Raw genomic sequence first — 71,514 nt, forward strand, 5'->3', positions numbered from 1 at the left:
GAGAACTCTGAAACCAAAAAGCAGGCACTGGAAATCCTGCCACCTGCCGATTTTTGGATCCTATTGCTGGCCTCAGTTTTTAGCTTGAACCAGTTTTCTTTCCAGCAGCTCATAGATTTTCTGTACTCTCACCATGGCGACGTTTCTCTCCTCTAACCACAGACCATCAGATTAGGGCTGGACGGTACCCCAGACACCATCTCCTGCAACCTCCTTCCCCTTAAATTAGATGGGAAGGATCCTAGAGAAGCGATGACTTCTTCAAGGTCAAACAGCAAGCTGGCGGGAAAGCTGCGACTAGATGCCCATCTACTGAATTCCGGGCCAAAGCTGTCTTGTCTAATGCATAGCTGGTTCAATCTGCGGAATTTAGCAAAAGGTAACTTCTGCTGAGGCAGCTGACTCCAGTGTGCTTCGAGAGTAATGGTGTGCATCAATTTGCCAGAAAAAAATGGCAAGGCATAGAATTCACAGCACCGAGAGAAGAAATGTCAGGTAAACCTTCAATTAGCCTTACTCTTCGGTAGGAAAACTGAAATTAACATAGCACATAACACCAAATTAAGTGATTTGACTTGGAAACTACAGTCATCTACATCTTCTGGATTTTCTCCCTTCTTAAATTAACGTATTTTTCTTTCTTTCTTTTTTCTTTTTTGAAAATAATACAGAGTAAAATTTTGAGACAAGTTTTCTAGACATTATTTAATCATTCAGTTTTTAAAAAGCTATAATCCCTGAACCAGGCAATAAATAATTGGTAATTATAATTTGGAATTTGCAATAACGTATTTTAAGCAGGTCCTATGGTAGGCAGCAATGGGTATGACTATTAATAAGGTGATAGCCTCTGGTTGTAAATTCCTGTGCCTCTGTTACTGTTCACAATCTGTCCTTGGGCTGTCTTGTGGTATATTGCTGGGTCATTGTTTTTTTCATTGACATGTAAGAATAGTGTTAAAAAATTTGGTGTTCTGGGCTAGGTGCAGTGGCTCATGACTGTAATCCCATCACTCTGGGAGGCCAAGGAGGGCAGATCACCTGAGATCAGGAGTTCAAGGCCAGCCTGGGCAACATGGTGAAACCCTATCTCTACTAGAAAATACAAAAGTTAGCCGGGTGTGGTTGGCAGTGCCTGTAATCCCAGCTGCTCAGGAGGCTGAGACAGAATCACTTGAACCCAGGAGGTGGAGGCTGCAGTGAGCTGAGATTGCACCACTGCACTCCAGCCTGGATGACGGAGCAAGACTCCATAAAAAAAAAATTTAGTGTTCTGTACATGGAGACTCCTCTCAACCATAAATGAGCTTTTCTCGTGATAAATTATGTAATTTACCGATTATTAACCCTAAAGTGCTATCCACTAAGTCAGTGAGTCCAAATAAAGAGGGGGGAAAGGTATTTATCTTCTATTTTGGTCCCGAGCACTTGAATCTAAGAACTGAATATATTTCTCATGTCGTAAAATGTAAAAAGAAAGAATAGAACGCAACTAAAAATGTCCCCAAAGATCTACATGGCTTTATAGTCTAGATTTACTCACTGAAACATTAAAATATGACCTCTGAAGTGATTGTAAGGCCAAGTGTGGTGGCTCACACCTGCAATCCCAACACTTTGGGAGACTGAGGTGGGAGAATTGCTTGAGGCTAGGAGTTCAAGACCAGCCTGGGCAATATTGCAACATTTCGTCTCTAAAAATATATAAAATTAGCTGGGTATCATGGTGCATACCTGTAGTCTCAGCTACTGGGGGGTGAGGGTGGGGGCTAGGACCGAGGTGGGAGGATTACTTGAGCCCAGGAGTTTGAGGCTGCAGTGAGCTGTGATCACACTACCGCACTCTAGCCTGGGCAACAGAGTGAGACCCCATCTCTAAAAAAAAAGTAAAATAAAATAAAAATAAATCAGAAACCTAGAAAGCAGATGGGAGCAAGCATCCACGAACGAAGTGTCCCACAATTATAGTGGAATGATGGACAAGGGATAGAACAGCATGGTGAGTTCCCTGAGAGGAGGAAGTTCTTTCTAGATACTTCACGTTTGGAGCTGAATTGATATGTGTGTGTCATTTTTGACCTTTGTGTGTCTCAATGCTTAAACAGGCGTGTGCATACTCAAGTAAGCTTTTAGTTGCATGCTTCCTTGAGAAGCCAACTCCTTAGTTTGAACAATATCCTTGTGAAGCAGGAAATTTTCCCTAACCCTTTCATGGGCAGGAACTGGAGTGTGGGTGCTGGAGCTTGCCATCCACTTGGTGCTTTCAGGAACAAACTTCATTCACTGGAGCCCGGCGTGCTCAACCCCTCCTGGGAGGGAGCACACAGGTGAGTGGGTGCAGGAGCCAAGGTAGGTGCTTTTGGGTGACGGCAGAAATGAACTTCATACCGGCCCTGCAGCAGCATCTAGGGAGGTGTCCCCAAAGCCTGAAGCCCCAGAGGGCGTGTATTACAGTGCTCTTTTAGCTCTGCCACCCACATATCGTTTAAGTATTAACAGCTCGATGTGACAGCCTTTTGCATTTGCATCTGTGGTGCTTGAGGTCTTGTTCAGTGTTCAGGAAAAATCAAGTCAGAAAAACCAATTGAAGGGTGGTGAATGTGGAGGATTTTGTTGCCAATAAAAGTGGGTCTCAGTGGGAAGGAAGCTGGAAAGGGGATGGAGCTGGAAGGCGTACTTCCCCTGGAGCTACGCTGTCAAGCTGTCCCTCTGAAGTCAAGCCACTTTTCCTGGGCTGGAGTCTCTGACATCCAGCTGCTTCTCCTCTTCTCTTTTCTGCTGGTGGAGACTTGGTTTTTACGGGCACAGGATGCAGGGTGGGATGGGCCATGGGTGGTTTTGGAAAAGGCAACATTTGAGCAGGAAAACAGGAATGTATGTTCTCATTTTAGGCCACGGTTCCAGGCTTGATGGTGGGGCCCTCACTGGGGACCCTCACTCTTCTGCCCAGAATGTCCCTCTCTCCTGTCCCTATCACTTGTTGCTGAGTGTAGTCTCTCAAAGTACTCCTAGGTATATGGGCAGCATTTGTCAGCCCCTCTACCCCACATACCTGTACATCCTCCTAAAAAATGTAGCAGTACAGAATTTTATTAAACAAAGGTATGTTAGTGATAAGTCTGTAGACTGGGCATGGAGAAGAGGGAGCTTAGGAAGCAGGCACAGTCTTTAAAAAGTCTGCCTCCCTCGGGTTCTCTGCTACTTGGGTATTTTCCTGTTTTGGGCCTTCTCATTCTGCCAAGTAAGGTGTTTCTGGTTTTTCGGTAGCCACGTCAGGAGTGGAGCAGCACAGCTCTTGGAGGACTCCTTGGACAGATGCCCAGCACTTTAGGACATCACCCTTCCCTCACCCCTGCACAACTGCCCCTGTCCTGCTCCTCCTTGGTGCCCCCATGCTCCTCTTAACAGTGCCCCACTTTACCTTCCCAGTGTCAAGCACCAAGCTGCTACTTTCCTATTTTGACAGTAATCCCATTTTCTGATAACAATTCTAATTCCCATTCTAGGTGATTCTATGGATAATCCTTCGAGGAATGCCATCTGTCTCACAGTGGTAGAAACACCGTTATCTGTGAACTGTCCTGACGAGAAGCCCAGAGTCTCAGGGGGCCTCACTCACAGTTAGGCCTGGATGGTTGAGTCATGCTCTGGTCGCCACACATCCTTACTGTGAGATACACTGGTTCTCAACTGATTTTTTGAATTGAGACTCTAACAATGCTTATTTTTAAAAAATTGTTTGTGGGTACACAGTAGATATATATATTTATGGAGTACATGAGATGTTTTGATACAGGCATGCAATGGGAAATAATCACATCATGGGGTGTCCCTCCCCTCAAGCATTTATTCTTTGTGTTACAAACAATCCAGTTAAACTTGTAGTTATTTTAAAATGTATAATTAAATTAATATTGACTATAGCCACCCTCTTATGCTATCAAATACTAGGCTTTAGTCATTTTTTTCGAACTAATTTTTTGGTGCTCTTTAACTATCCCCACCTCCCTTCACCACTGTGCCCCCACTACGCTTCCTAGCCTCTAGTAACTACTTTTCTACTTTCTATTTCCGTAAGTTCAGTGTTTTAACTTTTAGACCCCATAGATAAGTGAGAACATGCAATGTCTGTCTTTCTGTGCCTGGCTTATTTCACTAGACATGATAATCCCCAGTTCCATCCATGTTGCTGCAGATGACAGGCTCGCAGGCTGAATGGTAGTCCATCGTGTATACGTACCACATTTTCTTTATCCATTCTGTATGAGTCCATTTCACGCTGCTGATAAAGACACACCTGAGACTGAGTAATTTATAAAGAAAACGAGGTTTAAGGGACTCACAGTTCCACATGGCTGGGGATGCCTTACAATCATGGCAGAAGCCAAAAACACGTCTTTCATGGTGGCCGACAAGAGAAAAGGGGTTTTGCTTATAAAACCATCAGATCTAGTAAGACTTACTCACTGCCATGAGAACAGTATGGGGGAAACCACCCCCATAGTTCAATTATCTCCTATCGGGTCCCTCCCACAACACATGGGAATTATGGGAGCTACATTTCAAGATAAGATTTGTGGGGAGACACAGCCAAACCACATCACATTCACCTGTTTATGCGCATGTAGGTTGCTTCCAAGTCTTGGGTTCTGAAGACAGTGCTGCAAGAAACAAGGGAGTGCAGCTATCTCTTTGAGAGACTGATTTCTCGTCTTTTGGGCACACACCCAGAAGTGGGATTGTTGGATCACATGGTAGCTCTATCTTTAGTGTTTTGAGGAACCTAACAATGTTCATTCTTTTTTTTGAGATGGAATCTCACACGGTTGCCCAGGCTGGAGGGCAATGGTGCAATCTTGGCTCACTGCAACCTCTGCCTCCCGGGTTCATGCGATTCTCCTACCTCAGCCTCCTGAGAAATGCATAACAAAATTCCAAAATATTAAGATATATTAAATTGAAACTGTTCTCACAGGGTTAATGAGAATTCCGGACAGAAATATAGTTATAATTAAGCATAAATCAGGTTGCGCTTTGACCCAGTTTCTTGCGACCCAAAGTCCTGCAGCATTGGGTTGTTCTTTTTTTTTTTTTTTACTTTGAGACAGAGTTTTACTCGTGTTACCCAGGATGGAGTGCAATGGTGTGATGTTGACTCACTGCAATCTCTGCCTCTTGGGTTCAAGTAAGTCTCCTGCCTCAGCCTCCCAAGTAGCTGGGATTACAGGCATGTGCTACCAAGCCTGGCTAATTTTGTATTTTGGTAAAGATGGGATTTCATCATATTGGTCAGGCTGGTCACGCTCTCATGACCTCAGGTGATCCACCTGCCTCAGCCTCCCAAAATGCTGGGATTACAGGCATGAGCCACTGTGCCTGGCCCCCATTGTTCTTACAGGTAGGATTTCTGACCTTAGAATCACAAGGATTTCGTTAAGAATTGGTTATGATGTTTTTCGGATCCTGAATTCCAGTGGAACAGCTGACACCAACCAGTCTGAAGACTCTCCCCAATGAAACCAAATCAGCATGAGAGCACAGCTTGTTTAAGTCCCTGTCCCATGACGTCACCCTGCACTCTTTTGCCAATCAATAATGTCTGCACTTTGGCTCACTCCAAAACCCTTAGAAACCTTTGCCACAAACTCTTTGAGGAGACCAGATTTGAGGTTTCCTCCCATCTCCTCATTTGGTGACACTATGATTACATCTCTTTCTCTGCTGCAACCCAGTGTCTCTATGTATTGACTTGCCATATGTTTTGTGCAACAAACCTATGATGGTTACAAAATTATTTTCATGTTCCCCTTCCCCAGGTATGAAATATGTGCCTTCTGTGAGAAAGACTGTGAGTCATGCTTCTATGGCTCTTGTAGGGTGTGTGCAGGATGCCAGGCCCAGGTGGCTCTTTATCTAGGCCAGCTCTCAGGGTTGTGTTTGAAGCTAGCACTCTTTAGACCTCAGCTCACATCTCTCCCCTGGCAATGAACGGGCTTGCCTCTTGTGTAAAAGCAGTAGGTTCTCCAAGCATAATGCTCCTCAGCTGTGAGGAAGTTCCTCTCCTCAGTCCCACTGTGTGCACAGTCTCCACTTAGGCCCGCTTTGCTTCATACCCACAGGAATTAAGTGCAGGTGAGGGAATGAACAGACACACTGTGCTGTGAGTAATAACGCCCTTTGTCTCTGACCCAGGAATCTTGTGTTTTCTGTCAGCATCCATTATGTTAATGTCTCAAAAGAGATTCAGAGCAAGAGATATCATCTCCTAGCTCCATTACACCAGATGCCCAAAAAGGTGAAGCTATGTTTACTGAGAGAATGAAAGCCTGCAAACCCGAATGGCCTTTCCCTGGGAAACATTTTTATACAACGTGAAATGGACTAGACTAATGATTAATGATTGAATGGGATTATAGAAATGTGCCAGTGTCTGCTGACTTTTATGATCCTTTTGCTGTAAGGGATCATGTTCCAAGACCGGAGGTCAACGGTGTTATTGGGATTTATAATAAGAAATAATGCATTTGGTGTTAGTCCCTGTTTCCTTCCACGTAGCTCCTGAAACACTTGGCCTCTCCGAGGTGACAAGTGATGTTTTGTATGCTAATGAGATGACTGATGGCTGGGGGATCCAGGGTAGCCTCAGGATGGGCAGCTGGTTGCCTGGAAACCAACCTGTGATGAGAGGACTGGAGTATTCAGTTCCCTCCCTGGTACTTCTGGGAATGGAGAGAGGCTGAAGCCTGAGTTGATCACCAATGGCCAATGACTTAATCCATCATGCTTATGTAATAAAGCCTCCGTAAAACCCCAAAGCACTGGGCTGGGAGAGCCTGCAGGCTGCTGAACTTGTAGGTGATGGGAGGGCAGTGCACCCATAGAGCACGTGGAAGCCCAGGATGCCTTCTCCTAGACCTTGTCCTATGCACCTCTTCATTTAGCTGTTCATTTGCTTCCTTTCTAGTATCCTTTCTAATAAATCAGCAAGAGTAAAAGAAAAAAAAAAAGACGTAGAATCAATAAATGATTAAGCCACTAAGGCCCCACTCTGATTTTTAGTGACCTGATCCACAGATTCATACAACCCAAGGGCTGAGCGAGTTTTGAGAGACCATTTTTAACACTCCACGTCGCAGACAAAGCATTTCCTCATTGAATGCTAGGAAGCAATACAAATACTTGATGTCCAGTGCAGAAAATCTTGTGAACAGAAATAGCAATAACCACAGCTGGAGGAAATAATTCAGTTCAGCAATCAGTCTAATAGCTAGTTATTAGATAACAGTGATATGGGCAGGACGCAGGGAAATACTGGGTAGAAGAGGGCAGGGTCCAGGGAGAAACCTTACCCTCAAGCCTAGACCAGCGGCCCAAAGCAAGAACATGCATTCCTGTTTTCCTGCTCGAATGTTGCCTTTTCCAAAACCACCGCGGCATACCCCTACCCCCATCCCGTACCTGTAAAAACCCCAGTTTCTCCACTGGCAGTGGAGCAGCAAAGGAGCGAAGAGAAGAAGCAGTTTAACATCAGTAAGAAGCCGCTTGACTTCAGAGGGACAGCTTGACAGTGGAACGTTGGAGAAGAGTTTGGCTGGGGATGGCCAAACTCCGGCGGAAGACCACCTTCCTGCTCCATCCCCTCTCTTGCTCCCCATCCCACTGAGAGCCATTTTCATCAGCAGTAAAATCCCCTTTATTTACCCTCTTCAACTCATTCGTGTGACCTGATTTTTCTTGAACACTGAACAAGAGCTCGGGATACAGAGGGTTACCACACTGAGCTGTTAAACACTTCAGCTGTCCACGGATGGCAAAGCTGAAAGGGCACACTGTAACACACACCCTCTGGGGGCCCAGGGGTCATGGGTACCCCCCAGATGCTGCTGTGGGGCTGCATAGTGCTCTGTTCCTGCTGGCACCCAGAAGCACTCATCCTGGCCCCTGTACCCACTCACCTCCACGGTTCCCCTCCCGTGAGGGGTTGAGAGCTTTGGAATATGTAAATGAGCCACCCCCTTCTGGAGTCCCACTAAGGGATCAGGAAAAACTTCCTCTTTCAGTAGGAAGTTTGTGTGAAGGTAGAAGATGTTGAAGTTTGGTTTGCCTTGTGGGGCTCAAGTTTTTAAGTCAAGAGGTACGAAACATTCACTCAATCATGACCTTGATGACAAAGCATCCTTGACTTACTCGTCTTCTGTCTGACGGCCTCTGGAGACATTCAATACATGACTACAAGGTGGATGAAAAAATTGTTCAAGATAGGGTAGAATGCCAGAGATGCCGTCAAATGGAGAGAGGAGTGATAGGAACCAGTTTTGATTACATCAATGGAGGTGTGACTTAGGGTCTGCTGTAGACAGAGGAGCTGTCCTGGTTGGGGGAGTGAGACAGGAAGACAGGAAAGGAGTTTGTTCCTCTGTAGCAAATGAGCTCTTTTTATGCTCTGATGTAGCCCGTCTTTTTACTGTCTTTAGTTTTCCTTTTCTTCTCTTTTTGTCTCTCCTGTAAAAATTGCTGTCCGCCTTTGGCATCGGCTCAGTTCTTTAAAATGTGACCACCTGTGAGTATGAGAAAGCATTTTCTTTTAATCTTCTCTTAAGTTGTATTTAGAGTCGTACGGTTCTGCAAGAGTGGAATCTGCCCAAGAAAACATCGAACGACTTGTGGAATATAATTAAACTTTGATGAACCTGATCATTCACCTAAAAAGTGACATTTCTCATAGACAATTCATAACCAGGCTAATTTGATATTTGAAGTATGTCCTCAACTTGGTGATTTGCTTCTTTAACTGAAGGCTACTGTCCTCATGAGTGCCCTTTAACCCACCAGCTTATTGTTGTTAGAACAAAAAAAAAATTTTGAGACAGGGTCTTGCTCTGTTGCTCAGGCTGGCATGCAGTGGCGTCGTCACGGCTCACAGCAGGCTTGATCTTCTGAGCTCCAGTGATCCTCCTGCCTTAGCTTCCTGAGTAGCTGGGACTGCAGGTTCCCTGGGCAATGTTTACATTCTTTACAGAGACATAATTCTCACTATGTTGCCCAGGCTGGTCTCAAACTCCTGCCTTTGAGCGATTCCCTCAACCTCAGCCTCTCCAAATGCTGGGATGTTAAAACATTTTTAAGTCAGAAAGGGAAAACAAAACATGAATTCTTGTGTCTAATAAAAAAAGAAGTTCTCCTTGTTTGCATGAAGGTTTTGAACCAGGATCATTAAAAAATACTTCTTAGGATAGAAAATGAAGTGTTAACAAAGTTCCTGACATTTATAGATGCAAAGCAGTGGCTACAATTTTAGATTTTATATCTTCAAACACAATTTACAAAGAGATATTTACTATGACCTAGATGTTCTTTCCCCAGGCTACAAAGCATTGCCGGGAGACTCAGGTGGTGACAGTCTATGCGCTCTGGGAGGGTACACACTTGCTTATATTCTATGTTCTTCCATAAACTTACAAGTAATGTACAATGAAGGTCATTCTTGATAGATATTTACAATTCATTATATAAAAATTTGCCAAAATATTTTTATTCCAGAGTGTTAAAAGGAACTGTTTTCAGATGCAAATCCCCATAAACATGCTCCTTTGTTCACACACAATTTCATTTTAAATGATTTCCTTTCCCGTTTTCCTGATTCTTCTTCCCCTGTTGGCCAGACCCGCCTGTTTATTTACAAAAGCCTGTTAAGTGCTGGGTAACCATAGCGTCTGAACAAGCAAAGAGAAAGAGGAGGGACTGCTAGAACTAAGTGACTTTTCAGGCTTGTCTTCTGTTCAGGAAAGCTGTTATTATTTTTCTCTTAGAATTGGAAGCTAATGTGCCAAGCAAGTAAGACATCCTAATGCCTTTATTTCTGTATTTCTGACTTCTTTTTGACGATCATTACTTTTACCAGAAACTTCTAATTTCCTTTATGCAGTTTTAACAAGATTTGGTACATTCTTAAGTACCTCTATTCCATCTTCTAGTCAAATATTTTTTCTTGAAGTGATGTCAAAATTTATAATGGAGTTTGATATAATTTTAATATTTGATAATTTTTAATTTTTAATTCTTGAATAGACTATAATATATTGCATAGTTAAATAGTCAAATATATATGAAAAGTAAACCTTCTCCCATCCTCTATCCCTTGGTTTTCAATTTCTAATTCTCCTTTCCAGAGATGACCATAATTATGACTTTTTTTGACACGGGTCTCAGTGTGCCACCCAGGCTGGAATGCAGTGGCACAATCATAGTTCATTGCAGCCTTCAGGGTCAAGCAATCCTCCTGCCTCAGCCTCCAGAGTAGCTGTGACTACGGGTGCATGCCACCATGCCTGACGCCTGTTTTGTTTTTTTTTTTTTGCTCCGGCTGGCTTCAAAATCCTGGTCTCAAGTGATTCTCCCACCTTGGCCTCCCAAAGTACTAAGATGTCAGGCATGAGTCACTGCAACCAGCCGATTATGCATTTCTTATATACGCTTTCAGAGGAAAACATATGCTTATACATAGAGCATCTACACTCATCCCTCATCTGTTACACAAGTAGTAAAATATTACACAATGTCCTGTGTTTTGTTTTCTTCACATACCTACTCAGCTCAGAAAATATTCCACATCAGTACATCTACAAGTAGTGTTTTCTTCTTTTCATAGACGTACTTTATTCAATTGTATGGGGATACCAAAATTTATTCAACCAGTTCCCTATTGATAAATATTTAAACAGTTTTCAATGTTTTAGTCTGGTCCTCCATTCTTCAATGGCTATCTCTGTCCATATGTTTTTATGCACACATGGCAGACTATCTGTAGGATGAAATACTAGACTCCATTTCTGGGTTCTAGGAAATATAAGCACATTTCCATTTTGATGGGCATTGCCAAATTCCCCTCTAAAGATGTTTCCCCAATTACCGCTCTCAACAACGTACTTTGAAAATATCGATTTATTTTTAAAATGTGCACTATCTTCAAAGAGAGGTAAGCCTGCTCAATATTTGCCACTACGCCTTGCAATCAGCGACTAAATGAATCCACCAGACACCAAATATAAATAAGAGCGCATTAGAGTTACTATTGAAATTAGTCAGTGTACTGCGCCTTCTCACCTTCTGCAGCTGATTAAATGTGTACTTAATACCCATACCGCAACCTGCAATCTTGAGAGTGTTTAGTAGCTGTACACAGAGCATCTGACAGTTATGCTCATTGACAGGAGAGAGTGTTCTGTGTTTTAGAAAATAAAGGTCAGTGTCGTAAGCCTGATGCTCTTTTGTTAGACAAGTATTTAAACTGTGATCTTATATCTCAAAATTCAGCACAGGATTAAACATGATGGTGAGTTCAGCAGGTGTTTGCCATTCCTGCCTAACACTGTCTACACTTTTGATGTTGGCTCATAATCAGATCATTTAGACTCAGCCCGAAACAATTTTGTCTGCTTTTAACATGTCAATAGAAAATAAAAATGGTTTCAACTGCTGATTTTTGGAATTAGGAATTTCAAAGTTATTACTATAATTATTAATGGAACACATATTTTATAATAAATTTCTTGCACATATTTTTCATATTTAAAAACTCTCAGTTTATATCATGATGCTTTTTTTTCTCTTTGATTGTGTTATGTCCAAGCTCAGCAACTGCCCTGAATGCTGAAGTAAATTCTTTATTTTATTTTATTTTGAAATGGAATCTTGCTCTGTTGCCCAGGCTGGAGCACAGTGGTGTGATCTTGGCTCACTGCAATCTCTACATCCCAGGTTCAGGTGATTCTCCCGACTCAGCCGCTGAGTAGCTGGGATTTCAGGTGCCCACACCACACCCAGCTAATTTTTGTATTTCCAGTAGAGATAGGGTTTTACCATGTTGGCCAGGCTGGTGTGGAACTCCCGACCTCAAGTGATCCGCCCGCCTCAGCCTCTCAAAGTGCTGGGATTACAGGCATGAGCCACCATGCCCAACCCCCAAAGTAAATTCTTATACCTTGCTTTGTCAATCTGTCTGAATGCTTTGACTTCTCTGAATATACTTCAGGGTTCCCCAACCCGCAGCCACAGACTGGTAGGAGTCCATGGCCTGTTAGGACATGGGTAACACAGCAGAAGCTGAGTGGTCTGTGAGCAAGTAAAGCTTCCTCTGTAGTTATGGCCACTCCCTATCACCAGTATTACCACCAGAGCTCTGCCTCCAGTCAGATCAGCAGTGGCATTAGATTCTCATCAGAGCGCAAATCCTATTGTGAACTGTGTATGAGAGGGATCTAGGTTGTACGCTCCTTATGAGAATCTAGTGCCTGATGACCTGTCACCGTCTTCCATCACCCCCATATGGGACCATCTAGTTGCAGGGAAACAAGCTCAGGGCTCCCAATGGTTCTACATTATGGTGAGTTGTTGAATTGTTTCATGGTATATTATAATGCGATAACAATAGAAATAAAGTGCACAATAAATGTAATGTGCTTGAATCATCCTGACACCATTGCCCCACCCCAATCCATGGCAAAAGTGTCTTCCACTAAAGCAGTCCCTCGTGCCAACAAGGCGGGGGACCGCTGCTATAGTTCTGCTATCTACATTAGCGGGAGCGTCTTCTTGATAGGATGTGACAGCTGGTAACATAAGAGCCTGATGGTGCAAATCAGAAATTTTTAAATACATAAAGAAGCTGACTCACAGGATATTCATTATGAAACATTTACTCCATTAATAAAAATCTTGAACACTCCTAATTATAAAGGCAGAAGTTGAGGCAATTTAATTTTTTGTTGACATGTCAAAAGCAGTCAGCAGTGGTCAGTGAAACATCCATATTTCTAAGTGTCGCATAAAATAAATACCTCTAACAAAAGAGAGGGGCAATGATGCATAACTACCGTAAAAAGGCGTGATCGCAGCTCTTTTCTTTTTCTATTCTTTACAGCCTATGTTCTTTCTTACTATTTCATCTTCAAGATCACCTTTTAATAAGTCACTGTCACTCCATAAACACTTGACCCATCAGAATCAAGTTGGACATATCCCAACTTGATCATACCTCACTGCACAGTAGCTTCACCTTCAGAGTTTGCTATGTCAGGGAGTGCTGTCACCATGTATCCAGCAACACTTCGTCTCCCTCCTCTGACCCTCCTCCTGCACAATCCATTGGTCACCAACTCCTGATGATCCTACCTCCCACATAGCTTTCAAATCCATCCACTTCTCTCCATCCCTACTGCTTCTTCCTAGACTTACCTGGATGCAAAGGCAAAGCCCAACCGGATCCTCCTTGTCTACGCCTACTCCTTCTAGGTCACTTTTCTAAATAAAGGATATAAGGATATTTCTATTTCAGGCCAAAAATAAATTAACAGGTACTACATATATCCTTTTACCCGTAAAACTGAAAGACTAAATATATATATATATATATATATAAAACAAGAGTTCACTCCTGCCAAAAGTCTCCTGAAACTGGTAAACAACATCAATAAAGTTTCAGGATACAAAAATTAGTGCAGAAAAATCAGTAGCATTTCTATACACCAATAAGATCCAAGCTGAGAACCAAATCAGTAGCTACAAAAAATCCTCCACAAGAACCTAAGAATGCATGTAACCACAGAGGTGAAAGACCTCTATAACTGCAAACCACTGCTGAAAGAATCATAGATGGCACAAACAAACGGGAAAACATTCTATGCACATGGATTGGAAGAAACAATATCCTTAAAATGGCCATACTGCCCGAAGCAATCTACAGATTTAATACTATTTCTATCAAACTACCAATACTGTTTTTTACAGAGCTAGAAAAAAACCATTCTAAAAGTCATATGGAATCAAAAAAGATTCCAAATGGTCAAAGCAATTCTAAGCAAAAAGAACAGTTGGAGGCATCACATCCCCCGACTTCATGGTATACTATAAGGCTATAGTAACTAAAACAGCATGGTTTAAAACATGGTACAAAAACAGACACACAGACCAACGGAAGAGAATAGAGAACCTAGAAATAAAGCCACACATCTACAGCCATCTGATCTTTGACAAAGTCGACAAAAATAAGCAATGGGAAAAGGACTTCCTATTCAATATATGGTGCTGGGATAGCTGCCTAGCCATATGCAGAAGAATGAGATTGGGCCTCCACCCTTCACTATATCTGAAATTAACTTCAGATGGATTAAAGATTTAAATGTAAGACTTCGAACTCTAGGAACCCTAAAAGAAACCCAGGAAACATCATTCTAGACATTGGTCTTGGGAAAGAATTTACGACTAAGTCCTCAAAAGTAATTGCAACCAACACAAAAACTGACAAATGGGACCTAATTAGACTAATTAAAGAGCTTCTGCACCGCAAAAGAAACTATCAACAGGGTAAACAGATAATCTACAGAAGGGGGGAACATATTCACAAACTATGCATCTGACAAAGGTCTAATATCCCTTATCTTTCAGAAACTTAAACAATTAAGTTTGCTATGCCAGGAAGTAATGTCAGTATGACACAGCAGCGCATGTCAACACCCCTTTCTCCCTCCCCTGCCCCTCCTCCGGCACAATCCTTTGGTCACCAACTACTGATGATCCTACCTCCCAAATGTCTCTCAAATCTACCCACTTCTCTCCATCCCTACTGCTCCTTCTTAGTCTTACCCAGAAGCAAATGCATTAATTAAAAATGGGAGTATTTGTCTTTTGCTTGTTCAATTGTTTAAGTTTCTTAAAGATTCTGGATATTAGACCTTTGTGGGATGCATGGTTTGTGAATTTTTTCCCCTATTCTGTAGGTTGTCTCTTTACCCTGTCAACAGTTTCTCCGTGATAGACTGGATAAATAAATTGTGAAACAGATACACCATGGAATACTATGCAGCCATAAAAAGGAATGAGATCATGTTCTTTGCAGGGACATGGATGGAGCTGGAAGCCATTATCTTCAGCAAACTAATGCACAAACAGAAAACCAAACACTATGTGTTCTCACTTATAAGTGAGAGCTGAGCAATGAGGATTCATGGACACAGGGAGGGGAACAACACACACTGGGGCCTTTTGGTGGGTGGGGCGAAGGAGAGCATTAGGAAAAACAGCTAATGCATGCTCGGCTTATTACCTAGATGATAGGTTGAAAGGTGCAGCAAACTACTGTGGACACATTTACCTGTGTAACAAACCTACACATCCTGCACATGGACCCAGAACGTAAAATAAAAATTAAACTAAATTAAACAAAAAACAACAAAATACAGAGGCAAGATATGAACAGACCTTCTCAAAAGAAGACATACAAGCAGCCAACACATGTATGAAAAAATGCTCACTACCACTAATTGTCAAAGAAATGATAATCAAAACCACAATGGGATACCATCTCACACTGGTCAGGATGATTATTATTAAAAGTCAAATAAAACAATGGATGCAGGCAAGAAAAGGGAATGCTTACACACTGCTAACGGGAATGTAAATTAGTTCAGCCGCTGTGGAAAGCAGTTTGGAGATTTCTCAAAAAACTTAAAACAGAAGGCCGGACGCAGTGGTCATGCCTGTAATCCCAGCTATTTGGGAGGCCGAGGCAGGAGAATCGCTTGAATCCAGGAGGCAGAGTTTTCTGGGAGTGGAGATTATGCCATTGCACTCCAGCCTGGGCAACAGAGCAAGATTCTGTCTCAAAAAGAAAAAGAAAGAACTTAGAAATACTGGTTGACCCAGCAATCCCATTACTGGGTATGTGTCTAAAATAAAATAAAATAAATCTTTCTATCAAAAAGAAACCTGCACTCACATATTCACTATAGTACTATTCATAATAGCAAAGACATGGCATCAATCTAGGTGCTCATCAATCTAAGTGTTCATCAATGGTAGACTGGATAAAGAAAATGTGGGATATGTACACCATGGAATACTATGCAGCCATAAAAAGGAACAAAATCATGTTTGTTTGTTTTTTTTTTTTTGAAACAGAGTTTTGTTCTTGTCCCCTAAGCTGGAGCATACAGCTCGTGATGTCTGCTCACTGCAACCGCCGCTTCCCGGGTTCAAGTGATTCTCATGCCTTACCTTCTGAGTTGTTGGGATTACAGGCACCCACGACCAGGCCCTGCAAACTTTTTTGCATTTTTAATATAGGGACAGGGTTTCACCATGTTGGCCAGGCTGGTTTCAAACTCCTGACCTCAAGTGATCCGCTCGTCTCAGCCTCCCAAAGTGCTAGGATTACAGGCATCAACCACTGTGCCCAGACTGAAATCATGTTCAACATGAATTCAGCAGCAACATGGATGCAGCTGGAGATCATTATCCTAAACAAACTAATACAGGAAAAGAAAACCACGTGTTCTCACTTACAAGTGGTAGCTAAACATTGGGTATTCATGGACATAAAAATGGCAACAATAGACACTGAGAACTACTAGAGGGGAGGGGGCAAGTGTTGAAAAACTACCTATTTGGTATATTCTCAGTACCTGGGTGATGAGATCATTTGTGCTCCAAATCTCCGCATCATGTAATATATCCAGATAACAAACCTGCACATGTGCTCACTGAATCTAAAATAAATTGGAAAAAAATGTCCACAAGATATTGGATATCAGCCCACTGGGTCATGAAGAGCAAGGATAACTGAGGCAAGGAAACAAACGAGGTGAGTCCCGTGATTGACTTAGGCTATCACATGGACAGTTTCCAGGCCATCATGAAGGGAGAAGAAGCCACATGGGGTCTAGGAGTCTCTCTGAATAAGGAAAGGAGAGCAGGGAGATCAAGGTAGTTAGATTTCCCGAGGTGGAGTACCTGAGAGGAGAGAGCTGCAAAGAGAAAACTCAGGAGGTCTGCTAGGTGTCCTCGGCAGGTATTTAGCTGGATACTGGCCAGTGCATGTCAGTGAGGAAGCTACTCATGCTTGAGAAATAACCACTCAAAGGAATTAGTGGAAAACATACCCAAAGCTCAATCAGGATCTATAATAACGCCTATTTTCTCAGCAGTCAGAGTGGGAAACCTCATAATTTATGGTTTATCAAGTAGGATACTCAGAAGGGTTTTGCCTCAGTCAGGGGGAAAATTGTCCCTGAACTTCATGCTCCACTGGTTCTGTCTAACAATGCTTAAGAGCAAGATCGAAAAGAATCAAACTATTTTAAAGTAATTTGATCATATACCAGCAAAAAACAAAATGGACAGGAAGACAAAAATATTTAGCAGCCAGCAGCGTAAGAATTGCAGTGTCTGGTACTTTGGAAATTACCAGCTGGGTGCGGTGGCTCATGTCTGTAATCCCAGCACTTTGGGAGGCCAAGGTGGTAGGCTCATGAGGTCAGGAGATCGAGACCATCCTGGCTAACACCATGAAACCCCACTTCTACTAAAAATACAAAAAATTAGCCAGGCTTGGTGGCACACACCTGTGGTCCCAGCTACTTGGGAGGCTGAGGCAGGAGAATTGCTTGTACCTGGGGGCAGAGGTTGTGGTGAGCCGAGATTGCACCACTACACTCCAGCCTAGGCTACAGAGTGAGACTTCATCTCAAAAAATAAATAAATAAAATAAACAACAAAAAAAGAAAATTACCAGGCATGCAAAAAAAAAAAAAAAAAGTAAGGATGGACATCAATTAATCAAATCTGACTCACAATTGACATGGTTGATAAAATTAATAGATAAGGACATTAAAATAGTTATTATAAAACAACTAGAGGAAAGATTAAATGTGCTAAGTAGAGACACAGAAAATATATAAAAAGAAAGTCAAATTTCTAGAGACGAAGCCTATGATGCCTGAGATGGAAAATCTCTGCGGTTAATAGCAGATTAGATGTTGCAGAGGAAAAGATTAGTGAGCTTGAAGACATAGCAATACAAACGATTCACAAGGAAACAAAAAGGAAACAAACGGAATAAAAAGGTGAGTATCAGTAAGCTATGAAGCAACTTTAAGGAGCCTAATATATGCGTAATTGGGGTAGGATAGCAAAGCGGTTTGAAGAAATAATGACTAAAATATTTCCAAAATTTATGAAATCTGAAACCAACAGATCTAGAAAGCTTACATCCAAGACAAGAATCAGGGAGAAAACTGCGTCACAACACATCATAATCAAATAGTTTAAAACCAGCAATACAGAGAATATTGAAAACACCCAGAGGCAAAGGACACATTATATACAGTGGAACAAAAATAAGTCATTTTCTCCTCAGAATTAAGGCAAGTGAGAAAATTCTGAAAGACAGAAAGCTGTCAACTTGGATTCTTTATCAGGAAAAACATCATCTTTCAAAGACAAAGACAAAATAAAGTCTTAGACAAACAAAGCTGAAAAAATGTATTGATAACACACCTGCACTACAAGAACCTTAAAGAAAGTGCTTCCAGCAGAAGAAAATGATTCCAGATGGAAACTATATCCACACAGAGTGACAGGGAGCCTACGAAATGGTAACTATGTAGATAATTTAAGAGATTTTTCTCATTTAAATCTCTTGAAAAGATAATTAATTGCTTAAAGCAATGACAATGCATTGTGGACTATATATTATTTGTACCACATATGAAATAAAATATATGGCAAAAATAGCAGAAGGTTGGAAATGGAAGCATACCATTGTAAGATCCTTGTACTGTATATGAAATTATATTAACATAGTAACATTCAAAGGTAGATTCTAATAAGGAAAGATGTACAATATAAACCCCAAAAGAATAACTAAAACAATGTCACCCAGAGTTATAGCTAATAAGAAAACACCATAATCAATGAAATCATTGATTAATCCAGGGATTTCTGATCCAGGTGAAATGGTGTAGAGGGTAGACTCATTTCTCCCTGTTCAGTACAACTATAAACCCCGGAAATGATGTAAGAGGCAACTGAAGGAGAACTATACATGATGGAAAGAGGAAGGCAGACTGGGGATGGGATGCCCCTGGAGCAGAGAAAAACAGCAGCAGCGTGTCTGACATTCCCTCCATCCAACACAAGAAAGGGACTCAGGCCTGGCATTTTCTGATTCCCGGCCTATCCACTAAAGGGGGTGCAGATCAGCTCATTTCTTCCTTGGATTGAACAAAGCCCTGCCGTTAATTTGTGCAGCCGCAATGGAAAGAAAAACAAACAAACTCTACCAGCAATGACAAGTTCCGCAGCCCCGGCAAGGGAGGCTGATTGAGGGCCCTGCTAAGAGTAAGTGTCCAGGTGACGTGCTCTCCTTCCCCACTAGGGCTGAGATACTCATCCCCAAGCCAAGCACCAGCAGGCCCTGGAAAGGGAGACCCACTGCCGTAAGCCCCTGGCCCAGAAAACATTCTAATTTCTTGCCAGGCTTGCGACTCCCATCCTCCACCCAGAGACACTGAGTGTCCAGGCAACACTAGCAAGGGGAATCCCTCAACTCTAAGGACCTGATCCAGGAAGCCTGTTTGTCCCCTTGGGTCAGAGACTTCCTTTCTCCTCTTAGGAAGCACGAGACAGCCTGGCTTAGGGAAACTGTCCTCCACCACCACAAGCAGTACCAGCAGGGACGAGTGGGAGCCCTGGTGGCAGCGGAGAAAGCAAGCAGTCAAAACAGCTCTGAAAATGAAATTGTCATTAGAACCACAGCCCACAAAATTAGGCCAGAACCGCTGGGCGAAACCTAAATAGGCTGACTGTCTGCTGTCATCACAGATCTAAATGGGGCCCAGAATCTCCTAATATAAAATCCCAAATGTCCAGGATATAATAAAATGTCACCTGCACATCAAGAACTAAGATTTTAAAGCAGCCATCATGAAAATGATTCAACGAAGTATTACTAAGTCTCATGAAAGGAATGAAAAGAATAGTAAACCTCAGCAAAGACCTAAGTGATAAAAAAGAACCAAATAGAAATTACAGAACTAAAAAAAGGCAATGAGAAACAAAAAACTTGCTAGGTGAGTCCCTCCTCTGAACCTCTTACTGAGTTTTGTCCATTCTCTTCCTTCCACACCTTACTCCAGTGTTACTGGCCCCCTTATCGTCTCTTCAACCGGAATTTAAATCTCACAAGGCAGGTATCTGTTTTACCCACTGTTGTATTCCCAGTGTCTACCGCCATGCCTGACAAATACGTCTTAAATAACTGAATGAATTAAAAAAGATCTCCCAACCCCAAAAAGGCAGAGAAAAGAGAAAAAGGGAACAGGAAATAGATGGGAAAAATACAAATAAATAGTTAGATGGAGGATATAATCATTTCTATAATTACATTAAATCACAATGGCTTAACACCCAAATTCAAAGGCAGAAGTTGTCAGAAGAAAATAAAAGCAAGACCCACTATCTGCCGCCTGCGAGAAATGCGATTTAACTGTAAACACACAATTAGGTTAAAAGTATGGAACATGACATATCATGCTAACACTGATCATAAGTAAGCTACAGTGGTTATGTTAATATCACACAAAGCGGTTTTCAGAGCAAAGGATATTAGCAGTGATAAAGAAGGTCAATTCATTATAGAAAGCAACCACTGTAGATGTTAATATACCTAAATAGCAGCGTCCAAAATAAGGGAAGAAAAAGACGGTAGAACTGCAGGGATAAATAGACAAACCTAGAATCGAGTGTCCACAAACGGATCCGCACATATATGTCAGTGAATTTTTGACAAAGTTGCAGAGGCAATTTTGTGGGAAAAGAATAGTTTTTTCAATAAATTATACTGGAACAATTGGATAACCATATATGCAAAAATGAACCCCGATCCCCACCTTGCACCATGGGCAAATACAAACTCTAAATGGATCATAGACTTACATATAAAACATAAAACTGTACAACTTCTAGAAGAAAAGGTAGGAGAAAATCCTTGTAGTGTTTGATTGGGCAAACTTTTTTGACATATAGCATCAAAAGCATGATCCATAGAAGAAAAAAGTCTGACAAATTAGATTTCGTTAAGATGAAGAACTGCTCTCTTTGAAAGACACTGTAAAGAGAATGAAAAGACAGTCACTGACAGGGAGAAAATATTTACAAATCACGTCTCAGCTAAGGAACTTATATCCAGAATATATAAAGAGGTTTCCAAGGCCCAGTTATAAGAAGACAAAGCCAAAAACAAAATGTGCAAAACATTTGAGCACACATTTCACTGAAGAATATATATGCATGGCAGATAAGCACATGAAAAAATGCTGAACATCATTAATCATCAAGGAAATGCAAATTCAAACCACAATGACTGTTATCATTTGGCTCTGTCCCCACCCAAATCTCATCTTGAATTGTAGCTCCCATAATTCCCATGTGTTGTGGGAGCCATCCAGTGGGAGATAATTGAATCATGGGGACACTTTCCCCCGTGCTCTTCTCATGGTAGTGAATAAGTCTCACGAGAGCTGATGGTTTTATAAGGGGAATCCTGTTTTGCTTTGGTTCTCATTCTCTCTTGTCTGTCACCATGTAAAACGTGCCTTTCTCCTTCTGCCGTGACTGTGAGGCCTCCCTAGGTACGTGGAACTGTGAGTCCATTAAACCTGTGTTTCTTTATAAATTACCCAGTCTCAGGTATGTCTTTGTCAGCAGTGTGAAAATGGACAAATACAATGACATATCACTATACATTGGTTAGAACATCTAAAAAAAAAAAAAACCAACTTGTGATACCAATGTTGGCAAGGACATAGAGCAACTGGAACTCTGATACCCTGCTGGAGGTAATGTGCAAGGATGCAACTCCTTTGGAAAATAGTCTGTCAGGTTCTCAAGGTAAAGATACACCTACAGTAGGATCCAGTTTCTATACTCCTAGAACTCAAGCCTATGTCCCCACAAAGGTTTATACACAAACGTTTGTAGCAGCTTTATTTGTAACAATGCCCTGATATCCATCAACAGGTGACCGGATAAACAAACTTTGGGACCTCTGTAAAGTGGAATACCATTCAACAATCAAAAGGAATAAATGATCAATATTCACAACAGCATGGATGAATCTCAAAGTAACTATACTGGGTGAAAGAAGCCAGACAAAAAAAAATTCATATATATACTTCTGTTTATATAACATTCTAGGAAATACGAAATAATCTATGGTGAAACAAAGCATATCAGCGGTTTCCTGAAGAGTGGGATTTGGGAAGGGGAGAGGCAAAAAAGAAGGACTAAGGAGGGACATGAGGAATTTATCTGGGTGATAGAAACGTTCATTATCTTGATTATGGTAAGATGCAATTACGTAAATCAGACTTATCAAATTATATGCTTTATATGTTGCTTATTGTATGTCACATTTTAAAAAAGAAAATAGAAATACAACTATTTCAAAGTTATCATTTAATCCACAAAATATCAGTGATTTTTAAGGAGTGTGCCTTTGGCTGCAATGCAATGATATATTCCTGAAAATATAAGTGGATCAAATTCATCACGTTATGAAATATATAATCAAAGAGGTCTTAGGGATTCTTGTAATTTTTTTTTTAGGTGAAGAAACAGGACTGGATGGGGGTAAACTGACAGCCCCAAACCATGTAAGAATGCAGTGTGTCTAAACTAGCTCATGAAAATGAAAGCCTTGGTTTTCTGCCACCCATAAAGCTAAGTCACAGTGACATTTTAATAAATAGTCAATAATGTCAAATCCTTATAATCTCAAAGTTTACTGCCTGATAGTAAATCTATGGGTTAGAATATTTAAACAGTCTTTCTAATTGTTGAGGATAGCACACAATAATCCACATTTCCATCTGGCCGTAAATGTCAGTGAGAATGTTTTGGTATAGTCTATAGCCCGTACCGATGGCTTTAAATAAAATGGATTTAATTTATTTAATATTTGCTTCTGCATAAATTAAAAAATGGCACAAATTAGTCAGGATACTTTACTTTCCAAGCTCAGAAAAATGTCATATTATGCTGTTTTTCGTTTGTTTAAGATAAAACCACTTTAATTCTATCTGCTGGAAAATGGTCTTAATAAATGCACAAATCTATGATTTCATCAATGCAAATGGCACCCTATAGAGTTTTGCAATGCTGAAGATCTTAGATGTACATTTATTAGAAAAGAAAATGTACCATCAATTTATTAGAAGTATAATTGCTGTATTTCAAATATGACACAAGTATCATTAACTCTGAAACTTTCATCTTCTTCAACAGGTAAGCAGAAGTATAGTCTCATATATATATAACAAAATTTGTTTTTTTTGCTTTTTTTATTTTTAATGTTTGTGGGTAAATTGTAGGTGTGTATCTTTATGGGGTACATGAGATGTTTTGATACAGGCATGCAATGTGAAATAATCACATGAGGAGAATGGGGTGTCCGTCTGTCCCCTCAAGCATTTATTCTTTGTGTCACAAACAATCCAATTACATTCTTTTAGTTGTTTTAAAATGTGCAATGAAACTGCCACTGACTATAGCCGCCCTCTTGTGCTATCACATAGCATTCATGTGTGATAGCTATCACATAGCTATCACATGTCATTCATTCTAATTGGTTTTGCACCCATCACCCACCCCCATTCCCACTACCCTTCCCAGCCTCTGGTAACCAGCCTTGTATTCTCTATGTCCATGAGTTCAATTGTTTTGATTTTTTGACCCCACAAATAAGTGAGAATGTGTGATATTTGGCTTTCTGTGTCTGGCTTATTTCACTTCACGTAATGATCTCCAGTTCCATCGCTGTTGTTGCAAATGACAGGGTCTCATTCTTTTTATGGCTGAATAGTACTCCATTGTGTATATGTATCACATTTTCCTTACCCACTCACAATACCTAAGATTTGGAAGCAACCTAAGAGTCCACCCACACTTCAAATTCAAACGGCCTCTCTAATTGCTGTTTCTAAATGTCCATAAACAATTAGGCTGCTTCCAAATCTTGGCTATTTTGAAAAGTGCAGCAGCAAACATAGGAGTGCAAATATCTCTTTGATAGACTATTTCCTTGCTTCTGGGTATACACCCAGCAGTGGGATTGCTGGATCACATGATAGCTCTACTTTTAGTTTTTTGAGGATTTTTTTTTCCTTTTAAATTTCAGAGATGGAATTTGGCTATCTGGCCCAGGCAGTGGCTATGCATAGTCACAATCATAGGACATTATAGTGTCAAACTCTGGGGCTCAAAAGATCTGACGCCTGTCTCAGCCTGCTGATTAGCTGGGATTACAGACACACGGCCACCATGCTTGGCTCTAGGGGTAACTTTTAAAGTAATTTTGTTTATGTTGAAGTTTTTTGTACAATTGAGAATCAGCGATGAGGTTTTTCTTGGTCTTTAGGGAGAAACACCTTAAACCTTGTCTTTTATGAGTGGAATGTATGTAAATAAACAAGCACAATTATATTTCAGAAAAAATAATTTGCAGTAATATTCTTTCTAGTTTAAGATGACTAAGAATGAGGTAATAGTGGCCTAGCAACATGTTTTAGTTAAGACTACACTCAAGAGAATTTGGTTTGCTTCCCAGCTCCACAGTTGGGCCAAGAAAAGTAATTACAGTGATTAATAATAATATTTGATTTTCTGGTCCCTGAGCCCACTCCTCAGAGCTGGTATTATCTGGGGGCAGAGAAACAAATTGCAGGAAGGAAATGAGAAGTATGTCCTACCCTTTGAATTCTTAAGCATTACACCATCTCAAAGCTGCCATGGCAGACCCCACGTGTGTCACCCATGGATTTTTACACTGGGGCTTTCCACTATCTTGTATTCCTGAGGTAATGTTTTCAGTCTTTAGGGACACATTTTAATTAATACTCCTTAAAGTGCACCTCCTCATGTTCGTACAAGCTGTTAAGGAGGTTTTAAGTGGTGATGGAGAGGACAGATTTAAATGAATCAAGGCCTCTGCTTTGAAAACCGTTAAACATAAAATCAAAACAAAAACAACACATCTTTTGTCCTTAAAAAATTCTCATGTTCTCATCTCTGGCATGATTCTGATGGTCAATGCAAGGAGAGTTCTAAGATACCCAATGTTTAATATAAACAAAGGAATGAAGAGAGAAAGAAAAGAAAAGAAAAAAAAAAAAACCAGCTCAGGGCAGGGCTGGGTTTCAAGACCACAGTAGCCTTCAGCTCTGCCACTACCAGGAGGAGTTGCTATGGGAACCACTGCAAAAGATTAAATATATCAAGAGTACATGATGGTGAGAAATGGGTGGGAGAGGGAATTATATTAAGTGAAATGACAGTTCTTCTGTTTGTGGTTTCTCACATTTTTTCCTAAATCACATACAAAAACTCCTTTAATTCATAAACATATAATTCATTGACAAATTACTTTTTGCTGTATGCTTAATATAGAGAAAAAGAAATGTTCATTTTCGCAGTAAAAATTAAAGGATTATAATTTTTTTTGCAGTGCTTTTTTTTTCTGACCCCAGTATTAATTCTGGGGTAAAGTCTAGCATCTCCCCTCAACTGGTAAAATAACCTTCTAGGTTGGCCAAGGGGTCTGGGGCAGGTCAGCGTGACGTTCTTTTTTTATCTTCTCATCCTGCCCCAGATCACACACACCATATTTATGTTGGCTCTAAGATTTGGAAAATATTTTATTTTTTAATTCTGTTGTCTTCTGTTGCAATTCTCCTTAGAAAAAATTTACCAGGAGGGCCAAAGCTAAAAACATGAGTCCCTTAAGAAAGTTCCTTAAAGTAGTATAAATGCTGTGATTTGACTTATGTATTCATAAAGTTCCGAAGCTTTCTTTTGGTTGTTATTGGTGAATTTTTCTCCATGTACGGACGTCAGCTTTTGGAATCTCACCTTGCAGGTGAGGAAAGCTAGGTCATAAAGCTTTAGGAGCTGACTCATGGAGTCCTGAGACTTGGCATGGCCAGTTCAATGTGGTTTTGTTTTTAATCAGGTTGTATCTTTGCCCTGCCAGATGAATTTATTTATTTGAACAAGTAAAATTAAAATCAGAAAAGTTGATTGTTTCCTAGTGTTAAGTTCAAATGAGGGAGGCTTCTAAAGAAGGGTGGGAAGTTTTCTTCCTCTGCAGTGATGATGGGTCATGTTTCAAAGCAAAGCTCTGTAAGGAACATATTTCGCTTTTTTGTTTGCTTTGCCTTTTCCCACAGCACAGAACTGCACCCCTTATTGTTATTGTCATAGTTGGCTGAAGAAGAGCTGTCAGTCCAATGAGGGGATGTTCTCCAAAGGTTTGTTGCATACAACTTTCTGTTTAGCAAAATCGTCTAACAACAAGAAGTTTATTTTTAAACAGTGTCATCTCTACCACATATACATGTATCTCACTTGAAGTTTTTAAAATTAAGATGTTGACTGTGCTAATGGTTTTAAAAACATGGCCTCACATTATTTCAAGTCTACAAGTTTCTCACTTTAAAAGTGATTAACCTCTAAGAGAAGGGAGAAAGGGCATCTTAGCCAGGAGGAAGCAGTGGAAACTTCCTCTCTCCCATGCCAGGCCCTCAAGGTAAGGGCCCCAGAATAGATTTGACCTCTGTTGCATTTCCAAGAAACTTAGAAGCTCCTTCCTTAGCTCAAAGCTTCCCTTTGGTTGTTTCGAAAATGTGTTGAGGGCAGGGAAGGAGATCAAAGACTGAGAGATAAAAGGTTGGAGATGGGCCCCTGGGTAGGAGAAGAGGGGTAATGCCTTTGGACAATGTGAATGGAAGACATGAATAGAGATACTTTTGTTGGAAAAAAGAAGTGATCACCAAGTTTTCTTCTGTTAGTCAAAAATAAACCATAACAAGCAATACAGAATCTGACATGGAGTGAAAGTGATATCGACACACTAGGAGGTTGGTCTAGGTCCTGCTGCTGGCTGCACAGGAAGCCAATCACTCAGACAACGAGGACTGCCAGGGAAGAAGGCTTTAATCGGGTGCTGCAGCTGAGGAGCTGGCAGCTCAGTCTCTAATCTATCTCCTTGACCAACTACAAGTAGCGGTTTATATAGCAGGGATGAAATGCAACTATATACAGGTAAACAGGAATTATGGAGGGTTAAGAAAATCATGAGGGACCAGGTGCAGTCCCAGCACTTTGGGAAGCTGAGGTGGGAAGATCACTTGAGGCCAGGAGTTCGAGACCAGCCTGGCCAACATGGCAAAACCCCATCTTGACTAAAAATCCAAAAATTAACCAGGTGTGTTGGCAGGCCCTTGTCATCCCAGCTACTTGGGAGGCTGAGGCAGGAGAATAGCTTGATCTCAGGAGGTGGAGGTTTCAATGAGCTGAGATTGCGCCACTACACTCCAGCCTGGGCAACAGAGCAAGACTCTGTCTCAAACACACACACACACACACACACACACACACACACACACACACACACACACACAGAGAGAAAATGAGGGATGAGGGTTCTGGCTTCTCATGGTCTACAAGTGGTGATCTGATGAGTTTCAGTTTCTTTATACTCTGGGAGGCCTGAGGGTAGGTTTCCTGAGGACGGAACTCACGTGACGTGAATGCAAGTTTCAAGCTTTAAGACCAGAAGGGCCAATTGCTATGTTCATTTAATGAGACTGAAGCATCAATTCTGTGGGACAATTGGGCTGCTTTCAAAAGGCTACCGCTTGCTTTTCCAACACAAGCATGTTGGCTGTCTTCTTAAGAGCGAATTGATAAGGGAGATTTTCCTGTGCATGAAAACTTTCCTATTTACAGATGGCCTGGCTAACTAGCTAAAGGGCACTCTGAACAAATGTCTTCACCTTACCTACAGTTTCAGGAGGTAGGAAGAAGCAAATTAATGCTGGAGCACTCGGAATTCCTTTATTTAATTGTTAAAGACCTTGGAGGGCTTTTGCCAGGGACAGTGATATTCTCCAAGTCAAGTGTCACCAGCTGACCCCACCACCCAAGCCTAGCCCCCTTTCATGAAGCACTTTTGGTCTTTCCAGCACTAGAAACGTGCCCATACTTATTTCAAAAGGTTGGCAGTTTGGTAATTAAATTAATCCTGCCACCACCCTTTGCTGTAGGGCTTCGGCAAGAGCATATTAAATGTGTACACCTTGTTTCTTTTATAGATTGGTTCTGAATGACTCACTGTGGAAAGAAATCAAATGTAAAGTCATATTTTAATGCATTTAAAACTAGAAGTTTACAGTCAACATGCTTCTGTTTCACTTGTGGGTCTTTTTCCTCCCGAAGTGCTGTCAATTGCCACTTGGTTTGGTTCTTTTCAAATGCAGCCTGGCAGTAATGCTGACCACATCAATTTCATATTCTCTTTTGTCTGACTCAAGGATATCAGACGCTGTTTCATCTTAATGAGGGCTGGTTCTACTCCTATTACCAGGCAATTTTTCTCTGATAAATCACAGTGTCCCGTGGTGTCATTGCACCCGTAATAGCAGGCAGGTGAAGAGGAAGGCATGCTCCCAAGCCCTGATGCTTCTTTCCTAACAGAGATATTGCTCTTGTGGAGCCCACGACCCTGAGCAAATTCCTATCTTGTGCATTTCCCTGTGTCATGCCTTGGCTTGCCCCTCACAGAGGCTCTGATTCATGGTGTCAAACAAGGTCTCCTTAAGAGGACACAACATGGGGCTCACTTGAAAGGTTTTCTGCTTCCCGGAAAGGGTTGCTTTTTCTCTTTTGTTATAAAGAAGTGCCAAAGCAGGCCAAAAAGACTACCCCCAATCCCTGCCAAAAAAGACTGAGTCATTAGAGCTCAGCACTAATGAAAAAAAAAAATTCTTACTTCTCTGGATAATGCAGCCAAGAGAAAATTCTGAAATAAATATGTATTCATTCATCTTTTCACTCATTCAGTCAACATTAATTGATTTCCAACTTTGGAAATGACATTTTTTAAATTAGTGTACGGAATACACTGTTGACTGGCCCTGAAGACTAGGTGGGATTTGGACCTTGTATTGTGGGGGAGCAGAGAGATATTTCCACCGGAGAAAACAATATGCACATTGGCAAGGAGATGGGAAAGTTCAGGAACTGTAGGGGCAAGGCTGTTTGGGAAGCCAAACAGAGCTCCCAAAGCATAGCACTTGTTCTGGTGAGTAAAAGAAAACAAGAATTTTAAGGTTAGAGGTGTGCCTTAGGACTCTAGAACTTAATTCTATCCCAGGTATTCCAACTCTTTTCAATTTATCTAGACTGAAGGAAATTATAGAGTCCAACAATTCCAGGTGACATGCAATGACGACTGAACATAGGGCAGTAGCAGAGAGAAGACAGTGGTGACCAAAATATGAGACTGATTCTACAAACGCCATTAGGAGGACTTAGCAATTGGTTGAAAACAGTGGTAAGGCCAAGACAGCAAGAACACTGACTTCGAGGTTTCAAATTTGTGGAACTACTCTGGAGGCTGAGGTGGGAAGATTGCTTGAGCCCAGGAATTCAAAGCTGCGGTGAGTTATGACAGCACCACTGCATCCCAGCTTGGGCAAGAGAGAGGTTCTGTCTCTAAAAAACAAAAACAAGAACAAATTTGCATAAGTGGAAGGGTATTGGTGATGATGAAGCTGATTAAGAAGAAGAGAGAATCTCTTTTAAAGAGATATGGTAAACCCATGGGTATGGGTTTAAAAGATTGATAAGGGACTCGTGTGATGATGTTTGCCAGGCAAATGAAAATATACTGTGGCCAGGGAAAGGCAGCTTTAAAGAGCGAAAGTTTTGAATGTTGTATTAGGCCGCTATTGCTTTGCTATGAATAAATGGGCTAGGCGCTGTGACTCATGCCTGTAACCCCAGCACTTTAGGAGGCCAAGGCTGATGGATCACCTGAGATCTGGAGTTCAAGACCAGCCTGGCCAACGTGGCAAAATCCTGTCTCTACTAATAAATACAAACATTAGCCAGGCGTGGTGGTGGTACCTGTAATTCCAGCTACTCAGGAGGCCGAGGCAAGAGAATCACTTGAAACTGGGAGGCAGAGGTTGCAGTGAACCGAGATTGTGCCACTGCACTCCAGCCTGGGTGAAAAAGTGAGACTCTGTCTTAAAAAAGAAAAGAAAAGAAAAGAAAAGAAAACAAATACCTGACTCTAGGCATTGATAAAGTGGTTCATTGGGTCCTGGTTCTGTCGGCTGTATAGGAAGCATGGCTCCAGCATCTGCTTGGCTTCTGGTGAGGGCCTCAGGAAATTTACAATCATGGCAGAAAGCAAAGGTAAAGCAAGACTGTCCCGTGGCCAGAGCAGGAGCAAAAGAGAGAGAGGGAGGAGGTGCCACACAATTTTAAGCAAGCAGATCTTGCGAGAAATCATTCACTATCACAGAAACAGCACCAAGGGGACAGCACTAAACCATTCATGATAAATCTTCCTCTGTGATTCAATCACCTCCCACCAGGCTCCACCTCCAGCACTGGGGTCACATTTCAACACAAGATTTGGGCGGGGACAAACAGCCAAACGGTATCAAGTGTATATGCCTGTTTGTGTCACTGAGTGTGAAACTGAAGAGAAAAACTAAGAAAATGTCACTATTTAGGGCATAAGAGAAAAGGGCAGAATCTGAAAAGTATCTTTGAGAAAAGTAAAGAAACAAGCCAAGAGGGTTCAGAGTCACAGAAGGCAGTGGAGGAAGCACAGAAGTGATAAACTACTATGGTCAAATGCTTAGATGGACCAAGTCTAGCCGCCCAGAGAGGCTTTGCAGGTACTAGGATATTCACTCAGAAATTCTGATGTGTTAGGCCCGGGGTGATGTTGAAGATCTGCATGTTTAAAAAGGTTCCCTAATGGCACGCAGGAGGAGGACTGTGGGACATTGTTCAACATTTTTCAAAGGCTTGTTTTCAAAATGATAATATCTAGGAAGCATTGCCTGGAGGATATGCAGTCTATTTTGCTACATACACAAAATTTTCTTCTTGGATTAGATCAGCCTAGGGTACAGGTGATTTCCCAGAATGCACCATGCTGCCTTTTCATTGCAAAGCTTGACTGAGCTGTTTTTTGGGGCTGAGACCCTGGACTTTGTTGACGGGTGTATAGAACTCAGTCTTTTAAAATTCTTTATTGACCAGGCATGGTGGGCGGCTCATACCTGTAATCTCAGCATTTTGGGAGGCTGAGGCAGGGGGATTGAGAATGCAAAAAATCATTCACTATCACGAGGACAGCACCAAGGGGATGGTGCTAAACTATGCATAATAAATCTTCCCTGTGATCCAACCAAGACCAGCCTGGTCAACATGGCAAAATGTGTATATATAGCATATATTTTAGAAACACCGTCTCTGCGGTAGGTATATATATATATATATAATATCTCTCTAGATATGTATCTCTAATAAATCTGCCCCTATGATTCAAGACCAGCCTGGGCAGCATGGTGAAATGTGTGTGTGTGTGTGTGTGTGTGTGTGTGTGTGTGTGTGTGTGTGTATCTATATATAGTATATATTTTAGAAAGCCCAACTCATATATATGTGTATATAAAATACATAAAATATATCTCTAGATGTATATCTCTAATATATATTTTATACATATAAAATATATCTCTAGGTATATATATCTCTAATAAATCTGCCTCTATCATCCCATCAAGAACAGCCTGGGCAACATGGTGAAATATGTATACATAGATATCTCTAATAGAGATGGGGTTTCTAAAAAAAAATATATATATATATATTAGAAATACATATACATAAATATGTAATATATATCTGTATGTACATGTAATACATATATATGTAATAAATTATCAATCTGTATATAATATATGTATGTAATAGATAGCAATTACGTATCATAGATCCATATCTAATATAGATGTAGCTATATATAATATATATTGTAGATAGGTAATAGATAACTATGAAATATATATTAGCGATGGGGTTTCTAAAATATATAATATATCCATATCTCTAAAATATATATGTTATATGTAAAAATTAAGACTCATTGTTATACTATGTAAGAAAGTTGTTGAGAATGTTATAGAATAAATTGACCCATGTAAAAAATTTCACTTAGGTCTTAGTCCTAGGACTAGTCTTACTTCCCTTGAACAATTGATTTTTTTATTTCTAATAGTTTCAAAAAGAGTGTTTTATTTTCTGGGTTGGATGTAAGAAAATTCAGGTCTCAAAATGCAGCCAACCTGTAGTGAAATAGATACATGGCAATTATTTTTTCTTTTCCTCCATTTTTTGGCTTGCTTTTTAAAGTATTGTATGTACTTTTGTAAGTCACATCAAATCATTTCAGGAGTAAAGAGTGACATAAATAATAACTAAAATGTGAACTACAGAAAATGCTCAAGATTTCAAAATATTCCAGGCAAACCCCTGAACTTTCTCCCTTCTTTTCCCAAGGGTTGAAGCTCTGAGTCACAGAAAGATTCATTTACTGGAATCCGAGGCAGCAAAACAATATTTGAGAAAATTTCTAGGCTTGCACAGGGCCAAATATGTTCTCAGTTCACATTGTCTTATGTGACCAGTTTCCACACAGTTATTTAAAGAAAGTTCCCAAACATAAATCTGAACCAGGAAAGAAAGGATTTGTTAAATTTGGAACTCAAAATTCCAAACAAAAATGAGGAAAGAACATTAAGTTATTAAATCTTCTCATGCAAAAATTCTGATATCAAGAGCTATAATACAATACACATTTACAGAAAAAAAAAGTTTCTCTTTTCTCATATGCACCCGAAGAGACAAACGTACAACGCATAGGGGAATGGTTCCACACTCTATAGACTTAAACTAATTTTCCTCTTGCAGGCAAATTTGGTCAAAACGTTGCATACAGAACTTCTCCTGGAAAATATACGTGTTAATTCCAGAGTCAGCTACATCTGTAAATAGTTGAAAATCAAACAGTTCATGCCACTTACACTGCCAAAGTGACACCCCATTTAAATTTTTCACAAATGTTTTCCAGATTTCGAACTCATCTTTGATGTTTCGAATTTAATGAACAAGTGCTGAAATGGTTTTGCAGTGGAAGTGAGGCTTTTCAACTAATGGCTAAAGAGGTTGCCTTGCTCAGATCACCTGGGGACACAATTTTTAGGTGACTAAACACAATAGATCTACCTGAGAGTCACTGAGTTTTTCAGTTAAAAGCATTGCATATATACTTGCAATTTCCCTTTGGGAGCACCTGATCCTATCACCACTAAATCCAGTTCAACACCAAACAAAGCCAATGTGTCTGACAGTCTCAGTTTTCCTTCCAGACTAGTGTGATTCTCAGTTCTCTGAACAGGTGTTCAAAAGTCTCTAAGGACTTTTAATAGGCCTGGAGATCAACCACTGCTTGTGAAGAAGAGGAGGAAAACAGTCTTGGGATAATACGCAGGAGTGATACTGTTTGGCTGTGTCCCCACCAAATCTCATCTTGAATTGTAGCTCCCACAATTTCCACATGTCCCGGGAAGGACCCAGTGGCAAGTCACTGAATCATGGTGGTGGGTCTTTCCTGCGCTGTTCTCGATAATAAATAAGTCTCAGGCAATCTGATGGTTTTATAAGGAGGAGTTTCCCCGCATAAGCTCTCTCTCTTTGCCTGCTGTCATCTACGTAAGACGTGACCTTTTCCTCCTTGCCTTCCACCATGATTGTGAGGTCTCCCCAGTGACCTTTTCCTCCTTGCCTTCCACCATGATTGTGAGGTCTCCCCAGCCATGTGGTACTGTGAGTCCATTAAACCTCTTTCCTTTATAAACCATCCAGTCTTGGGTATGTCTTTATTAGCAGTGTGATAACAGACTAATACAAGGGCTGTCTGGAGTTGTGTCTTACAAAATGAGAACATGAAAAAGTGGAATAACAGAATAACAAGCATTTTTCTTAATTTAGAGAAGGGTCCAAAAGCTGTACGTATATATAAACCATGTCCCCAAATTTTCCTAATGTGACCCTCGGCAGAGATGATTCTGTCACAGAGAGCCAACACTCAGCAAATGAGTCTCTTCTCCTGACTCCTGAGAACACAGGCCCCATGGGACAGTCAGACTGTCCTCACCTGCAAGGGGGTCAGCACCATCTTCCACTAAGAGTCCTGACAGATGATGCCATCGTACCACTGGTGAAGGAGAATGGAGCCTGAGCTCCCCATAGAAGTCCAATGTGAATATTAGCCAGGGGCTCTCAGAGGAAGGTGAAATGTACCTACCCACAGTACCAGCGGCATTGGCCCTATCTGGGAGTTTGTTAGACACTCAAATTCTTTGACCCCACCCAAAACTACTGAATTAGTCTCTGGAGTGTAAGGCCTGGCCTCCGACCCCCATGCATGGTAATGGTGATTGGGATGGGTGTGAGCAGTGACCTGACGCTTTCTTCTGCTCTCGGGGCTCTTCAGGGCTTTGGTGCTGGCGTCTGCCAGGTGCCTTGCTCTCCGCTGTCCTCAGTTACTGTCGCTGGAGATGCATTCAGCTGTTGCCTTTCCGCTGCTGCATTTGCCTTAACCCATCAACAACACAACACGCCTTCTGCTGTTTCTTCCTAACATCAGGGCCATTTTACGTTTCCTTTCTTCCTATTGAGCGGGGAGAAGGACTGGTGACTATTTCTGGAAGCAGAGACTAAAGTCCTCCTTCAAAAAAGGAAAAAACACCTTTTATAATCTTTTCATTTCTCAACTGCCCATACTGTGAACTTTCAATGGCTATTTCTCACTCATTTTATTCTCAGTCCCAAAACTTGAATAACTCATCTTCCCAGAGGTGAAGATGGATCTATTATCTAATTTAAAACCGGCAAGAAAAAAAAAAAAAAATCAAGCAATCTTCAACATTCAATATGGCTGGGCTAGTAACAATTTTATTATTATTATTTTTAGAAGTGTGATCTCACTATGTTGCCCATGCTTGTCTATATATTTTTTCTTGAGACAGGGTTTTACTCTATCACCCAGGCTGGAGTACAATGGTGTGATCATGGCTCACTGCAGCCTTGACCTACTGGGCTCAAACGATTTTCCTGCCTCAGCCTCCCAAGTTGCTAGGAGCACAGGCACGTGCCACCACACCTAGCTAATTTTTAAATTTTTTTGGTAGAAAGTGGGGTCTCTGGTCCCCAGGCTGGTCTTGAACTTCTGGGTTTAAATCATCCTCCCTCCCACCTCGGCCTCCCAAAGTGCTGGGATTGCAGGCATGAGCCACCGTGCCTGGCTTTGTCTAACTATTTTGACAAAGACCAGGTGGTAACCTGGGGTTCTCCTGGAGTGATAGCTGTCGCGGGGGGCAATGGGCTGAATGTATGTCTCTGTTTTCTATTCTGAGATCCTAAATAACTGGCCTATTTTCCAGCTCTGCTCACTCTAGTGTTACTAGCTGTTTGCTTCTGCCAAAACTCCTGGTGGAGAGAGAGAGAGAGAGAGAGAGAGAGAGAGAGAGAGAGTGTGCGCGTGTGTCTGTGGGTATAAAAATTGGGTAACGGCTCAGCGTGATGGCTCATGCCTGCAACCCAGCACTTTGGGAGGCTGAGGTGGGCGGATTACCTGAGGTCAGGTGTTCAAGACCAGCCTGGCTAAGGTGGCAAAATCCCGTCTCTACTAAAAATACAAAAAATTAGCTGGGCGTGGTGATGCAAGCCTGTAGTCCCAACTCTGGGGAGGCTGAGGCAGGAGAATCGCTTGAACCCAGGAGGCGGAGGTTGGAATGAGCCGAGATTGCACCATTGCACTCCAGCCTGGGCAACCGAGCAGCAAGACTCTGTCTCAAAAAAAAATAAAAGAAGTTGGGTAACAACATGGAGAAATAAATAGAACAACACAATATCCTTAGTAAAACTCCCTGAATGGAGAACAGCGGGAGCGAGCGGTTGAGTGTTAAAAGCAAACTTTGAGGATTGTGTGAGATGTGGTTGAACGTTTGGAAGTGAAAGTTATTTCCTGGTTCTTTCATTAGGACCCCAAATTCGTCATGGTTAAATTGAATGCTTCCAAACATTTTTTTTTTTCTGAGGATCTTAAGGAATTTACCTTCCAAAGGAAAATCTGGAGTAAGGTCAAAGGGCTAACTGCAGTCCCCCTCTCAAATATACAAATTAAAGAATGCATTTCCCAAGAGCTGGCTTTAATTATTAGTCATATGGAAGATTCGGGATCCTGACTCAGGGATCAGGATATTACGTCGTCTTTCTATCAGACTGTTTTGGGCCTTAACAGACTGATCCAATTAATTGCTCTTTCCTACTTTTGCTGCCTTTTGCGAGCCATTATTCTACCTCTTTTGAACTCCACTTCCTGCTCACCACTCAACCCTCACAGTTCCACACAGATAGTCTTTCTTCCCTCCCCTTTATCTTGAACTCTTTTGGTTTAAATATCTTTCCAAACCTTTGAAGAAGCACTTGAATTGCATAAGGATGTCACCTGTGTGCTGCATTTCCCAGAAAAAAATGTGTCGTTCATTGCAACCTCAGTGTTAACTTTCCCTGACCGTAATTAGCTCATCCGCCGAGTGCAATTAAAACTGTCATCCTGGGGGGGTCACAGGGCAGCTCGGTAGCTGAGCATTCCTACTTTTCCTTAGAAGATTTAAACATGTTCAGCCCTGTTTATCTCTACCAGTGTAGTGTTCCCATCCAGCCTGGAAGACAAGAGAGTGCTTGGCTGTTCACTCCCAGCCTTCTGACTTTGCCCTGATGCTTCTCCTCAAGAGCATGAGAACACCAGTGTCACCGAGGATGCACTGCTTATATTCAAGAGGGGAGTATGAGAAAGAGGAAGATTTATTGTTTCAGGATTGTGTATTAACATGTGAATATCAGGTCAGCTATGGTGGCTCACATCTGTATTCCCAGTGTTTTGGGAGGCTGAAGGGAGAGGATCACTTAAAGCTAGGATTTCTTCTTCTTCTTTTTTTTTTTTTTTTGAGACAGGGTCTTGCTTTGTTACCCAGGCTGGAGTACAGTAGTGTGATCATGGCGCACTGCAGTCTTGACCATCCTCCTAGGTACAAATGATCCTCGTGACTCAGTCTCTTCAGTAGCTGGGACCAGAACACATACCCAGCTAATTAAAAAATTTTGGCTGGGTGCAGTGTTTCATGTCTGTAATCCCAGCACTTTGAAAGGTCAAGGCGGGCAAATTACAAGGTCGGGAGATGAAGACCATGCTGGCCAACATGGTAAAACCCTGTCTCTACTAAAATGCAAAAAATTAGCTGGGCGTGGTGGTGCGCACCTGTAGTCACAGCTATTCAGGAAGCCGAGGCAGGGGAATCGCTTGAATCCAGGAGGTAGAGATTGCAGTGAGCCGAGATTGCGCCACTGCACTCCAGCCTGAGCTACAGAGACTCCATCAAAAAAAAGAATTTGTAGAGACAGGATCTCACTATTTTGCCCAGGCTGGTCTTGAACTCTCGGACTAAAGTGATCCTCCCACCTTGGTCTCCAAAAACTCTGTGAATACAGGTGGGACCTACTGTTCCTGTCAAGGACAAGAGTTTGCAACCAGCCTGAGCAACATAGGAAGACACGTTTCTACAAAATTTTTTTTAATGTAAATTTCAGAGAATTAAAGGATGTTCTAAATGTTACTCTTTTGGTAGAAACATGCCTAATTATTTAGGGGAAAAAATGAGCAAAACTAGAAATTAGAGAAAGGAAGGAAAAGTTGCTTCTAGTTAATCTCCAAAGCTTCCTGATGGTGAAATGAAGGCTGGAACTTCGAGGTCCTTCCTTCTCTCCATTTTCCTAATACGGCTGGACATTCACACTCAAGTTGGGCCCTCTGCATGCTCCTCCAGCCCCACCCACTCCCTCTCCATTCTCCATTCCCCAGTGGTTCACAGGCTTTAGTTGTCAGTGGCTTGGACTCTCAGTGACTCTGTGTCACTCTCAGTCTCAGCTATTTGCATTTCAAAAGAGGAGAGAGCTTCCATCTGGAAACTCCATGAAAGCAAGGCACTCAGATCCATGGTGGGCACCGCTAAGTTTGTGTCATCTGATTGATACAATTTTTGAATGGCTGCTCTTCAGGGCTCAGGCCACCAGGAGAGCCGGCGCGATGCGGGAATGCAGGGGGTGCGGAACAGGGATCTCTGGGATGTACGTTGGCTCATATTCGTAAGACAGAAGCTGACACTGTGAGTCTGTGTGGTAAGCTGCCCTCTCATTAAGCCATCCTGGGGATGGGGAATTTGCTTTTCAGAATCAGGTGAAGATGGGATTGTGTGCAGGTGGAAGGAGGCAGGGAAGACCTGCAGACCTCAAGCTCTGTGTCCTGCTTTATGCTTTTCTGTATTTTGTCATTCTATTAAGTGACAGGGAGGTTGGTGTGAAGGGTCTTGAGGATGGGAATCTGTTTCTTCCTTGAAGTTCAGACACCAACTGGCCATTCTTAAAATTTCACCAGCATGCCGTTCACAGCTCTGTCCGGCTGTGTCACCTTCACCACTCTACTTTCCCACACTGGTGAAGCCACTGCACGCCGCAGACAAGGCCCACAGAAACGGGCCAAGAGAGAGCCAGGTCTGGAAAAGTCAATGCTTCTGCTGCCATGAAGAAAGAGAACACTGCTGGGTGCATTGGCTCATGCCTGTAATCCTAGTGCTTTGGGAGGCTGAGGCAAGAGGATCACTTAATCCCAGGAGTTCAAGAACACCTTGGGCAACATATTAAGACCACTTCTTTACTAAAAAAAAATGTTAGCTGGGTGTGGTGGCACATGCCTGTAGTCCCAGCTACTTGGGAGGCTGAGGTGGGAGGATTGCTGGAGCCTGGGAAGTCCAGGCTTCAGTGAGCTGAGATCATCATGCCACTGCACTCCAGCCGGGGTGACAGAACCAGACCCTGCCAAAAAAAAAAAAAAAAAAAAGGAAAGCACCAGCCAGGTGTATTAGTCTGTTTTCATACTGCTGATAAAGACATACCTGAGACTGGGCAATTTACAAAAGAAGGAGGTTTAATGGACTTACAGTTCCACGTGGCTCGGGAGATCTCACAATTATGGTGGAAGGCAAGGAGGCAAGTCATGTCTTACATGGATGGCAGCAGCAGGGAGAGCTTGTGCAGGGAAACACCCCCTTCTATTACCATCAAATCTTGTGAGACTTATTCGCTATCACCAGGAGAGCTCAGGAAACACCTGCCCCCACAATTCAATGACCTCCCACCAGGCGCCTCCCACAACAGATGGGAATTCAAGATAAGATTTGGGTGGGGACACAGCCAAACTATACCTCCAGGTCCTGTTAAGGGGCAAAAACAAGTTTCTCTAGCTGCTGGAACACCAGGAGGGGCCTCATGAGTAGCCATCCCATGGCCCTCTTTGTAGTTAGTGCCATTCCCTTTGCTCCTGGTTTCTGTACTTTGTCCCATTTCTGATTGGCTGGAGATTGCTTTGTGTGTTGTGTAATGGTGTATCAAATTATTTGGTGTGTGTTTTCATTAGATACTAAAGGAGCAATATGAAGATTAAAATATTAATGTGAATTTTAGAGTATTTTTTGAGAATTATTATCGTTATGAGGTGCCTCTTTACCACAGATCTCCGAAGACTATGCCTGTTTAAAAGATATTGGTTTGTTTTTCCTATCTCACTTCAGTTCTGTCCTTACTGTATCTAGGACTTTTTTTTTTTTTTTTTTGAGATGGAGTCTTGCTCTGTCACCCAGGTTGGAGTGCCGTGGCTTGATCTCGGCTCACTGCAAACTCTATCTCCTGAATGCAAGCAATTCTTCTACCTCAGCCTCCTGAGAAGCTAAGATTACAGGCACCTGCCACCATGCCCAACTAATTTTTGTATTTTTAGTAGAGATGAGGTTTCACCATGTTGGCCAGGCTGATCTCCAACTCCTGATCTCAGGTGATCTACCCACCTCAGCCTCCCAAAGTGCTGGAGTTACAGACGTGAGCCACTGCTCCCAGCCATGTATCTAGGAAGTCTTTGTTGTGTTCTTTCTTTGGTATATGATAAAAACTGTTGTCTCCAGTCATATTATATTGTAGGAGAATAAATTGTTTTGCACGGCCAAGCATAGTGGATCATGAGATCAGGAGTTCGAGACCAGCTTGGCCAATATGGTGAAACCCCATCTCTACTAAAGATACAAAAAATTAACTGGGCATGGTGGCACATGCCTGTAATCCCAGCTACTGAGGTGGCTGAGGCCGGAGAATCTCTTGAACCTGGGAGGTGGAGGTTGCAGTGAGCTACGGTCACACCATTGCTCTCCAGCCTAGGTGACAGGGCAAGACTCTGTCTCAAAAAAAAAATTTGTTTTGCACAACTAACTATAGCTTTAATTTTTTTATGGTGGCTGATTTTTTACACAAATGGTTAAATTGCTGTCGTATGACCTTCCCATCTAAAAGTGATCCTCAGCTATGGCTTGAATAGTGGTTCAGAGCAACACTGTCCAGGAGACCTTTCCATCTTTCTAAAGATGGAAATAACCATTCTGTGTTCAATATGGTGGCCACCAGTTAGGTGTGATCACTGAGCCCTTGAAATATGATCCTATTCTTTGAGACTCTAAATTTTAAATTATTTTATTTTATTATTCTTCTTATTTTTTTGGAGACAGGATCTTATTCTGTTGCCCAGGTTGGAGTGTAGTGATGCGATCTCAGCTCATTGCAGCCTCTGCCTCCTGGGCTGAAGCGATCCTCCCTCCTCAGCCTCCAGAATAGCTGGGACAAACAGGTGCAAGCCACTATGTCCAGCCAATTTTTTGTATTTTTGTAGAGGTGGGTTTCACCATGTTGCCGAGGCTCAAGCCATCCACCTACCTGGCCTCCCAAAGTGCTGGGATTACAGGCGTGAGCCACTGTACTCAGTTCATTTAATTTTGATTAATTCAAATTTAAACAGTCACATGTGGCTACCAGGTACCATATTGGACAGTACAGGTTGAGAGATTGAAGAATGCTGTGTTGGCATTGAGTGGAGTGATTTCAGAGAGGTCTCAGAAAGCACGGTTTGTCCTCAAATTACTGCCACACACATCAGTTTATAATGCTTGAAATAGCTTAAACTGCAACACCTTAAGTGCAAGTGTCACTGGGGCTTAAGTTTTTGTTAAGGTCGGGGCGGTGTCGTCCCTGCAACAGCTTTCCATAAGTCATACAAGAAAATCAACCTCCTTACTTTAGTGACTGTCGGTTGTTCAAGAAGCCTTGCTGTGTTCTGATCACAAGAGAAAACCCACACCAGTTCTTGTTCAGTAACAGATTTCAGACTTTTTCCTGAGGGAGTGAGAAAGATATGAACCAAATAATGATGTTTCTGAGATGGGCCAGGGAGGGAGGAGAGGAAGCAGCATCGTGGAGAAGAGAGAAGTGGATGGACAGGACCAGAGGAAGCCACGACAAATGAAATAATTTGTGGTTTTGCCCTGCCACTTCCTCTAGGCTGAAAGAGGGCATATTAGAAGGGTTTGCAAATAGCCCAAGGGGCTGGGTGCAAAGGTTCGCGCACCCAGCCACCTCCAACGGTGGCACCAGTGGGGAGTTTCCTAGCTTCTCCCTTGACAAGTAATTTTGAGGACAGGAGGTGGGTTTTATTTATTTTGGGATCCTTCACAAGGCTAGCTTCCACAGCTCTTCCATGAATATTTGAGGGCTAAATGGAAGGGCACCTGAGCTGTGTTTTCCATTTCTGCTGACTCTCTTTTCATAATTGGAATAGATCCAATCTCTGCTCCTAGCTACCTGAGGGGAAATCACTGGTAGGGCTGGAAGGCAGAATTGCTAGTTTACCATCTATGCCTTTCTTTGAGGGTTTGTGGCAGTGAGGAAAGGACAGTGGCTGAGAGCTATTTTAAATGCCTGACCTGCCCATTCATTTGAGGATCACACAGAAGAATGCTAAAGTGTAAAGGTGCCCAGGTGCTTACAAATGATTTATGAATTCCATTAGCTAGAACTCATTTTACCTTATCCTGGGCAGCTGGCTTGAAAAAGGTGAGGAGTCACTGGGAAATTTCTGGACTCCATTGACAGAGTTGGAATGTCCTTTTAATCATTTCCTGATTTATTGACAGTTAAAAGGTGCACGTCACATGGTGAGGTTTCTCACACAACTCTCTTCTCCACTTGTCCAGCTCACTCTTTTCTTTCTACCTCCATCCTGCACCATTACTCAGGTGGTAACATTATTTTCTTTGAAAATTAAAGGCAATGATTCTTCAAATTATTAATCCTGCTTAGCTCTGCAGCTAAGGGAATTTTAGTGAAAACCATTTCGGATGATATATTCACTACGGAGATTTAGAAAGAACTGACCATTCATGAAAAGAGGACTCGGATTTAAGAGTTGACATCTTAATAATATTCTTTATTGGTGGAGTACAGAAAGTTTTATTGACCACACTAAAAAATCTATAATATGAATACCACCATATTTTCCATGTATACTGATGTAATGAAATAGTTCTAAAAGCATTCTAAGCTCTCTCAAGTAAGGCTGCTACATAAATACGGATTGGTAATATTATTACAGTCTCCCATTTCTTTCCCACCACTGACAGTTTCTTGGACAAGTATTCACACTTATCTCCCACTAGCACTCAAAGTCCCATGGAATAAGAGAGAAAAAAATCAAGTGTTTGGAGAAGTGACCATTGTCTATAACTTTACTGTCATCACATGCTGCTAATTTCAGGAGGGTAAACAACATAGAATAAAACAACAAAACGGTTTACATCCGCTGATGAATGGAAGTGCCATACTCGGGTTCAAAATGCTTGACAACCCATGAAATGAGCCACTTCCGGCAGTATGGTGCCTGAATTCTTGGATTCAGAAATTCCATTACTTTAGAAGGATGCCACAGATTCATTCTGATTACATAATTTACTGAGCAAAGCAGTACTCTTGGTACTTTAAAAATATTATTGGATTTTGTGAGTGGTTGTTATGCTTCATTAATGCAAGTTATGTCCTATGCCATAATTACATCATGCTATGCCTATTCTATTAAGTTAATTCTAGATGGCAGGAATGGTTTCAATTTAACTAAGCTTTTTAGAGCACCTGCTTCATCATGCCTTTTATACTTTCCAGGCTTTTTTTGTATCTGAATTTCATTGCATTCAGTCTTTGTTGTAAGCTGTTCTAATGAATGCATATGTATTCATATTTTCCTCCCCCTTTTCACTCTTATTCATTTAATTAGTTGAGACGGTCCCTGACTTACGATGGCTTGACTTAACCATTTTTCAATTTTACAATGGGCTTATTAGGACATAACCCCATCATAAGTTGAAGATCGTCTGGACTTACAATGGTTCAACTTATCATTTTTGGCTTTGTGCTGGGTTTATTGGGGTATTAAATATGTCTTCAACTTACACTAGTCTCAGCTTAGGATGGGTTGAAATTGGGACATGACCCCATTGCAAGTTAAGATGTGTCTGCACTTGTGGAAAAGGTGTGAAGCAAGCAGCACTGTGCTAGTTGCCTTGGGGTCTTCTACGGTTTGGATATATGCCCCATAAAGTATGTGTTGGAAACTTAATCCGCCATGCAACAGTGTTAAGAGATCGGACCTCTAAAAGGTGATTAGGTCATGAGGGCTTAGCCCTCATGCGTGCATTAATGCCATTATCTTGGGAGTGGGTTAGTTATTGTGGGAATGGGTCCCTGATGAGAAGAGAATAGCTTTAGCCTCCTCCCTTTCTTGCACACACATGCTGTTTTGCCTTTGCACCTTCTGCAGTGGGATGACACAGCAAGGAGGCCCTCACCAGATGTGGGCCCCTCCATCTTGGACTTCCCAGCCTCCAGAACTGTAAGAAATAAATCTCTATTCATTATAAATTACCCAGTCCCAGTTATTCCATTATGGCTGCACAAAATTAACTAAGACAGGGCCCTACCTTGTGCAGACCCTTCCCCACTACCAATCTCCATTTCTGGCTCTTAGCTCTTTTCTGTCCTGGAGTTCTCTATCTTCATGGCTAGACTTGAATACACATCTAAGATAGATTCCCTTTGTTCATCCTTCGTAACTTAGAGCCCATGGTCACTTTGGCTTGGAAACTAATGGTAGCCTCATAGTTCCCTTTTCCATCTCTCTTCGGGTCCAACTCACATGCAAGTCCTTGTTCCGTCCTTTCTTAAGTTTCTCCCTTCTCTCCCTGACCTCCTGTACTGCTGTCACCTGTGACTCAGACCCTTATTTCTCTTGAGAATTACTCAGTGGCCTCCTAGTTGATGTCTGCTTCTTGTCCTTCCTATTTCCAATCCAATCCACTAGCATAGTCAGATTCGTCTTTCTAAAACTACTGCTCTGATTATGATACTCTCCTGCTCAGCAACCTTCAATGGCTCCCATTTGTCCAGAGAATCATCTACATCCTTGTGATATGGTTTGGCTGTGTCCCGACGCAAATTTCATCTTGAATTATAGTTCCCATAATCCCCACATGTCATGAGAGGGACCCGGTGGGAGGTACTTGAACCATGGGGGTGATGGTTTTATAAGGGGCTTCTCCCCTTTGCTTGGCTCCCATTCTCTCTCCTGCCACCCTGTGAAGAGGTGCCTCCTGCCATGATTGTATGTTTCGTGAGGCCTCCCCAGCCACGCTGTGTGAGTCAATTACACCTCTTTCCTTTACAAATGACTCAGTCTTGGTTATGTCTTTATTAGCAGCGTGAGAACAGACTAATACGTCTTGGCATAGAAGTCAGAGTTCACTGGGGTAGGACCCTCAAGCTGCGTTTTTCAGCTTCTCTCCTCCTCCTATCGACTCCCATTTTTCCCACCGCCTCTGCTTCCATTGCACACTCTCTCTCCCCACTCCTCCCACTGGGGATCCACTTTCTGCACCCGCTGCACAGTCTTGCTCAAGTGCTGTGTTCTTCATAAGTGCTGTCTTCTGAACTTTCTAATCAGGAGTGACGGTTTCCCTCTGGGTTCCTATAACATGTGTGCTATGGTTTAAATCTTGTTTCCTCTAAATCTCATGTTGAAATATCATCCCCAGTGTGAACCCTGAATATCTGAGACAGGATCAATTTAGAAAGCTTATTTTGCCAAGGTTAAGGATGCATACCCATGACACAGCCTCAGGAGGTCCTGACGACGTGTGCCCAAGGTGGTTGGGGCACAGCCTGGTTTTATACATTATAGGGGGCATGAGACATCAATCAATATGTATAAGATCAACAATGGCTTCACCCAGAAGGGCGGGACAACCGGAAGCAAACATGAGACAATTGGAAGTGGGTGAGGGGGCTCCTAGGTCATAGATAGATAAGAGACAAATGGTTGCATTCTTTTGAGCTTCTAATTAGCCTTTCCAAAGGAGACAATCAGATATGCATTTATCTCAGTGAGCAGAGAGGTGACTTTTAATAGAATGGGAAGCAGGTTTGCCCTGAGCGGGTCCCAGCTTGAGTTTTTCCTTTAGCTCAGTGATTCTGGGGCACCAGGATTTATTTTCCTTTCACACCTGTGTTGGAGGTGGAGCCTGATGGCAGGCGATTGGATCGGGGGGCAGATTTCTCATGAATGGTTTAGTGTCATCCCCTTGGTGCTGACCTCATGATAGTGAATGGTTTCTCAAGAGAAATTTAGTTTAACGTTGCGTGGCACCCTCCCCCCTCTTTCTCTTGCTCCCGCTGTAGCCAGGGGACAAGCTTGCTCCCTCTTTGCCTTCCATCATGATTGTAGTCTTCCCGAGGCCCTCACCAGAAGCTGACCAGATGCTGGGGCCATGCTTCCTGGACAGTTGGCAGAACTGTGAGCCAATGAAACCTCTTTTTTTTTTTAATTAATTACATGGTCTTAGATATTTCATTATAGCAATGCAAGAATGGCCAAATACACCATGAAATTAAATAAGCTGAATTTATTTCAACTGAAACCTGAGTATTTGGGCATGACCTGAAGACGCTGCAGTGTGTCTCAAACTAGCACTGCCTAGCTTTGCCCAAAACCAAAACTCACTTCACATTTACCTGCAAGGTCCATGGGCAGGTGAAGTGTGACAATAATACGAGTCACCCCTCGGTTTCCCAAGCTGTGTTGCAGAGACGATGCTCACTTTGGGGTGAGTATCCACTGCAGATGGCCATGCCTTTTCGCCATGATCATGACGTAGTGATGAGGTAGCCATTCTCAGCACGCTGCCCGGTAAGCCTTGGTCTTGTGTAGAGCAGGCCTTGGGTCTGGGTCTGGGAGCCTGGGAGATCAGAGACAGCAGACAAGACTGACTGGGAAGGAAGCCATGCCTTCAACTGTTCAGCAGAAATCAAAAGGGCAGCTAGGCAAGAACCATGCAACTAAGATGCCACAGAGAGGGCTTTTCCTAGGGCAGATGAGCTCTGTGCCAAGTTCACTGACACAAATTTCCCCTCTTAACAGGATGACTCAGATATTCCTTTTTTGTTCTTTTTCTATGAATAGAATCTAAGTTAATTTACCAAAGAAAGTCATGGGGATGCGTGGGGGATGTTGGCTCACACCTGTAATCCCAGCACTTTGGGAGGCCAAGGTGGGAGGATTACTTAAGGCTCAGAGTTTAAGACCAGCTTGGGCAACATAGTGAGATCCCCATCTCTAAGGAAAAAGAAAAAAAGAAGAAGAAAAGAAAGGCATAGGCATGCTTCTGAAAAAAACCACCATGAATTTCTTGCGGATTACTGATTTCCATAAAACCACTATTTCAATTTCTACCAGTCGTCCACAAATTAAACAGACTTTGGTAACCTCCACAGACATGGCGATGGTGTATTTCAGCTGGATTCCAAGTTTGAAACAAGCTCTTCCTTGGCCTCTTCGACGCCCATGTGCAACTAACTTTACCATAGAAATTTCTTGATGCATTTAAATTTGGGCTTTAAAGAAAACTTTTCAAAAGATGGAAGATTTGGAGTGAAAAAACCATGTACTTACTAGTCTACTTTTATGAGTGAAATAGGGCTAAGTTCTCTTAAAAAAAAAACAAAAGGGAGTAAGCATTTGGATACTTCAAACCTCATCAACCACATTTGATCCTACATATTATCCAGGCTTATTTTGAATAGGAAAATGCCAAGAACTCAAGTGCTATAACACTCGGAGAGCATTTTCACTCATCAGGAGGCTGATTAAGCTTATTATTTGCTGTCCAAAAAGCTTCAGGTGCTTATTGACCTGAACTAAACTCGAAAACAGTAAAGAGAGAAAAGGAATGTGCTCCTAATTGAAAGCCCCAAGAAAACCGGGTCACCAAAGCCGAGGTGGACACGTCTCCTTAGTACAAATCGGGAGGTCGAGTTTTTCTGCCAAGATTCTATAGCTTGGGAAGGATCATTTTCCATCTTCCCATGAGACCAGCGATACCCAACACATTTACAGAAGCTGCGTCATGTTTTCACACCTGGTTCCATGTCCATATTCCCTTGCATCCAAATAAGAAGTTAGTTTTCGACATATCTTTTCACTCAAATATTTGAACTCTCTGGAGAACCATCAGGCCGTCTGGTTCTAGAGTTGCTGAGTTTCGAAGCTCAGGTTTCTTCAGTACCCACGGAGGATCCTTAAACGTGCCAAGAAAAATAGCACAGCAGCTGCATCTTTGGGAGTGAGGTGCAAACGTTAAAATACTATTTTAAAATCACCGCTTACAGAAAGATAGAGAACCTTACATCATCTTAGTATTTTTAAGTAGGGCCAGTTGGTTAAATACCACCCTCACCCTCATCACTTTTTTCTCTTTTGGCCACGGTTTTCCCTAATTTAATAAAACCTCTCACATTTTCTTTTCTGCATACTTTAATTTTCCTACAGCAGTGACTGCAGGAGAATTAAATCCTTTACTTACCAAAAAGAATCTGGATGAAATAATTATTTAAAAGTTGCCTCTATCATAAGATAGTCTGTTATTTTTATTACTTTCTTTAAAGCTGGATAATGATGATGGATATTATAATTAACTCAGTGTTGTGATTGGGCAAGATAGGATGATTTATTTTTAAAAAAGGTCTCAGGCCACTCTCATGGGAAATGTTGATAATATGGAAAGTTATGCATTGGGGTTGAGGCATATAAGGGAAATCCTTATACTTTCTGCTCAATTTTGCTGTGAACCTAAAGCTGCTAAAGAATTGTCTTTTTAAAAAAATGTAAAATTAATTTAAAAAAATAGGTCATGTCCTGAATGGGCTGAGGCTGGTGTAAATTATCATTGTTCAGTCTTGCTAATGTCTATTCCTGGGAAAGTAAAAGTGGGGAAGGTAATGGATGGCTGAGGATATTTAAAGAATAGCTATGCCTTCATTTATTCCATGAAGCATCTGATAAATCAAAATGTATTTTCTTTATTTTATTCCAAAGGGCAAGTTTTCTTATCTCTTCCATGAACTCAGCATTGTTCAACCCATGAGAAGGTAGGAGATGACATGTGGAATTTTAGCAGCCAAGATAAACAATCTTCTATTAAACCAAAACATTGTATACCACTGGCACTACTCCTCCGCTTACTGGGAGGTTTGCTGAGGGATGGTGGGAATGGAGAGTTAAATCCACCAAGGATTTCTCACTTGAGATTTTGCCAATGTTTCCTTTGTATCAGCCAATTACAACGCAGGAGATTTCAGCTGAGGACAGCATCTTCACCTAAATTATTCCATTATTTAACAGTGCTCACAGGCCTCGTGATTCGCCGTGTACTTTTCCTAGCTTGGTTTTGCAGTATTGGCTCTGGGTAGAAAGGAAGTTGCCAAACAGTTGCCCTGTTGCATGTACCGCTTCCAGGCTCTTCGCTCCTGCTGTTGTGGGCTGTGTCTTTGCGTGTTTTCCTTACATTTGTTCTCTGCTCTCAGCAGAGCTGGAATCTCCTTCATAAAACCAGAGGTTTCTTTTGCATGACAGCCTTTTTTAGGGCTTTTATATCTCCATAAAATATACTTACAAAAATTGACTGGAGAATCCGAAAATCAAGGGAAACTTCCAGAGGAGCAGAGCCTTCCCTTGCAGTCAGAATCCCAGTTCTCTCTGCATGATGATTGTGCAGTACTCAGAAAGTCAGGAAGAGGCAGGAATGGAAACTCGGGCTTGCTTCACAGATTTGAGTCCTTGTATCTGAAGGCCTGAGGGAAGATGGCCAGTAATTCACATTCTAGGCAAACCAAGTCTCTTGCCTCATTCCATTGCACAACTCCGAGTTAAGAAGGGGAGAAAGGTCATCTTTACTTCTCTCCATGTGCACAGTCCAGAGCAGAGGTGAGGTCTCTGCTGAGCTCCGGGTCCCCCCTTTTCCACAACCCCAGGTCATGGAACGCAATGGAGTCCCACCCCTCCCTTTCCGACACACTCATTCTCCCTTCAGTGCCTGCTTGTGGAATTGTTGGAAACATTCCGGGACAACTGGTCTTATTTCCGTTGTCATTTCACCCCCACACAAAATCCTTTTCTCTGAGGAGCTCAGGACCCCATGCCACAATTAAAGGACTTAATCCAATGCTCAATTATGCCTTTCTGGGTCAGTGATCTGTGAGCCGAATTATCCAGACCTCCTGATGACCCGATGAGGAGAAAGCCAACCAGGGGCAACTGGAAACAGAGAGACATGAAGGAAATGTGCAAATGCTAAGATGGGTTTGTGAGAGACAGATTTGCAGGGAATCAAGTGTTCTGGGAGGTTGAGGTGTAGTCAGGGGGCCTATTAAAAAGTTATAGGAGGAGAGAAATCGAGAAACTTTCAGGAAAGCCACTATCGGGGAGTCATCCTGTTGAGAGGGAAGAGAAAGGATTTTCCACTGCTGAACTATTCAGAGCCAGGCTGAGATACGCAGAGCGTGCCCAGGGCCCACTCTTCACAAACACTTCCTTGTTTGAATTTTTTTTTTTAATGGAGTCTTATTCTGTTTCCAAGATTGGAATGTAATGGCGCCATCTCGGCTCACTGCAACCTCTGCCTCCAGAGTTCAAGTGATTCTCCTGCCTCAGTCTCCTGAGGAGCTGGGACTACAGGTGTGCACCACCGGGCCTGGCTAATTTTTTTGTATTTTTAGTAGAGAGGGGTTTCACCATGTTGGCCAGGCTGGTCTTGAACTCCTGACCTCAAGTGATCCTCCTGCCTCGGCTTCCCAAAGTGCTGGGATTACAGGCATGAGCCACCGCACCCAGCCCCTGGTTTGAAGTTTAAGATTCATAGTGAACAGACATGTTCAATGATGATTATGATGGCAATATCACCTGAGAATGTTATTGTGTGTTAATAACAACCATAGTAAAATATTTAACATTGTTATGACAACATAGAGTAAAATATTTAACATGATTTATTTAATTAACATAATTAAGGTATTTAACAATATGAACATTATTATATTAAATAGTAAAATATTTAACATAATTAAGCACTGTGGTGCACTGAGCATACACCGTAGGCCTTGCACCATCCCCATGGCTTCAAAGTGGACAGTTAATGATTTTTTTTTTCTCCTTTTTTGAGATGGAGTTTTGCTCTTGTTACCCAGGCTGGAGTGCAATGGCTTGATCTCGGCTCACCTCAACCTCCGCCTCCTGGGTTCAAGCAATTCTCCTGCCTCAGCCTCCTGAGTAGCTGGGACTACAGGCATGTGTCACCATGCCCAGCTAATTTTTGTATTTTTTGTAGAGACAGGGTTTCACCATGTCGATCAGGATGGTCTCGATCTCTTGACCTCGTGATCCACCCTCCTCGACCTCCCAAAGTGTTGGGATTACAGACGTGAGCCACCGCGCCCGGCCAGTAAATGAGTTTTAAAGGTTGAAAACCAAAGGACAGGGGAGGACACACAGTGAACGGGAAGTTTCAGAAGATGCAGGGCAGAGGGGGACTCGACATCGGAAATCTATGTGCCTTCAGAAAGAAACGACGATGAAAAGGCCTTTTAGTATTTCACAGACTTGGGACTTGGGGTAGGCTCAAGAACTGGCCGAAACGCTATCTCTAAAGGCTGGAAATTCCATTTAGGGAGTGGTTAGAACCCCACCTCCCCTTCCTCCCACTCAATACTATTTTACTTTTTAAATTATGTACAAATATTGATTTGATAAAAACAGACCATCCAGCACTATACTATGCATTAGGCGCTCTTTGTAATAACTTTACATAAATTATTGCTTTTAATTCTCACAATTATTGTATGAGGCATGTGCCTTATTTTCCTCACTAAAGAAATGCTGATTGTTTGAGATGTGGATATGCCGATTACCCTGATCTGATCGTTATACATCTATGTACCGAAATATCGCTGTGTATCTCAAAAAGATGTCTGGTTTTTATGTGTGAATTTGAAACATCAAAAGGTATAAAGAAAGAATGGAGACGAAGAAAAACAGTTATAAGATAGATACGTTATAAAACCTCGGACACAGACCAGTTTAACCTGCTCAAGAGGTGTGGTGAAGGCTAGGAAGTCGAGCTCACAGGCTATGCTGCTAATAATATGGTATTCTACTTCACATGTCATGTTTATGCCATGGTTAGATGGCTGGAAAGTATATGCTTTAGTATATCAGTATTTCATAAAAGGATTTTTCTAGTAGATGCCATAAAAATGTTTAATAACAAAAGTTAAAGCACTTATGAACAGCTCTGATGGGAATATCGTTTTAAAGGGGCTAGATATAAGTCAAGTCAAAAATACAGATTACTGCAAATTGGCCCAACACCAAAGAACCCAGTGGTAGGAGCTTGGACCTCTACTTAGATCTCATGACTCAAAATGAAGTTCTATGTCACTAAACCACCCATCTGGAGACTAGGCACGGCCTGCCAAGCAGAGCACTGAAAATAAATAGTCTTGTGACTCTGGGATCTGTGCTGCTGGGTGCATCTAGAAAAATAATGCAACTTCTTTGAAGTCAGGACCATGAAATTGCCATAAAAATCATCCTGTGCCTTTCTGAATGATCTTTGAATAATCAGGAATAAAATAAACGTGAAGTATGGTGCAGATTCTAAGCATATCTTAAATGCAGATTCAGAAATAATACCTTGCTTTTCCTTTATATAAATATGATATTATTTTGGGGATGATCACTAATGAAGTTGAAACGTTTGGTTTCGGCCACATTTACCTAATTTGCCTTTGGAGCTGAAACACAAAAATGGGAGATTTTTGATTTGATGTTGCAGTGCCTCGGTTATCGCTTTAGGACCAAACCTAATTTCATTATTGCATTTTTCAGGCTTATAGCCTAAGGAATTGCTCAGCACAAACTTTTTAACCCCTGGATCTCAAGCAGGCCTAGGCTCGTCTCCTGCCTTTGGTGTCTTGCATTCGGCTTCCTCAACATGATGGAAATTTAACCAACCAGAATCCTGTTGTAGAAATCAGCCGATAAAAGTGTGTATACTGTCAGTGTCTTTGACTCTATGAAGATTGGCTTTCATGCCGGGTTTGGATTTGGCATTAGAATAGGAGGCACGGAACTCTAGATCCGGAGAAGTCTTCCTGACTTCTCAACCACAAATTCATGTCAACTGAAGTCTTAGAAGTGGCTGCAAACAGTCTGGTTTTGATACCCGCCAACATTTTCCTCAAGCAAGCCCTTAACCACGTTCATAACTCCCTTTCAAAACTACCCAGTCCTTGTAAGTCAGTGAGACTAAATCACGTCAGCTGCTGGCTTCAAGTCGTTTCTCCGATGGTTGTATTAATATTTCTGTGTTCTTACCTGTTTTCCTGGGAGGCATCAACTCGCACGACTGGAGTTATTAGTTCCACCCAAGATTTTAGTCTAAGGCAAGCTATCGTCAGATGATGCAGAAGACAGATGTTTCTGAATCCATATTCACAAGCTTCAGACTATATCAAACACCCGAGGAGAGACTTATTATTCTAGCTCACTTACACATTCAGAATTTGGGTTCAGTTGAAGAGCGAGACACAGGCAAGCTACCTGCCCGTGGATGACAGAATATTCTGGGTTCCTTATCTTCCCTGCGTTTCTCTGCTTCTGTTTATTGGTCCATTTTTCTTTCCGCTCCTGGGAAGAATAGTTCAAGACTGTGATACTCTTATTGTGTTAAGTTTTCTCTGTTTTGCAGAGCTCAGTAATGAGCTCAGCTCTTAGGTTTTTATTTTAAATTACTTTACCTTTGATCTGAATCTTGGCTTCATTCAACAAATTTAAACTACATTGTTAGAGTAGTAACTCGATTCATATGGAAGGATTTTTCCCCCTAAAACAAGAATCCAATGCAAAGACACTGCTGTACACTTCCCAGTATGATTTGTTGTATGGAAGCTCTCTTTCACCAAAATTAATGTCTAGGTCTCAATAGTGACCTTTATTAGGTGTTTTCAAGCTGTGAGAGTCCTCTTTCAAACCTCTTAGCCTAGCTTTAAGAGAAAATACTTCTGAGTAGGGGAAATCAAAACTCTCAGACTCTCCATCTCTTGATTTGGGGTTCAAATAGGATTGAACCCAAAGTAGAAAACAAAGTTTTAGCTTAGTCATTCCATTTATTTTTTATTTATTTATTTATTTTGAGACGGAGTTTCACTCTTGTTACCCAGGCTGGAGTGCAGTAGTGTGATCTCAGCTCACTGCAATCTCTGCCTCCCGGATTTTGATCTCAGCTCACTGCTTCTTCTGCCTCAGCCTCCAGAGTAGCTGGGATTATAGGTGTCCCCCATCACGCCTGGCTAATTTTTTGTATTTTTTAGTAGAGATGGGGTTTCACCATGTTGGCCAGGCTGGTCTCGAACTCCAGACCTCAGGTGATCCACCCACCTTGGCCTCCCAACGTGCTGGGATTACTGGTGTGAGCCATCGTTCCTGGCCAAGCTTAGTCATTCTCTGATTACTTTTCCCCTCATTCTTAGAAACCCCAGAAATAGAGCTAGAAGAAGCTGTGTAAGGATTGGAGTGACCTGCTGGCGGTGTCTGTAGTTACATTTAACTTCACATTCTCCAGGCTGGGTGATTCTTTCAGCAACAATCCCTGTTTGAAAACCTGGTGGACAAAGGGGATGTCTTTAATTTGTCCGCTAGCACAGTTTATTTTACATGTGGTTACTGGTAAAGGTATTGGCTGTTGTTATCAAGGACTCGGTTTTCTCTTGCTTTACCTACTTCCTCTGCTTCAGGAAACCTCACCTATTATTAGTGCAAGTGTGTTCACTTAAACAGAGGCTTGGGGAGAAATTTGTGGTTTTCAAAGATCTATCTCTTGACCTTACTGCTCAATGTTTTTACTGAATCTTCCCGCTGAACTCTCTTCCTGATTCCCAGTTTCACGAGTTGAGCTCGCATCAGTGCACCTTAGCGGGGCTGCCTGCAGCATGAAGATGAAAGGCCTTTCCTGTTATGTATCCGTTCTCTGTTGTTGCGCCCAGTCCACTCACATTCTTACATTACAACATGAGGACTCCCTAACGAAGCCAGGAAGGAGGTTTGTAACCTGAGGGTACGGTTATATGACAGGGTGGACCGTGTGCGCGCCATCCTACCATGCCTCTCAGCGGCGTGGGTCCAGCCCCACCGTCGGAGGGAGAGGGCACGAGCAAACCATGATAGTGACTGACACGCGGAATCAGTTAAAATGAGCATCGAAAAGAGTGTTCGTGGAGAAAGAAGTCGTGCAAAGCAGCCTGCAAGAGGGGTGGTGGAAAGGGCTTAGGGCTGATCGTTTCTCCTTTCCTGAAGTGTGTACATTTCTGCTAACACAAGTCAAAGAGCAAGGGTATACTAATTGGTTATAAACAACATGTATATTTCCACCTCATCTGCTTTCCCCATGGGGAGGCATATAGATAAAATGGAAGGGGGCAGGGCGGTAAATAATAGAATAAGGGCAAAGGAACTGATTTTTATTTTATTTTAATTTTATGTTTTGAGACAGGGTCTCCCTCCCAGGCTGGCGTGCAGCGGTGTGATCACAGCTCACTCCAGTCTCCACTTCCTGGGCTCCAGCGATCCTCCCACCTCTGCCTTCCAAAGTACTGGGATTGTAGGCATGAGCCACCATGCCTGGCCCCCTGGCTGTTTAAAACCCCTAGAGAAGGACTTGGTTCTGGTGTAGGTCCCCTGTAATCTCACAGCTATCCCAGCAGCCCCCATGATAACTGTTCTTTCTGGCTGCACCTGCCATTCATCCAACACCATTGACTTTAGAGGAAGGCCACTGTGCACAGGCCCTCATGACGTGGCTGCCCTTCTCTCCACGGATGACTGTCCCCACACTGCTCTCTCAGGCACAGTCACATCCAGGTGTCTTCCTCATCTTCCCTGTGTTTCAAAGTACTGGGATTATAAGCATGAGCCACCATGCCCGGCCCCCTGGCTGTTTAAAACCCCTGGAGAAGGGCTTAGTTCTCATGTGGCTCCCCTGTAATCCCATCGAAGTTTCTTCCCTCGATGTACTTGTCCTCACCTCCAGGCTCCTAGACATCCTTGATATTTCTCCTCCCACAGCGCGGATCAGATCATCACTTCTCTTTTGCCTGGGGAAACTCATAAGTGCAGTCCTCTCTTAGAGATTCTGATTTCAAAAGATCCGGAGAGAGATCCTGGGATACGTGGTTTCAAAGGCTTCCCTGGAAATTCTGAAAAGCAGCTGAGCTTGGGAACTGTGTGTAGATATCTCTTCTCTGAGAACCTTCCCTGGTCTGCCCCTCCCTCCAAGTCTGAGTTAAGTTCCCCTCCAAACTGCACACAACCGTCTTTAACTGCAGGTCTCCTTAGCAGATACACCCTCCAGGAGAACAGGGACACTGTCTGGCTTAGAAGTGGTTCAGAAACTATTCATTGAGTAAAATTGAATTGAAACTGGTGAATGCTTCCTGTCTTTTTCTCCCTCTCCTGCTCTAAAACAAAAACAAATTTTCTTTTGGCTAGTCCTTGTTTGCTTTGAGAAGAACAGGATTTAAAACAACAAAGACATTAGAAAAATGACAAAGGTGTCCCTTCAAAATTCTTAAAGAAATGGGTAATATTGGTCTTTAGTTGGTGTTCAAATGTGAATGACACCAGGCCCACACTTGCTTAAACTTTTGTGGGTTTTTTGGCAAATATTTACTGCAGTGAAATCTCTGCTTCTCATTTTAACCATCTTTTACCTCAAGTTGTGGAAGGCATTACATTTTCTCAGTAAGCAGACTCACATGCTTGGCTTGTTTCTCTCCCTTCTCCCAATGTTTTCATTTTTTTTCTTCTCTCTCTGTCTCTTATGCACAAACACAATTTTCCGATAGATTCTGCTAGGACTGAGAAAGGATAGCTGATCATTGTGGGGTCCTCTAACCTGTGAGATGATGTAATCTTTCTTTGCTCCTACCTGCCCTGTTCTTGGTACAGCCTTGCTTCTAGAAGTTTCCCCTAGAAAATGTATTTCATGGATGCTGAGAGAATGATCGCCTGTTATTGACTCTTGCTTCTCAGTAAGTATAAAAGAAACAATTTTATGCTATTAGCCATTATTTTTGTTGATGCAGATGCTATTATCTGATTTAAACAGTGAAGGGATGATTTTATTTTGTTTGTGCCCTGGAGGCCAAAAACAAGAAAAAAAAAAAAACCCACAATAAGCCAGCACCATTTTGAAAAGGAAAGCATCCAATAATTAAATATACTTTCCCAGAGATGAGGAGCAGATGTTCTGTCTCTTTCATGGAGTGGGAGGGTGTGGAGACTTAAGGGAGCTGTACCCGGAGCACATTTCATAATCTTGAAAAGTCTAGGGGTTTCAGGAAAGTCCCTTAACATGGGAGGTCTGCTCGGGATAAACTCACGCTTGTGCAGCAACCCAGAAGGAAATGTACCACATTTTTGGCAATCATATCATTTTGAATTTTTGCTCCAAACTCCCAAGACGTAAAAGGTTGTTATCAACACAAATTAATAATTTTTGAAATTGGAGGACAAAACTATTTTTTTACTTGGCTAAGTCAGTTTTACTAAGCAAATCATTACAGCAATCTCTGTAAGAGCCTACCATGCATAAGAAAAGTCAGGCCAGACGAAAAGCAAAGCCAGCTTTGGGGGAAAAATCATTCACAATGGGAGACAGAAAGAAGGAAAATCCTTTTTATTCTGTTTCATGTGAAGTGATTCTAAGACTGGTAGACTCGCCTGGGAAGTCTTTTCAAACTCTTCTCCTGGTATCCCTGTCTGTCTTTTCCCCCTCCTTCCCATCCTCTACCAAAAGATCTGAGCTTCCAGGAACGGGAGGATGTTATCTGAAGGCTCCTAGTTAATGCTGTCTCCACCCCACCCAGACTCCCTTTGTCCATTTGAGAACTGGTGCTATAGAATATAAACTCTTTCTTTTTTAATAAGAGACAAGATTTTGCTCTGTTTCCCAGACTGGAGTGCAGTGGTGCAATTATATCTCACTGCAGCCTAAAACTCCTTGGCTCAAGCAATCCTCCTGCCTCGGCCTCCTGAGTAGCTGGGACTACAGGTGCATGCCACGATGCCCAGCTAATTTTTAAATTGGGTGTAAACGGGGATCCCACTGTGTTGTCCAGTCTAGTCTCAAACTCCTGGGCTCAAGTGATCCTCCTGCCTTGGTTTCCTTGGAATTACAGGTGTGAGCCTCTATGCCCAGCCAAATCTAAGCTTTTGAAAGAAGTTCAGCTTCTTATGGCTCTTTTAGGGATGAAGACTTGATTTCCCAGTCACGCAGTCCTAGAGCCACCCTCTGAAATTGCTTCCATCAGCCTCTGAAGGTGAAGACAGCTGCTCTTTTCTCCTAAGACATTTGCTTTGGTGGATCAGCTGCTTGTTTTGTGTGCAGTGTTCATTATTAAATTGCTTCTCAATCTTGTATAAAGTTCTACTTTTCTGATCTCTGTTTCAATGAACTTGAAATATCTGTGTATCTGAAATCTTCTAGGACTGAAATAAAACTTCAAAGTTATACAGTTTTTAGAGTTGGAAGGAACATGGGAGATTATCTCCCTCAATTTTGTAGGAATTAATTTCCTACAAAATTCATTTCATAGTATCCTAGTTAGTTGCTGCTTGTATATTTTCAAAAATTAGGCAACTGCTACCTTGCATGAAAGTATTTTATTTTTGGAGAGTGCGCTATTGAGTCAAATGAAATGCATTTCTCTTTTTAAGGTCTCCCACTTATACCAATCTTGGAAATAGATACCATGCCTTCCCTCGGGAGCTTCTCATGAGCTCCAAATCACACTGTCAATTTGCTTAGGAATGGAATGCATTCACATTTAGTCATCACTGACTTAATGCCCTCTGCTGGGTTGGATTTTTCAGCAGATCCACAGTTCTCCTCGTAATGGAGCCGTCTCGCCGCGCTGTGGGGTGTGACCCTCCTACGACTGTCATGGCAGGAAAGGAAAGCAGAAAGCTTCTGCAGTCCTCAGCTGGGTCCAGGTAGAACTTCAAAGACCAGCTGCAGTGGAGAAGATGTCTCTGCTTCCCCCGTGGAAGGGCCTGGTGGTCATGGCCACAACCCTGTCTTCTCAGAGCAGTGACATGACGCTAGGTCTGACCGCCAGTTCTGCAAGAAATGAAAATGACAGTTGGACATTTGGTATCCTATAGAACGAGTATCTGTTTACTGAATTTTGACGCTATCATCTGGTGGTTTTGGCATTACTGAGATGCAGTTTTAGGGTTTTTGTGTGCAGAGAATAGCCACTTGTTGTTTGGGTTTTTGGGGTCATTTCTCACATTTCTGCTCCAGAAATGCGTGCATTCAGTAAATATATTTTTACTGCAAAGTCTAAATTTGTTTGATTTCTTGGTAAAAATGTGGACCCATCTTTTTTCTAAAATCCTAGTTTTCTTAAAGACACTAGCAAGTTTCTCTCTTCTTACTAATGTTGACAGCATCTTATCATCTAGATACTTTGCATTCTGTCCAGCCCTGTCCCTGGCACATAATAAATATTTTAGAGGCTCTTTCTATTGTAGTTCCTTCCAAAATTCCATGTGTTTGAGGCTGATGAGCTTCCTTTTCCTTTTTTCTTTTTCTTTTTTTTAGTAGAGACAGGGCTTTTCTCTGTCACCCAGGCTGGAGCGCAGCAGTGTGATCATAGCTCACTGTAGCATCGAATTTCTGGGCTCAAGCGATCCTCCAGCCTCAGCCTCCCAAGTCACTGGGACTACAGGCGTACCGCCACATGCAGCTAATCTTTAAAATTTTTTTTAGAGATGGAGTCTTGCTATGTTGCCCAGGCTATTCTTGAACTCCTGGCCTCAGGTGATCCTCCCACCTTGGCCTCCTGAGTAGCTGGGATTGCAGAGGAGAGCCACTACACCCAGCTTGATGAGCTTCTTCATACAAAGATGCCATGGAGTAGCTCCTATGCCCGTGTCCCAGGAGCTTGTGTGTGGCCTGGCTTCAAGATCAGGCCAGAAAAACTGGTTTATGCGCTCAGTGGCTTGCATGTTCTCCATGGGACCAACTCAGTCAGCTCTTGTGGGTTGAATCGTCTTGCCCAAAAGGCACGTTGAAGTTTTAACCTCGGTGTCTGTGAACGTGACCTTACTTGGAAGTAGAGTCTGCAGATGCGATGTAGCTAAGATGAGGTTATGCTGGGGAGGACACCCGAATAACTGGTGTCCTTATTAGAAGAAGAAAAGAGAAACACAGACACGCTTGGAGAGAGGTCATGTGAAGGCAGAGGCGGAATGAGAGTGGTGAATGTAAGCTAGGGACACCAAGGACTGCTGGACACTGCCAAAAGCTACAGGGCAAAGGAAGGCTTGTCCCCTACAGCATTCAGAGGGAGCACAGCATGGCGGACACTTTGATTTTGGACTTCTGGCCTCCAGAACTGTGAGTACATTTCTGTTGCTTTAAGTCACCAAGTTGTGGTGTTTTGTCATGACAGTCCTAGAAAAGTTGCACAGTATTCAAAAAGGGCCATTGGGTCCCTTGGACTAAAGAGGAAGTGATTTGAGACTTCTGTTTGCCTACATCCTTGTGGTAGAGACAGGCCCTGGGAGGAGCTGTCAAAATACCCGGGTCCTGTGGTTCTAAGCAGGTCACTCACCCTGTGAACCCCAAGTGTGTTGACTCACAAAATAGGCATCCCCTGAGTATGCCTGAGTGCTGGGACTGAGTCCTGGCCCTCCTGGGTTTCATAGTAGGAGACACAGACAATAAACAGGGAAAAGAAAGAAAGGAAGGAAAGGGAAAAAAGAGAAGGAGGGAAAGAAAAAAAGGAAAGAGAAAAAGAAAGAGAGAGTCATTGCAGATAGTGTTCCTTATCAGGAAGGAAAGAGTGAACAAGGGAATCAAAATAAACTGTTGCCGGGTGTGGCGGCTCATACCTGTAGTCCCAGCACTTTGGGAGGCCGAGGGGCGGATCACGTGGGGTTAGGAGTTCGAGATCAGCCTGGCCAATATGATGAAACTCCATCTCTATCAAAAATACAAAAATTAACAGGGCGTGGTGATGTGTGCCTGCAATTCCAGCTACTCAGGAGGCTGAGGCAGGAGGTTGCAGCGAGCTGAGATCACACCACCGCACTCCAGCCAGGGCGACAGAGCACGATTCTGTCTCAAGAAAATAAATGAGTAGATAACAAGGTCAGGAAAGATCAGGTGATCTGGAAAGGCCTCTCTGAGAAAGCACTAGAAACTTGGGGAAGGAGTGAGCCATGCAAAGTACTAGGGGGAAAGCATGCTAGGAGAGAGGCAATATCATGTTGTAAAGGCCTTGCGTTGGGAAGTTACTTGGTGTGAGCCAAGAGTAGAAAGAAGGCTGGCTGGAATGAAAAAAGCAAATGGGGGGAGCTGAGAGCTGGACCCTGAGGCTCAGATTACCCAGGCCTTGTCGGTTAAAATAGAGTTCAGGTCTTTAAAAGTCTGATGGGAAGCCTTCGATAAGCGGTGTGTGTGTGTTTAAGATTTGAATCTGCCAAATACAGAATCAATTGTTTGCATATTTTTATCAAGAGTTCAAACCTTCTTTTGTGAGAGGGTAAATACATTTCAATGTTTTTCTTTTTTCCAGAAATACTCGCGGACCATGAACGCTGGCAGCACTGGACGCCATCCCGGGCCACAGGTCTGCAGACTCCTTTGTGACTTGTCCTGTAATGGCGGAACCTTTCCTCTTGCCTTTATTTTTTTTTTAACTATGACCCCTGCATTGTCTTCAAAACATTTTGTAAAATGTTGTATTTTCTCCGATATGACTTTTGCCGTCAAATGACCACTTTCACACAGACCTTTCTGATCTCTGGTTTGCTTTTCTTGACTGTGACCATCACCATGTCATCACACCAGCAGTGGGAAGTCTGTCCAGCTGTGAGCCTCTTTATGGGAATGACCTATAGATTTTTGGCTCCTGTGTGGCCAGCACAGGTGATTACAGCTCCTATCGGAAGATCTAGGGAAATCCAGAATTTGGCACTAGAGGACTCACCACGTTCTACCTTTGATGTCTTGAGTGCTGAAAAGACACAGGAAAGGAGTTCAGGCCGGGTGCGGTGGCTCACGCCTGTAATCCCAGCACTTTGGGAGGCCGAAGTGGGCGGATCACTTGAGGTCAGGAGTTTGAGACCAGCCTGGCCAATATGGTGAAACCCATCGCTACTAAAAATATAGAAATTAGCCAGACATGTTGGTGCGTACCTGTAACCCCAGCTACTCAGAAGGCTAAGGCAGGAGAACTGCTTGAACCTGGGAGGCAGAAGCTGCAGTGAGCCGAGATCGCACCACTGCACTCCAGCCTGGATGACAGAGACCCAGTCTTGGAAAAAAAAGAAAAACAAGAAAGGAATTCAATGCTTTAGGACAAAGGCATGAAAATCCAAATCATAATTCCACACTTTCAGGATGCTTAGCAGATAGGCTGTCCCTTGACTTTTCCCTAAAGGACAGAACCCCGAGCAATGGGTCCGACTTCGTTTTGGATGAGCTCCTTCCTATAAGGAGAGCTCGGTTAGTGGGACTCCAGGCCTCTCCCTGCTCCCGTCTTGGCTATGAGAAGAGTCTGGGATGCTCAAAGGCGGCATGATGAAAAAGCCCTAAATATTCAGTATTTATTGAGTATCTGCTCCATGCCAGACACGATGCTTACTGCCAAGAGTACAAGGTAAAACCAGACGTGGCCCCTGCCCTCAGGACATGCGGTGTCGGACAAGTCCCCACGAGGTGTGAAGAGTAGACAAAGGACACACATAGTTTCAGCGAATGTTTTGGGAAGCTTGAAAAACGGGCACCTCCCCAGCAGGGAGGCATCGCTTTCCCTAAACAGAAATGTCTTCAGAACAACGTGCCATCTTCCAATCCACTCTACAGATTGCCTGCAAAGAGCGGCCTTTGACATGGAGTGAAAAGCGCTGTTACTGAGGTCGGAAAGAGAGCCCAGTTACCTAGGGTATATTCTAGTGTCCTTTGATGACTTTGTGTCGGAAATGAGCAGAAGATTCCCATCAATCTTTTCAACTTCTGGGTTTAATCGAAATATGATTTGCTTTTGCTGTGCAAATGATTGCACTGCTCTAGAATCGTTGCAGGTAGAATGTGGAGAAAAGTATTCCCCATTATCATGTAAATCCTATGTTTGAATATTTCAATGTCACTGTTTTTTTCCCCCCTCTTAAATTTCTTTTCTTTCAGGGCTGTGGGAGACAGTAGGTTCTGCTATCACCAACTGAACCGTTTTTGGAAACTTTAGGTTAATAAATCGAACATTTGCAGAAAGCTGCCTTTTGAGATTCGATTCTTATTATGTGTCTGTGCTGATGGAAGGCGAGAAATCTAAGCCAGCAGCTGGTGCTGCTGACAGCAGGGCCCTAGTCGAGGGACACGTGGGAGAAACCAAGGCAGGAACACTGGTGATCAGAGGCAGCCCACTTCCCTGGGTCGGTTTGCGTTTCAAATTGCCTGTTATGAATTCAGAGATGGTTCGACCAAGGCAGACTGGGGGATGGAGAAAGAATAACTGCTGTTCTCAACAGAAATCATTCCTGGAAGTGGGGGCAGATGAATGGCTAGGTGGGTAAATGGATGACTCAGTGTGTGTCTCCTAAATGGACAGGCTGCCCTACATCTCTATTAATGTCTGATGGGCTGCTCATCTTGTTTGGATTTATGAGAGAGTAAGTTCAGTTAGGGAGCGGATAAAGAAAGAGAGCTGGTTTTGAAAACAAAAGGCATGGACTTTTAAAGTCACCTTTTTTTTTCCTTTGCAGAGGTACACAGCCCAGATCTGATGTCGAAAGCGTTGGGTAGCTTTTGCAAAGCATTTTGCTGATGCGGAAACCAGCAGGAATCCATGCCGGCTCCAGTGTGACTGACAGCTCCATCAGTGTTGTTTGCTGAGCAGAACGCAGATGACATGTTGGTCCATGGGGCTGTGCTCCAAGATAGTCTGCGTAAACCTAAGAATTTCTTAAAAGTCCGTTAGACAGTCAGGGTTAGCGTATCAGCCATGAGGCTAGGTTAAACGATAGTGGCGAGCAACTCTTGCCTGTCAGTTTAAAAAAACACAAGATGTATTTCCTGTCCATGCATTTGATCATTTTCTTTACCGCATTTTCCTCTCTCCAGGACCCAGTATAAAACAACCACCAGCTAAAGAAAAAAAAAAAAAGTTGCGGGCTATAGGGGCAAAAGGAAAGAAGAGAGGGTGGCAAGTTGCACCCTGACTCTTGCCACTTCCATCTGAAAGGGGAGCATCAGCACACCCACTTCCTTCACTAGCCAGAGTCACACCCCACTTTAGGAGGGTAAGCAATTGCAATGCTACAGTCCTTAGAAGAAAAATCCAGATAGCCCTAATGACTTTCACAGCTATAAATAATGCAGATCGGCAATTCTGGACAGCCAGTGGAGGTGAGGGCATAATTCCAGACAGCCTTTTCTAATTTCTCCTAAGTGAGTGGTGCCTGTGTGTACGTGCAAGTAAAGAGCTAGAGCTGAAACAGGTAACCCCAAGGACAGCAAAAAAAACAATGCCCTTCTCCGCCCCCATCCCTCCAGTAAACCTCTTACGCATCCAGGTACTTAACCACAATAGAACTGTTTAATTTATGTTCTAAGAACCCTGCTGCCGGCCTGAAAATGAGCTGTGGACAGCTTCTAGATACAACTGCAGAGCTTTCTAAGCTAGAGAGATGGCGAGAAGAATTGAACTGTCTTATTCCAGGAGGTGGGAAGGCAGCTGTCCACTCAGGACACCAGCAGGAAGCATGGTGGCATGGTGAGAAACGGAAGCCTTTTCTGGTGGGAAAGCAATTCCCACCCTCCGGGCTTCTAATATTATGTAATGATTTTATGTGTCGTGGAAGGACTTCAGGGAAATGAGCATATTTCTTCACTCTTCACCCAGAGGGTAATCCTTAAGAAGAGAGTGATGATTTTTAATACATATTCCCAGATCTACCAATCTTTTGCATGATGATTGCTTTATTGAGATTGCAAACTGTTCTTGCATAAGGGCAGACACGTCAGCTGCAGCCTCTCATGCAGCCAGGAAGAAATTGACAGCCTGCACTTCCTTGGGTTAGCTTCCCGTTAATTAAAGCTTCTCACAGAACTGTCCTCTTCCTTTGGTTATTCACAAGGATTTTTGTGAATCATGCTATTTACAAATAAGGCTAAATCTAAATGCCATGCTTACATCTGACTGTCCAAATCCAGGCCTATATTTAATTGCTGGCTGCAGTGAAAGAGAGAATTCGTGGGCAGAGACGGCAAGAGTAATGAAAAGGAAGATATCTACACTTCGGTTTCCTATAAAATAACTTCAAGAGCCGTGTCAGCTTCCTTTTGCTAACTGAAGGTTCTGGAAGCCAAATGTCTGAAATGGATTAACTATGAATTTGCCTGTGTTCCTTACCCATTTCCTCAAATTCAAGCTTTTCCTTTCGGAATGTCAACAAGAGCAGCCCATCTTGCGCAAAATCTGAGATTCCTTACTTGGGTTGATGAAGATGGGGGAAAATAAGCAGCATGAAACTAAAAAATGATTTTGAAACATCAGAATTTTTTTTGATCCCTCAGTCAGATGTTTTTATGGCTCATGACCAAGATTACTTGAATGCATGTATCACTTTACCCACACAATTCTTTGGTTAAAAAGGGAACATACTTGCGGACTGCTTATATCAAATTTTAATGGTTGCTCGTTAAACATGTTTCAGTGTGATGAAGGTCAATTTCAAACATACATGAATCAACCCCAACTGCTATCCTGCTAATTTGAAAAATATTTGAATAACCTAAACTGTTCACACCATTGAAAACTTCAAGACAATTTTCTGTGACCACATTCACAAATTTGTGAGCAAATTTGAAATCATGGTTATGTGGCATTTGTTCTGCATGGTGAACCCCTGTAAATATCTAAATATAGAAAGGATCGCAGTTCTATTTTGACTTTTATCGTTGCATCTCTGCTGCCTAGTGGGGTATGCAGCCTCCTCTAAGTATGCTTGAACCAGGCATACTCTGCCTGGTTCAAGCAGTTGTTCAACAAACATTTGTTGACTCGCTGGCTGGCAGATTGGAAAGGATGACTTTTCAACCATCAGGAAGGCATTTTGGATGCTCTTGGGTAGGCCAACAGAGCAGCTGACTTAAGAATAAACTACCCAGCAACTGGTGACTCTAGGATGGACGGAAGAAGGGAAAAAAAGAGAGACAGAGATAGATAAAATGGGGGTAAAATCAAGGAAAGAAAAGAACGAATAATCTTAGAGGATAACAGCATGTGTGTAAGGGTTATTGCCGAGTTTAAAATGAGGAAACTGAGGTCAGTATAAGAACAATTAAATTTCAATTTATTCAGCTCCCCAGCGAGGTTCTATGGTCCAGGAGAGGGGGGCCAGAGAAGTTGCGCTAACTTCCCGAGGCATAGGGCTTTTATAGCAAGCGAGGGGGAGTAAGGTGTTCTGATTGGTTATGGGGGAACAGGACGTGCATGGGGCAAGCTACTATTGGTTGCAAGTTTTGGTGGGCTTTCCGGGCAAGCTGCTACTGGGCAGTTTTTGGCGGGGCTTCTTTTAAATTTTGGCGGGCTAGGTGCTGAGTGCAGAGCTTGGTGCTGGGGGCAGAGTGGTGACGTAAGTTTCGGGCACCAAGATCAGTGGCTGTGTCCGAGCTCTTGGTGAGGCAACCGGCATTACAATGTGTATCTCTGCGGATGGCCTTGGGTATCACCCTGCCACGTGCTGCCCACAGCCTAGCCTTGGATTAGAGCCTGGCCGCTCCAATGCTCTGAACCCCGGACTGGGACATCAGAGTTCTCCACACTTCGCTTTCCCATTGCTCATTAACTTGCCACAACTAAGACAGATTTCGACATCAGCATCACCAACAGTGTATTTGTGAAATTCATCCGTTAAATGTGGTCGTGTTTGAGAGTGTAAGTTGGTGGAGGACATCAGGTACAAACTTGGATTTCCCAGGAATATTGGGAAATAACGTAACCCTGTGAATAGCCCATTCTGTTAGCAGGTAATTTGGCTTTAATGCCAATATATACATGCATAGGGCCAATAGATGTGTGGCATCATATACTATTGAAAATTTTGGACGATTAAATTTTTAATTTTTTACTTCTTTCCTTGAGATCTTGTATATGTAATGTAGAGAGATTTCTTTCTCAACACCCTAGAGTTTAAAACACTGTCTCCCTTTTCTCTTCTCTTCCTTTTTTCCCTTTTACTTTGTATTAGAAATATTATGTACCCATTTTTCCTCCTCACTAGATTTTATATATTGTTTGAGGGTAAAACCCACATCTTTTAAACAAATCTTTAAATCTGTTAGCAGTACTAATGAGAATGTGATTTTAATAAACACGAAACACAGAAAGACAAATCTAAGAAAACAGCAATTTGAGAAGAAGAAATCTTATTTACATTGACCTTAAGGGGGAAGAAAGTCATTTTGAAATGATTTCTTTTTTGATGAACCTTTGAAAGCCAATTTTTGTTAAACGCGTTTACATCTAAATTTTAGTCCTTTGACAGTTAACTCAAGGGTCTTTTATCTATGCTTAATGTCACTGGCTGTATCCTGCCATCGATCTCAGGAAAAAACTCCCTTTGGTAGTCAATGGGGAGTTCTATGTAAAAATCAATGGCAGGATATGGCCCGTAAGAATAGTGGTTGCTGTAAGCTTTCAGCTGTGAGGCCACCATAATGTGACTTCACCATAATGTGAACCCTTTAAGACCATGTTCAAAACCAACAATAAAAAAAAAATCGCCATTCTTTGGAAGGGGGAGAAAATGGGAGGAAGGAAATAGCATATGTTTGTATGGGATAATCTATCATGTTCCCACAGTTTAGCAATAGCCTTGCATTGTCTTTTCAGAAGTCTCGAAGAAAAATTCACGGAAAATAAACAAATGCCTGTAAAAAAGTCTCTGAATGCAAAATAAGTGTGTGTTACCATACAGAATAACAGAAATCAGCTCATTTAAAGGAACCAATTGCTCCTTCCTCATTTATACAGTAGCCTGTGGCTCACGTTTATATATGCTGGTTGCAAGGGTGAAACTGGCATATCAAGAAGGCAAAATACTAAGATGCCAATCATTCTTAATATTAAAGACCTTAGGTTTTCCAGGGAGTAAAAGTATCTGAAAAACATATTCTAAAATAATTCTAAATTCTGGAATAATTCTAAATTGTAGAATAATTCTAAATTCCAGAATACTTTGAGGAACAATGTGAACTGTATAGAGCAGGGGTGTTTAATCTTTTGGCTTCCCTGGGCCACATTAGAAGAAGAATTGTCTTGGGCCAGACATAAGATACGCTAACAGTAACGACGGCTGATGAGCTACACAACAATCACAAAGGGGTGGACGTGGTGGCTCAGGCCTGTAATCCCTGCGCTTTGGGAGGCCGAGGCAGGCAGGTGATCATTTTAGGTCAGGACTTCAAGACCAGCCTGACCAACATGGTGAAACCCCGTCTCTACTTAAAATGCAAAAGTTAGGTGGGTGTGGTGGCACACGTCCGTAGTCTCAGCTACTCAGGAGGCTGAGGCAGGAGAATCGCTTGAACCTGGCAGGTAGAAGTTGCAGTGAGTCAAGATGGCACCATAGACTCCTGCCTGGTGATAGAGCAAGATTCCATTTCAAAAAGAAAAAAAATCCACAAAGAAATCTCATAATGTTTTAAGAAAATTTACGAATTTGTGTTGGGCTGCATTCAGAGCCATCTTGGGACCGCAGGTTGGAAAAGCTTGGCATGGAGTGAGATATTGCAAATTTTCCATTTCTGTTTGGCTATTTTGATAAAAATTGTCTCCCTAGATGCATACAGTCTTGCACAGGGTATAACAATTATTGCTGGCCACATTGAGAGGTTTCCACTTGAGCCACATAGTGAGGGACTCTTCCTGGGTCCACAAGGGGAGGAGTTTCAAAGGCAGGAATTTCCTGGTTTCACCCCTCCATCTGGGGATGTAAAGTTCTCTGTCTAGGTTTCCTAGCAGGCTAGGTGGAAAAATCCAGGTGGGTGTCTTTGTCCAAAAAGCCCCGGAAAGCTCTGGGAGGAGGGGGCTCTGTTGTGGACCAAGCAGACAATTTGGTATCAGAGTCAAAGATCAGTCACTCCAGAGGAAGTTTTTAAGAACTCCTCTCATTGGGTGAGAACATGAATGGGGAGGGAATAACTCAAGGGTTAAAATCCTGTTGCTCCCTCACTATAGGACTCCTTCTCTGGATCCCCTCCCTTGCAAGCGTGCCAGCTATTTCTCCTTCTCTCTCTCTCTTTCTCTCTGCCTAATGAATTGCTCTCTGCAAAACTCTTTGGGTCCATGATATTTATTCGAACGGTAAGCTCACCGTGCCTCCAGGACCCCTTTCCCCATTCTTCCGGGTAAGAGAGGTCAAGGACCTCATCAGAATGGGGAGGGAGCTGAGTACGCAGCCCTGCCCTGGTTAGGATAGGAGCCACTCAGATCATGCTCTCACGGTACCCCTGGACATAAAGATGTGGGTATGATCAGACCATGGTTGCACAGTGTCCTGTCACTCTCAGGGGCGGGCAGTCAGCATGGCCATTGCATTGCCAGCACCACACCTACCAGGAAGAACAGGTCCCAGTAACACCAGGACCTAAGAGACTTGGAGGGATGAGGCCTCTGCCCTTGCATGCTTGGATTCAATTCTCCAGGCCGGCAGCCATCCCCTGCTCTCTGCCCCTGAGGCATTATAAACAATGGCCTTGATTCTGTTTTCACACTTCATATATAATTATATTCTGTTGTGTCCAGGTAAAAGAGACCTTATGGTTCTCCTTAGGTAACGTGGTCATTCCTATGTTTCAAGGCCTAAAAACTGAGGCCCAATATGATGTGTATCTTGACATCTCAGAAAACCAGGAGGGTCTCAAATGGCTCTGGCCAAATACATCTCCTTGTGATGGGGCCATGTACAGTTCCTGTTTATCCCTGAGTAGTGGGTTTCAGTTCTCTGCCAAGCTAAGGAATTAGCCAGACAAGCCAACCCCATCCTCTCATTGGGAACATGGGTCATCCCACCCTCTTGCTACTACAAAGCCTGCCTCTCACAGACCCCTGCTTCTTCACGGGTCCCCAGGGCAACCTCCCTGTGTTGCTGTTGGCATGCTGTGTCCTCCTCCCCAGGCTGTGCTTATACGTGACTAAGAAACTGCTGTCAGTCTCACCTGAGCAGGGCCAGGTGGCATGTGTTTGGCCTGTAAACCTGTGTAGAGATCCTCCCTCACCAATGGGGTGAAGAGGAGGTGATGAAAACAAATTCCTAAAAGGTACGTTAGGGATGGGTGCAGTGGCTCACGTCTGGAATCCCACCACTTTGGGAGGCCGAGGAGGGTGGATGATGAAGTCAGGAGTTCAAAACCAGCCTGGTCAAGATGGTGAAACCCCATCTCTACTAAAAATACAAAAATTAGCCGGGCATGGTGGCAGGAGCCTGTAATCCCAGCTACTTGGGAGACTGAAGCAGAGAATTGCTTGAACCCAGGAGGTGAAGTTTGCAGTGAGCCAAGATTGCACCACCACACTCCAGCCTGGGTGACACAGACAGACTCCATCTCAAAAAAAAAAAAAAAAGTAGGTTGAATTGAAAAGTGGTACCGTGTACCTCGAGACATCACTATCTTAATTAAAATGTAAATCGTAGAGCATGAACATTTTTAAAGAAGAAGCTAATATTACTGTGAGTTGTGTTTATAAAGGAGACATGAGGCCGGGTGCAGTGGTTCACGCCTATAATCTCAGCCCTTTGGGAGGCTGAGGCAGGCAGGTGATCACTTGAGGTCAGGAGTTTGAGACCAACTGGTCAACATGGTGAAACCTCATCTCTACTAAAAATACAACAATTAACTGGGAGGGGTGATGCATGCCTGTAATCCCACCTACTCAGGAGGGTGAGGCAGGAGAATCGCTTGAACCTGGGAGGTGGAGGTTGCAGTGAGCTGAGATCATGCCACTGCACTCCAGCCTGGGCAACAGAGTGAGACGCAGTCTCAAAAAGAAATAAATAAATAGGAGACATACGTTTCGAAGATCTCAAATGGATAATGCAGAGGAGTATGGCTTGAGTTGCAGGGCCTGTGAGAAAAACGGTAGAAAGATGTTGGAATTAAAGAAATCACAAAATGAGAGCATGGTAAGGATAAGGCAGGAGGTAAGAATAATCTCAAAAGGACAGCAGAAGAAATAAAAGTTGGAGTGGCTGCTTTTGTGGGTGGAAGAAATGGGGGTTGGAGAATTCGGCTGGAATGCAGAGATTTTTGTCAGGAGCCAGATAAAATCTCTGGGACTTAGAGGACATTAGACAAGTGGCATTGGGTGGCAAATGGCTCAGAAGAAGACACAAAAAATGTGAGAAAGATCAGAACTTCCTAGAGACTTGTTGAATGGCTTTGACCAAAATGCTGATAATGATAATGAGGTCCAGGCTGAGGTGGGCTCAGATGGAGATGAGGAACTTGTTGAGAACTAGAGCAAAGGTGACCCTTATTATGTTTTAGCAAAGAGACTGGTGGCATTTTGTCTCTGCCTAGAGATTTGTGGAACTTTGAACTTGAGAGTGATGATTTAGGGTATCTGCAGGAAGAAATTTCTAAGCAGCAAAACATTCAAGAGGTGATTTGGGTGCTGTTAAATACATTCAGTTTTAAAAAGGAAGCTGGGCATAAAAGTTTGGAAAATTTGCAGCCTGACAATGCAATAGAAAAGAAAATCCCATTTTCTGAGGACAAATTCAAGACGACTGCAGAAACTTGTATAAGTAATGAGGAGCCAAATGTTAACCCACAAGACAATGGGGAAAATGTCGCCAGGGTATGTCAGAGAACTTTGCAGCAGTCTCTCCTATCATAGGCCCAGAGGTTTAGGAGGAAAAAATGGTTTAGTGTGCCAGGCCCAGGGTCCCATTCTGTGTGTAGCCCAGAGACTTGGTACCCCGTGTCCAAGCTGCTCCAGCCATGACTAAAAGGGGCCAAGGCACAGCTCAGGCTGTGGCTTCAGAGGGTGGAAGCCCCAAGCCTTGGCAGCTTACATGTGGTGTTGAGCCTTTGGTTGCACAGAAGTCAAGAATTAAGGTTTGGGAGCCTCTGCCTAGATTTCAGAGAATGTATGGAAATGCCTGGATGTTCAGGCAGAAGTTTGCTGCGGGGGTAAGGGTCTCATGGAGAAGCTCTGCTGGGGCAGTGTGGAGAGAAATGTGGGATCAGAGCCCCCACACAGAGTCTCTACTGGGGCACTGCCTAGTGGAGCTGTGAGAAGAGGGCCACTGTC

General features: G+C 42.6%; 1 long non-coding RNA gene across 1 annotated transcript; it reads left to right on the forward strand.

The window, feature by feature from the left end:
- The first annotated feature begins 17,233 nt into the window (after positions 1–17,233).
- LOC116537489 lies at positions 17,234–37,048 on the forward strand. Its single transcript, XR_004263147.1, has 2 exons — positions 17,234–17,291; positions 36,978–37,048. It is a non-coding gene; the product is annotated as an uncharacterized LOC116537489 (long non-coding RNA).
- The last annotated feature ends 34,466 nt before the right edge of the window (positions 37,049–71,514 follow it).

Source organism: Sapajus apella, unplaced genomic scaffold (assembly GCF_009761245.1).
Source record: "Sapajus apella isolate SASKATOON/1434 unplaced genomic scaffold, GSC_monkey_1.0 scaffold111, whole genome shotgun sequence".
Taxonomy (NCBI): domain Eukaryota; kingdom Metazoa; phylum Chordata; class Mammalia; order Primates; family Cebidae; genus Sapajus; species Sapajus apella.